At 49.2% G+C, this 69,948-nt stretch overlaps 2 protein-coding genes across 4 annotated transcripts; one reads left to right on the forward strand and one right to left on the reverse strand.

Moving 5' to 3' along the window:
• Positions 1-15,582: 15,582 nt before the first annotated feature.
• On the forward strand, positions 15,583-44,973 carry ABCC10 (ATP binding cassette subfamily C member 10). Of its 2 annotated transcripts, XM_049765477.1 has the most exons (21): positions 15,583-15,834; positions 17,485-18,703; positions 21,072-21,299; positions 22,109-22,265; positions 22,519-22,628; positions 25,114-25,193; positions 26,783-26,954; positions 30,079-30,177; positions 31,667-31,856; positions 32,179-32,256; positions 32,758-32,949; positions 33,339-33,498; positions 33,642-33,834; positions 36,850-37,193; positions 37,969-38,138; positions 39,178-39,338; positions 39,584-39,837; positions 42,728-42,873; positions 42,955-43,052; positions 43,728-43,840; positions 44,303-44,973. In XM_049765477.1, exons 1-21 carry the CDS (start codon positions 15,674-15,676, stop codon positions 44,439-44,441), a joined length of 4,464 nt encoding a protein of 1,487 aa, XP_049621434.1. In that variant the 5' UTR covers positions 15,583-15,673; the 3' UTR covers positions 44,442-44,973. The 2 variants fall into 2 exon arrangements, with proteins under 2 accessions (XP_049621434.1, XP_049621433.1); XM_049765476.1 differs by lacking the exon at positions 15,583-15,834 and having other exon boundaries at positions 17,453-18,703.
• On the reverse strand, positions 44,932-51,429 carry DLK2 (delta like non-canonical Notch ligand 2). Of its 2 annotated transcripts, XM_049765512.1 has the most exons (5): positions 51,233-51,429; positions 50,682-50,745; positions 47,425-47,555; positions 46,674-46,818; positions 44,932-45,831 (listed from the first exon to the last, which is right to left on the reverse strand). In XM_049765512.1, the coding sequence occupies exons 1-5, from the start codon at positions 51,312-51,314 to the stop codon at positions 45,096-45,098; spliced, it is 1,158 nt and encodes a 385-aa protein (XP_049621469.1). In that variant the 5' UTR covers positions 51,315-51,429; the 3' UTR covers positions 44,932-45,095. The 2 variants fall into 2 exon arrangements, with proteins under 2 accessions (XP_049621469.1, XP_049621468.1); XM_049765511.1 differs by lacking the exon at positions 51,233-51,429 and having other exon boundaries at positions 50,682-50,991.
• Positions 51,430-69,948: the final 18,519 nt, after the last annotated feature.

Consider the following 69,948-nt stretch of genomic DNA (forward strand, 5'->3'; position numbering starts at 1 on the left):
GCTTTGTATACAATTTTAGAATGGATTGGCTACACATTACATCATTGCTTAGGGGTAATCTGGTTAATGAAGAAAGGACTCAGGTATGAGCTAGATAGATTTAATAGATTTTGCTGGCTAGATAAACTTAAGGCCCAGATTCTATTTGGGTGCCTGCATGTGACCTGCATTCTATTTGGGTGTCCTCAGGTTCCTGGATATTATTAGTCCCCGGATACAATTAGATTCCTTAGTTTACTGCTGGCTTACTTAAACTATCTGACCATCCTGGTATTTCTTGGAATGCCCCGTTTATGTCCCAATGTCTAAAGCAAAGCAAGGTTTCAGAAGTGAAACAGCAGTTAATTCTAAACATACATTCTATTATTCCCTTCTAATATTGACATGGACCATGTTTTGTGTTGGGGATCAAGGCAAAGTCAGTTATGTGCAAGGCAAATACTCTATATCCATTGTACTACCACTCTGGTTCCATGATCTGTGTAACTTTTTTGGTGGGAGAGCACAATCCCGTGCTGGGGGACCAGACAATGTCAGGGGTGGATTCCCAAGATACCAGCATAAAAAGTGTGTGCTCCAGCTCATAGATTTCCTCTTCTCAGCTGTTCAGTAACTTGGGGTGGGGTGGGGTGGGAGTGGCACATACCTGATTGTGCACAGGGTTTGCTCCTAGCTCTGTGTTCATGATTCACTCCTGGAGGAGAAGATTTGGGGAGGCTCCATGCAAGACAGATGCCCTGCCCACTGCATTATCACTCAGGCCCCTAGTTTGTACTTTTATTTTATTTTATTTTATTATTATTTTTTTTACTTTAATTTTATTTTAACTTAGTTTATTTTTGGCGAATCAAGACAATTCTTACTGACCCTAACTTAGAAAGATGCAAGGACAGAGAAAGATGGGGTTGGAGCAATTGCACAGAGGATCGGGTGTTTGCCTTGCACGAAGCCAACTCAGATTTGAATGCCAGCATCCTGTATGGTCCTCCAAGCCTGCCAGGAATAGTTTCTGAGCACAGAGCTAGGAGTAATCCCTGAGCACCTTACCAGGAGTGACCAAAAACAAAAAAGAAAAAAAGAAAGAAAAAAGAAAGTTGCAAGTAAAGGGAGACTGCAAGGACTATGAGTTCAAGAGAGATCACGCAGGAGTGGGGTGGGTGGGGTAGGGGCAGAGTGATAATACAGCTGCTAGGGTACTTGACTTGGATGCAGCCGACCAGGGTTTCTTCTACATCTCATATGTTCCCCTGAGAACTGCTAGTAGTTTTTCCTGAGTGTAGAGCAAGTAGTAAGTTGCTGGATGTGGTCCAAAAATGAGAGAGAGAGAGAGAGAGAGAGAGAGAGAGAGAGAGAGAGAGAGAGAGAGAGAGAGAGAGAGAGAGAGAGAGAGAGAGCCATCCATCCAGAGCTGGATGTGGTCCAAAAATGAGAGAGAGAGAGAGAGAGAGAGAGAGAGAGAGAGCCAGCCATCCAGAGCTGGATGTGGTCCAAAAATGAGAGAGAAAGAGAGAGAGAGAGAGAGAGAGAGAGAGAGAGAGAGAGAGAGAGAGAGAGAGAGAGAGAGAGAGAGAGAGCCAGCCATCCAGAGCTGGATGTGGTCCAAAAATGAGAGAGAGAGAGAGAGAGAGAGAGAGAGAGAGAGAGAGAGAGAGAGAGAGAGAGAGAGAGAGAGAGAGAGAGAGCCAGCCAGCCAGAGCAGCCAGTCCAGTTGGGCAGAGTGTTTACAGTACAAGTGATCTGGAGATGTCAGCAACCAGTTTCCCAATGACAAATACTGAGTAAGTCCTCAGCCACCAGAGATACCTGATCTTATCTCCCACTCAGACAGTAGCACTGGAAGGACTAGCTATTGACCTGCCCCTTTTTGTTGTTGTTGTTGTTGTTTGTTTTTTGTTTTTTGGGCCACACCCAGCGGTGCTCAGGGGTTACTCCTGGCTATCTGCTCAGAAATAGCCTCTGGGGCCAGGAGAGATAGCACAGCGGTGTTTGCCTTGCAAGCAGCCGATCTAGGACCTAAGGTGGTTGGTTCGAATCCCGGTGTCCCATATGGTCCCCCGTGCCTGCCAGGAGCTATTTCTGAGCAGACAGCCAGGAGTAACCTCTGAGCAACGCCGGGTGTGGCCCAAAAACCAAAAAAAAAAAAAAAAAAAAAAAAAAGAAATAGCTCCTGGCAGGCCTCTGTGCTATCTCTCCGGCCCCAATTTTTTTTTTTTTTTTTTTTTTTGGTTTTTGGGTCACACCCAGCAGCAGTCAGGGGTTACTCCTGGCTTCATGCTCAGAAATCGCTCCTGGCCGGCTCGGGGGACCATATGGGACGCAGGGATTCGAACCGATGACCTTCTGCATGAAAGGCAAATGCCTTACCCTCCATGCTATCTCTCCGGCCCCCAATTTTTTTTTTGTTTTGTTTTGTTTTGTTTTTTGTTTTGTTTTTGAGTCACACCTGGCAGCTCTCAGGAGTTCCTCCTGGCTCTTCACTCAGAAATCGCTCCTAGCATAAGGCCGGAGAGATAGCATGGAGGTAAGGTGTTTGCCTTTCATGCAGAAGGTCATTGGTTTGAATCCTGAAGTCCCATATGGTTTCCCCCCCTCCCAATGTCTGCCAGGGGCTATTTCTGAGCAGGTAGCCAGGAGTAATCAGGCTGGGGGGGGGACCATATGGGATGCCGGGATTCAAACCACTGTCCTTCTGCATGCAAGGCAAATGCCTTATCTCCATGCTATCTCTCCGGCCCCCTATTTTCATTTTTTTTTTTTTTTTTTACCTGCCTCTTTTCAAACTCAGTTTCTAGAATGGTTTATTTGGTATTTCTTTTTCTTTTTTTTCCCCACCCCCCTATTTGGTATTTCTTAAAAAAAAAAAAAAAAGTAAAAACAGGTTTTATTTGGAAATTTTGAGAAAGGAGAGAAAGTCCAAGACAGAGTGGGCTTCTCCAAAGGTGAAGAGTGATAAGGTCGGGAACTCCACACGCACCCCTCTAATGACTCCAAGAGGCAGAGACCACGCAAAAGCAAGGGGTTTTATTATACAAGCATGCAGGGGCTTTCCCAGAGGATGAGAGCTCGGAACCAGATTTAACAAGCCTTGATATAGTTTTTCAGACAGTGGAAAATTACGGTAGGGTGGTCCATTTCAGGTAGGGTGGTCATTTCAGGGAGTACTGACACTTGACATTTGCTCAGTTACATTTTTGCAAGATTTAAATAACCAGAAGTCACAAGGTTTGCAACAGCCAAAATGTCAAGGGCAAGTCCTTGGAATTTAGGAGAGGGTGGGGTCCTCCTGAAGCTCAACAGTTAAAATGTACCTTTTGGTCAAGGGCAAGTCCTCCAGAAGCTGCAGAGAAAAATTATTTCATTTCTTTTACCTTTCAAGAGAATGTCCCACACATCTCATAGTAAAAGTAGAGAACCACATCTCAAAAGAGAAGATGCCAGCAACTTAAGCCTTTGAGCATCATGTGCAGAGGCCCCAGGAGCACATGTGCCTTTTGGTTTCATTTTTTGCTTTTAGACCACACCCAACCTGCTCAGGGCTTACTCATGGCTCTCTGATCAGGGATCACGCCTTGCAGGGGGGATTGGGTTGTGCTCAAGGCAAGTGCCCTATCTACTGTATTATCAGTCCAGTCTAAGGTAGTCCCTGTTTTTTTCTTGATATTTTAGCCAAAATTTGGTCTTTTTAATTCATTTCATTTCCAATAATACTCTTCTAGTTTGTTTGGTTTGGGTGTTGAGGATTGAACCCAGAGTCCATTGAATGTAAAGCCATGGTAACTGCTGAAAATTACCGAATGTGATTAGGATCTGGGTGGCTCCAAATCACCATCTCTTTCCCTGAAACAGCATGAATATTCCATCTCTAATTAACTTCTCTTTTGGGATGTCTGTGTAGCCTAAAGTTGCGTGTGATGCATGGCTGATCACAATGACTACAACGTGCACTCTGATTCTTTAATTTTAATTTTTATTTTTATTTATTTATTTTGGGGGTTTGGGGTGTGCTCATGACTGTGCTCAGGTCTTTCTCCTGGCTCTGTGTTCAGACATCACTCCAGATACTATTTGGGGCCATATTCAATGTCTGGGATCAAACCCAGGTCAGCTATGTGCAAGGCAAGTATCTTACCTGCTTTACTTTCTTGGCAGTCTCAATTTGCATTTAATTTTAAAACACCTTTTTCATTGAGATACTAGGATTTCTAACACATTTTATGCATACATCATTGCAACACCAGACCCATCAGAGTGTCCACTAACCTCCACTAGTGTCCCAAGGACCCCTCCTAACCCCGCTCCCCCTTATAAGCTCAGTTTGATAAACAATCTCATTTCCCATGACTTCGACTATTGGTTGTTCTTTTACTTACTATGTTTCCTTATATCCCACTACAGGACAGATTTCTTTTCTTTTCTTTTCTTTTCTTTTCTTTTTGTTTTTGGTTTTGGTTTTGGTTTTTGGGTCACACCCAGCTGTGCTCAGGGCTTACTCCTGGCTCTACATTCAGAAATCGCTCCTGGCAGGCTTGGGGGACCATATGGGATGCCGGGATTCCAACTGAAAAGGGAAATCAGCCCCCCCCCCCCACCAACCTTGGTGGGTGCCCCGCCCTTTAGGGAAGTTGTCACGGCTTTGGCCCCACCCTTAAGGAAGTCGTCACTGCCTCGGCCCCACCTCTACCCCTACCTCACGAATCATTGGTGTTATTGTAGCGGAAGTCCAGCCCTCAAGGACTCTTCTTCCCCTCCCACTTCCCATCCTATATAAGGGGGTAACGAGGGACCCATGAGGTCTTTGGTTCTGGTGGGAATTCATAGACCCTGACCATTCATAATGGTCAGTATTAAAAGCACTTTTTAAAGCATCTGCTGGAACTCATAAGCCTCTTCATTTCTCTGCGCCGGGTAACTAAATTAGGACTTTCGAACTTTTCATTTTGGCGAGCCAGCCAGGAGTCCTCATTCTGCCCGGCACGGAGTTATGAATAGGTGTCTGGTGAGTTCTGATGTGTATGTGTGTGTGTGAAAGCGCGCGCTTTGCTTCATGTCTGTCTGAGTTTGTGGTGGCTTAAGCTCTTTACTCGATGTGGAAACCGAGTAGAAGCAGATTTTGTTTCATAGGGGGGTTAGAGTCCCCCCGGGTGACTAAGGAATCTTCCACCTGATGCGTTTCCAGGTGTGTGTGGTTCCCCATCTGATGCGTATACCAGGTGGGCAAGAGGTTGACGAACTTTGGCTGCTTAGGTCACGACCCTGGTGGTACCCCAGGGGTTCAGTAAGAGCGGCGGGAAGACGTTCCCGCTGCTGCTAGAGAGGTTGTCTGCTTGTGATTTGTGGAGCTCAAGAACTTGGTCACTGGCATAGTTGTCTGTCTAGGATTTATTGTGGAATGCAGAGATTACTTGAACGCATTTTGCTTGGTTATTTGTGGCGCCACGCTGTCTGTTTGTCTGTCTGTTTCTTGTCTGTGTGTTCTATGTTTTTTTTTTTTGGTCTGACCACGGGACGCAAGCCCGACCCCCCTCTCAAGGGCCGACCCCTGGGGAAAGGGGCCGACCGCTGGTGAGCCCGCGTCTCCCTCGCCCGTCAGTCGTCCCAGCAGCGAAACGCGCAACCCCCGCCGCCCGCGGCGCGGCGAGAGGGCGCCCGAAACCCGCCTAACCCGCTCCCCACCCAACCAGGAAGCTGGCGCGTGCAAGGTCCACGCTAGGGACTTGGCGGGGGGGTGTTGGAAATTGCAAATCCCAGATTTCTCAAATGGCCATCGGGAATAAATTTTCCTGGAGAATTTCTGAACTTTGCAATTCCCCAACTATCCTGCCATGCGTTCAGGCCAAAAAGAGCAACTGGCCGTTTTTTTTCTAGCCGGAAAAAAAAAAAATGCTTTTTAACTCACCACGTGGTGAAGAAATTCACCACGCCCCAGGGCAAACTATTGTCCTCCCAGCTCCACCTGGCTGAGGAATGTAGGTCATTTACATATCAAAGATAAATCTAGCAAATGGTTTGGAAGTCAAAAAAAAATTTTTTTTTAAGCATTTAAATTTCTAACTTAAAGGTTTCTTAAAAAAATTAATAAGAAAATGTTGCAAATTACTGTTGTTATTTTTGTTTGTTTTTCGGTGCACGTGAAAATTTTTAGCAGCAGAACCACTGCAAAAGAATGAGTGGCGAAGCTTAAAAAAAAAAAAAAAAAAAAGGGGAGGAAAAAGAGAAGGAGCCAAATGGTAGGGCGTTTGCCTTGCATGCAAAAAGGAAAGTGGTGTAAAAGAAATTAAAAATGTGTAATAAAAAATGTGTATAATCAATCTAAATAATTATTAATATGTCTCTAGGTTAAAAAAATGTAAATGTTTTTAAGCATGTTCTACCAAAAGTAGTAAGTATTCATTCTTTCTGGTTTTCAACATTAATTTGTGTAACGTAAATTCCTGGTGTTTTCTGTTTAGAAAACTAAGTGAATTTCTATATTTAGAATTAAGCATAATTAAAATATTATTTTGCAATTTTTCATTATATGTTACCAAGAACATTAATATTTGTATCACAGGAGGTTTTATAAAATTGGTCATGGTTTTATTTAAAAATGTATAAAATGTTTCGTTGCAGAAAAAAAAAAATTCTAAAATTATCTAAGTAATTTAAGTAATATTTGCTTTTTCTCTTCTCCCAGAACCTTTTAGTACCATTTATGTCATGGCATCATGTTGCTTTGCACAGAATACAAGCAAATGGCTTTTCTCTCTGCATGGGGAGTAGTCCTCATGCAAACAGAAAATCAAAAAAAAATTAGTAAGGGAACCCCAAAGCCCTCTTTCAGAGGAATAATTGGAGTTGAGGCGGTGTGACAAGCAGGCACCGGCGAGAAACTGAAATAAATGGCCTGAGTAAGGAAATTGAAGATTTTCCTAGAAGATTATCACAGCCTGTGGGCCCTGCTCTCTCCCTCAAGCTCAGAAGAGAATTCGAGGTCAGTCTCTTCCAAACCTGGAGAGGAGTGGAACAGACAAGTCACCTCTAAAAATTCCTGCAGAGGGTGAGATGCCCAGCCAGAAGAACCTCATGCTGAACCGACCAACTCATCAGCCAAACCTGAGTGACTAACATGAAAAACCCTGCTGTGTCTACAACCTATCCTCAGAAAAGCTCTGTAAGTAATGGGGGTGCCCCAGATGGAGATTTCTCCAACAGTGCTGTATATGTGCAAAGAAAAAAAAGCCAAGTTATTCAAATACCGGGTAAGGTACAAGGTAAAGGTGGAGAGAAAAACCATTTTTGGTAGCTAATTAAAATTCTAGTGGGCCTAATTTAAAACCCACTTCTTTGAAGTAACTTATGTAAAAATGCTCTTACTAGTTGTATTAAACCAAATCATAAATTGTAAATGCAAATGTTAGTCTAACTGAAGTAACTCAAAACTGTGTTTATTCATAATGCTATAATGCTTTGTTTTCTGTTAATTAATTTGTGCTATCATTACAGACAATAAGAACAGCTGTGCCATTCAAGTTGTGCTATTTACTGCTCCAAGGCCTGAGTGGGTTAAGTAATATTCCCCTGTATAATTAATCTAATCCTTTTCAGGTGTTAAAACTGCAAAAGTGAACCAGTTAACTGCTCCTTTAGGGAAATATGAGATTTCACCCTATCTAAAGATTGAAACTGCAGTCCCCTGTCAGCCTGAAGTAGCTACAGAAGATTGATCTTCGACCACGTTCCCTCTAATAACTTCTAGGGTAATAAAATCTCTAAAGCAAAATGGTCATCAAAGAAAAAAAAACTATAAGGGGAAAATAAAGGCCGCAGAAATTAATAAGCCAAGTTAACTACTAAGAATAACATTATGCCTATCTATCCCAGAGGTTAAAGCAGGTAGCAAAAATTATGCTTCTCTTGGTAATGTTAAAAAGTAAAACAGTCATTAATAAAAATAAAATTTCTTCATCTCTGTCTAACCCAGTGCAGGAAAGGCAACTGAAGTTTAGGGCTCTCTACCCCAACAGCTGTTTAAGTTGCAGAAATGAAGAAAAGAAAGCAGAAACCTCCTTATTTTCGTTGTGGAATTCACAGCCTATGTGAGAAGAACTGCTGTCAAGGTGAACTGCATGCTTCCTGGGTTCACGCCTTCCATCTAAAACCTGAAAAGTGAAGCACACTGAGAATCCTCTCAAGATACGGGTCCGGCGGGCACACTTCAGCCCTAATGCACTCACTAACTCTGAAAATGCTCTCCCTGGCACTTGCTAAGGAAGGGCTCGAACTGCTTACCTCCGGTCCTCTACTTCCCATGTGTGTGTTTGGGGGAGCCGGAATGGGTGTGTAAAGCAAAACCTCAGCCTTTAACTCCCTCTTGGGGGTGGGGGAAATTGGCCTCTGGCTGTCCCTGTCTCACTAGGTAATCTAACCTTTGCTTCTTCTAGCTGTACTTATGTCAAAAGGTAATCCCGTTTAGCTTTAAATCTTCTGTTTGCTATTCATAACAGCACCAAATCTGTAAACCTGGGTCAGGTAAAAGGTACTCAGTGCTCAAAAGTCCTGCCTAATCCCTCTAGCCCAGGGTATTTACCTCCGAAACGGATATAAATATGTGGTAAAAATTTGGCTTATGCATCCCAGCATTAGTGCTCCCCAACATTAACATCATCCCAGGAACAGAGCCCATCCCTCTGCCTAGCATACATTTCTTAGGCACTCCTAGGTCTGAGCACTCTACTGGTAGGGCTCAAAAGTTGCAGGAAAATTGGTAACTGGAAAAGCAAAACTAGCAGGGCTAAACAGAAATAACAAACTCTCACAAAAGTTAATTTCAAATGTGTGGGACAGAATCAAGCACCATCAAGAGTAGCTGGCCAAGATACAAAGCTATTAAATGGTCCCTTATGGTCTTTATGGAATGGAATTCTCCCCTATCTAATACTCCTACTGGGGCCCCTCCTAAGCCTTTTTACTTCTGGTAGCCATTGGCCCATGCAGGGTTAGCTCATGCAAATAATTATAACCAGTAATATCAAAAAGTAAAGGCCCCAAAATCACATTGGCTTCTAGGATTAGAAGCCTCCAGTACAAGAAGTGGGGATTGAAAAGGGAAATCAGCCCCCCCCCCCACCAACCTTGGTGGGTGCCCCGCCCTTTAGGGAAGTTGTCACGGCTTTGGCCCCACCCTTAAGGAAGTCGTCACTGCCTCGGCCCCACCTCTACCCCTACCTCACGAATCATTGGTGTTATTGTAGCGGAAGTCCAGCCCTCAAGGACTCTTCTTCCCCTCCCACTTCCCATCCTATATAAGGGGGTAACGAGGGACCCATGAGGTCTTTGGTTCTGGTGGGAATTCATAGACCCTGACCATTCATAATGGTCAGTATTAAAAGCACTTTTTAAAGCATCTGCTGGAACTCATAAGCCTCTTCATTTCTCTGCGCCGGGTAACTAAATTAGGACTTTCGAACTTTTCACAACCACTGTCCTTCTGCATCTAAGGCAAACACCTTACCGCTGTGCCATCTCTGTGGCCCCAGGACAGATTTCTTTTTCTTCTTCTTTTTCCTCTTCTTCTCTTCCTCTTTCTCTTCTTTCTGTTAACCAGAGCTGTCTGACCCAAATATCAGTAGGGTCTTTAAGAGAATGTTCTCAGACTAACTTCCTCATAGGGAAACATCAGGGTTTTTTTTTTGTTTGTTTGTTTGCTTGTTTGTTTTTGGTTTTTGCTCATACCCGGCTGCGCTCAGGGGTTACTCCTGACTCTGCACGGCAATGTCACTCCTGGCAGGCTCGAGGACCATTTGGGATACCAGGATTTGAACCAGGGTCTGTCCTGTGTTGGCTGCATGCAAGGCAAATGCCTTACTGCTGTGCTATCACTCTGGCTCAAGGGAAGCATCAGTTAAGACAGATAAGAAGGGAGCCAGCAGTTCAACACTGCCTTAAGGTACTGGTGTAAGCCACATCGTAAAGCATGGAGTAGAAGGGAGCCTAGGATCCGACTTCCCCAAGAACTGCCAAAGATTGTTGCTTGTGCATCATTCAAAGCACTCTGTGGACTCCTTAACAGAAGTGGACCTGCAGAATTTAAGGTTGTACTTAAGGATCTTAAAACAAGGTGGACTATGGGGCTGGAGAGATAGCATGGAGATAAGGCGTTTGCCTTGCATGCAGAAGGACAGTGGTTCGAATCCCGGCATTCTATGTGGTCCCCCAAGCCTGCCAGGAGCGATTTCTGAATGTAAAGCCAAGAGCAATGCCTGAGCATTGCCGGGTGTGACCCAAAACCAGAAAGCAAAACAAAACAAAACAAGGTGGACTGTGTATGTCCCAAAGGGAACAATAGATCAGCGGTCATCTGGGGGATGCTGCAACAGGTGAAGGCCAGTTTGCAGGAATAAAAATATTCCACCTCCCAGTAAGAACAATGTTTCAAACAATCATCCTGGATAACTGCCTTGGCTAGGCTACTATTTATTCTTTTTCTTTTTTTCTTTTTGGACCACACCTGTTGACACTCAGGGGTTACTCCTGGCTACGTGCTCAGAAACCGCTCCTAGCTTGGCGGACCATATGGGACACCAAGGATCGAACCCAGGTCGGTTCCAAGTTAGCTGCATGTAAGGATCTTTTTTTTTTTTTTTTTTTTTTTGGTTTTTGGTCCACACCCGGTAATGCTCAGGGGTTACTCCTGGCTATGTGCTCAGACGTTGCTCCTGGCTTGGGGGACCATATGGGACACCGGGGGATCGAACCGCGGTCCGTCCAAGGCTAGCGCAGGCAAGGCAGGCACCTTACCTTTAGCGCCACCGCCCGGCCCCTGCATGTAAGGATCTTAAAACAAGGTGGACTACTGCTGTGCTATGGCTCTGACCCCATGTTTATTCTTTTTGTGATGCTCTTAATAGGTTCTTGCATAATTAATTTCCTCACCCACTTTATTCAGAAATACATAGGTGAAGTTAAAATGCTTGTGCTAAGGTCCCATATGTACCCATCAACAGGGACAGGAATGAGGACCCTTAAGGAGAGTCAAGGATTTGACTCAGGTCCATAAGAGGAGGGAATGTGGGGTGCTGGGTTCTGAACAAGGAGGGACATCATTTTGTAAGGAAAACATGTTGGGCCCTGCCAGTTGTGCTTGAGCTTACTCCTAGTTCTGTTATCAGGGATCACTCCTGGTAAGATTTAGGAGACTATATGTTATACTGAGAATCAAACAAGAATTGGCCAGGTACAAGGCAAGAATTTATCCAATGCTCATCAAATTAGTTCCTCCTACTTGCTTTGTCTTTCCCTTGGAAGACCCAGTAAAAGCTCTACAGTCTCTGCCAGGTTTTCCCGCCTTTCCTCTGCCTCCTGATAACATGTGTCCACCAACAGTGACTCCTGCCAACTGTGTTCTCTGGCACCATGTCGTAAAGCATGGAGTAGAAGGGAGCCTAGGATCCGACTTCCCCAAGAACTGCCAAAGATTGTTGCTTGTGCATCATTCAAAGCACTCTGTGGACTCCTTAACAGAAGTGGACCTGCAGAATTTAAGGTTGTACTTAAGGATCTTAAAACAAGGTGGACTATGGGGCTGGAGAGATAGCATGGAGGTAAGGCAACGACATGGCATTTTATCAAAACAACTCAATTTAAAAATGGTCAAAAGAGGGGCCAGAGAGATAGCACAGCGGAAGGGCGTTTGCCTGGCATGCAGCAGATCAGAACGGATGGTGGTTCAAATCCCGGCATCCCATATGGTCCCCCATGCCTGCCAGGAGCGATTTCTGAGCACAGAGTCAGGAGTAACCCCTGAGTGCCTGTTGGTGTGATTTGAAAACAAAAACAAACAAACAAAAAAAAAAGGTCAAAAGAGATGGAACTAAGTTATGTACAGTGGGTAGGGCACTTGCCTTTTACATAGCTGACCCAGATTCCCCCAATATGCCATGTATGCCATATGAACTCGTAACACGCCAGGGGTGATTTCTGAAAATAGAGCCAGGAATAAACCCTGAGCACTGCTGCATGTAGTCTCAAAACCAGAAATAAATAAATTAAATGAATAAGAGGGACAGAGCAATAGTACAGTGGTAGGGCAGTTGCCTTGCATGAAGATCAAACCCAGGTTTGATCCCAGGAACCACGTATAGTCCCCTGAACTCTGCTAGGAGTGATTACCGAGTGCAGAGCCAGGAGTAAGAGACACTGATGACTTGTTTGGAGGGGCTCCTGAGGCTTTTTAATTAGTTTTTTGGCCACATCTGTCAATGCTGAGGGCTTACTCTTGGCTCTGACTTGGGAATCACTCCTGGTGGTGCTGGAGGACCATATGGGATTCCCAGGATCCAATCCAGGCTTGCTATGTGCAAGGCAGGTACACTACCTTCTGCTGTATCTTTCTAGTTCCAAGATAACAGGTGGTATTTAGGGTTTACTCTGAAGTGCTTGGGGGCTCATGTGTTGCCATGGATCAAATCGAGCAAGGAAGGCAAATCCCTTAATCTGTACTGTCTCTGCAGATCACATAAATATTTCAAAGAATTATATGGGCTCACAGCCACCAGGTGGCCAAGATATCCCAAAAAGCATCATGTCCTTGAGCCCTTGCAATGAACCAAAAGCTCACTTGGAGGAGAATCACCAATGAGGCCTCTGGACCTCCTTAGCACCTTCTGGGAACTCTCACATCACAGAATTATATGACCATCTCAATAGCAGCGGCTTGGCATGGCATGTAGTTCAGCATTACAGCCTTGTATGTGTAGCCCTGGGTTTAATATGCAGCACTACACAAGAAGAACAAAAAGAACTTTATTTTATTTTATATATATACATATATGTATATATATAAAATAAAATATACATACATATATATGTATATATATATATATATTGTTTTTGTTTTTGGGTCACACCCAGCAGCTCAGGAATTACTCCTAGTTCTACGCTCAGAAATCGCTCCTAGCAGGCTTGGGGGACCATAGGGATGCCGGGATTCAAACCACCATCCTTCTGCACACAAGGCAAATGCCTTACCTCCGTGCTATCTCTCCGGCCCCTATATATATATATATATAATTTATTTGTTTGTTTGTTTGTTTAGCCACACTATGCAATATTCAGGGCTTACTCCTGGCTCTGTGCTCAGGGATCATTCCTGATGGTACTCAGGGGATGGTGCTCAGATTGGTGCCGCAGATTACAATGAGTGGGCTGCATGCAAGACAAATGCCCTCCCCATTCTACTATTGCTACCACCCTAGAAAAAGCATTTTATTAAATCTAGATCTTCAACATGAAAGCATGCATTTCTACCCTTTGAATGATCTCCCTGCCCCCAGGTGGATGTTCTGAGCCATGAAGCAATTCTCTTAGTTTTTTCAAATATTTACTTTTATGTGGTTAGAACAAATAGCAAACAGTTTGTGTGACTTCATGAGAAGTTGGAAAAAGATAATCAAGGTTAATGACATCTTGGGCAGTGAGGTCAAAACAGGCACCAATCCTAACTTATGGTAGTAAAAAACTTCACTGGAGTTTTATGACACCCTGAAAAGTTTCCTCCTCTGTTGTAACCAGAGGGACAAGCAAGGTCAGTCCTAAGTGATCTCTGACCAAACTCTAGCTCATGATACAATCATTATAAAACTTCGACTTATCTGAGGCTGGAGCTGTATTAGAGCTATATTAGAATGGGTAGGGTGCTTGCCTTGTCTGCAGCTTACCTGGGTTCAGTTTCTGGTGCCTTTTATGGTCTCCCAAGCCCCACCAGGAGTGATTCCTGACTGCAGAGCTAGATATGGTCCAAAAACAAAACATAAAAAAAAATTATAACTTATCAAAATTACATTCACTAGTTCTAGGACAGTTTATAGTCACCTTTGGCACCCCATGCAAGTGACCAGATAAGGTCAGGACCTCAGATTCCATATATTCACCACCCACTTGGAAATGTGAGGAGGAAGAAAGGCAAGAAGAAATCGGTAGGACGTTTTCCTTGCATGCGACCGACCTGGGACTGATGGTGGTTCAATTCCCGGTTTTACATATGGTGTGATTTCTGAGCTCAGAGCCAAGAACGCCACTGGGTGTGACCCCCCCCCCGCCCAGAAAAAAGAATTTCTTCTTTCTCTTTTTCATACATAAGTACTTTACTTTATCCCAGAGCAAGACTAGTTTCCTTTATTTACCTCCTCTACCTCTTGACTTATTTTTATTATTGTTCTTATCATTATTATTGTTGTTGTTGTTGTTGTTATTTATTATTATTTTAATTTGGGGGCCCCACGTGCAAGGCAGTCAAGTTGGTGGTCGTGCAGACCTACACAGAGGGTCCCCTCGATTGTGGACCTGGCTCCCCAGGCTCTCACTGGTGGCCTGTTAGGAAGGTGCCATGGGTGGGAAGAATTCCTGGGTGTGGTTGGGGCGGTGCCCAGCTCCAACTCTAGTCTCCCTTGCTCTGCTGTCCTCAAATAAACCACCTTGCAGATAACTGCAGAGCAAAGTGCAGGCATCAAGGAGAAAGGAGGGGGCTTGGGACAGCTGCGTTGGAAAGTCACTTGGCGGAGAGGCTCTGCACCGCGAGGTACCGGGCCTGCCCTCCCTTCCCTGCTCCCAAGCACTCCGCTCAGACTGCCACTCCACCTATATCCTCTCCGGAGAGGCTTGATGACCCCTTGCTCTGCAAACACCACCTTTATTTTGGGGGGTAGAGGACACCCGGCCTAATGCAGGGGTTACTCCTGACTCTGCAGGCTCAGGGACCATATAGGATGTCGGAAATCGAACCCTGGTCCGTCTTGGGTTAGCAGAGTGCAAGGCAAACGCCCTACATCCCAGAGAAGGGAGTATTTTTTTAAAATACTGTTTTGTTTTGGGACCACACCCAGTGACACTCAGAGATTATTCCTGGCTATGCGCTCAGAAATCTCTCCTGGCTTGGGGGACCCTATGGGATGCCATATGGGATTCGAACCATCGTCCTTCTGCATGCAATGCAAACTCCCTACCTCTATGCTATCTCTCCGGCCCCAAATTGAAAATATTTTAAGGTATGCTTGCAAGATGGTTGAACTTGTGTCAATTTAGCTAGCAATTTTTGGTTAAATAATATCACACTAGATGTTGCTGTGAATATATATATATATATATATATATATATATATATATATATATATATATATATATATATATATTGGTTTTGGGGCCACACTCGGCTTTGCTCAGGGGTCCCTCCTGGCTCTACACTCAGAAATAGTTCCTGGCAGGCTCGGGGGAGCCTATGGGATGCCGGGATTCGAACCCCCGTCTTTCTGCACGCAAGACCAACGCCCTGTCTCCCAGCCATCTCTCCGACCCCCAGGAAGGAGCCTTTTAAGGCGCGCTTCCGATCGGGAGAAGCGCACAGCGGTCCTCCGTCCTCTAGGGGCGCCGGAGCAGCAGCCTGCCCAGCACTTCCGCCGCTGCGCGTGCGCGTTTGCGTCCTGGTGCTCTGCACTTCGGCTCCGGCGGGAAACAGCAGTCGCAGGTGAGTAGTTCCGGATCTCGGGCGGGGGGGACAGGGAAACCGGGGAGGCTTCCGGTGAAGGCTGGGCCGGGGAGCCGGCGGCTGGCTCCGGGGAAGTTGACACTTGCTTCGGGGCCTCCGACTCGCGGGGAACCCGTTGCTCTGCTGCGTTCTCTCTCTCCCCTCAGGTGCAGCCCTATGGAGGCCTTCCTGGCCCAGCTGTGCGGCACCAGCCGGTCGCAGCCGCTGCCCGTGTGGGAGGGAGACGCCGCCGGCCGCTGCTTCATCCAGCTGGGGCTCGGCGCCCTGCCCCACGCGCTGCTCGCGGTGCTCAGTGCCTGCCATTGGGGCACGCCCAGGTGGGTAGCGGGGGGCAGGACACACATCTGGCCTGATGTGCCTGCAGGAGGAACTCAAGTCACACATCTGGCCTGGGGTGCCTGCAGGAGCCCCAGTCACACATCTGGCCTGATGTGCCTGCAGGAACCCAAGTCACACCTTCCCTCCAGCCCCTGCACTGTCAGCAGAGTGACAGTTCTCCAACCCAACCTAGAGAGAGAAAAGTCAGGGCAGGAGTAATAGTACAGTCCATTAGGGCTTTATGCCTTATGCGTGGCCCACCCTGGCATCCCATCTGGTACCTAGTACTTAACTGTCAGGAGTAATTCCTGAATGCAGAGCCAGGAGTGAGCCTTGAGCATTGCTGGCTGTTGTCCACCGGCTTCCCCTCTGTCTCCCCCCAAAAAAGGAAGAATGAGGTTTTTGGAGTAGAACCAAAGTAGCATCAATCTGGGCCTGAGCTGCTTTGCAGCAGTGTGAATGTCTTTGGGCAAGTCTTAAGAGTTCTGAGCCTCTGGGCCAGAGAGATAGCATCGAGGTAAGGTGTTTTACCTTGCATGCAGAAGGACGGTGGTTCAAATCTCAGCATCTATAGGTTCCCCCGAGCCTGCCAGGAGCAATTTCTGAGTGCAAAGCTAGGAGTAACCCCTGAGCACTGTCGGGTGTGACCCCCCCCCCTAAAAAAAAAGGAGTTCTGAGCTTCATGGCATTGCTGGGAGATTTAAAGCAGATAGTGTATTTATGTATATAACTGCTCCTGACACATATTTGAAGGCCTAAGGTATGGTACAAATAGTTATATTAATGCATTTTTTTAGATGCCCAAACACAGCAGATGCAAAAATTGAGTGAGCAGTGTTCAAGAATGCTGAACTTGTACTGATGTTGTAAGGCTAGCTGCTTTCTCGACCACTAGCATGAATTCTGTGTTCCTAGATTAAGGGAAGCAGATGGGGACCAGAGAGATGGTACAGGAAATAAAATACTCTATTTGCATGTTGTCAACTTCTGCTTCAAATCTCCTGAGCACAGAGCCATAAAAAACCCAGAACACCCCTGGATGTTACCCCAAAACTAAATAAAATGTAAAGAAAAAAGGTGTTGGTTCTTGGAAACTGGTACACATGCCCTAAGTTGGCCATGACCCATCTTACGACTGGCCACTCTTGCCACTCAGAGTCCCATTTTCCTTATCAATGCTTTGAGCAATCAGTACTCTGAACCTAAACCCCATGAGGTTTTTACTGTTAAGATGTGATCCTCTTGAGCCCACTTCAGGAAGGCCCAAAGATCTAATAAGTGAGACAACCATAAAGACTAAAGAAACACTTTCTTGCCTTCTCATTGACTGGGAGTTCTTGAAAGACTTTTGTTTTGTTTTGTTTTGTTTTACTGTCTTGTTTGGGGTCATGCCCAGAGGTGCTCAAGGACTATTCCTGGCTCTGTACTCGGTAGTGACCCCTTGTGGCGCTTAAAGGATCATATATGGTGCAGAAATTTGGTTAATCAAAACAAAAAAAGTCTTTGGAGAAACCTGAGTTCCAAGGTGAAATGGTCTAAGGCTTAAAGCATTAAGTGCAGGAAAGGAAGTTGATTCCTGCAGGTGAGTGAGGTTTGTGGGGCCCTGAGTCAGCCATGATGTGCCTTTTTTCTTTTCCCCTTGTCCCCAGGAATCCACATTACAACCTGCCCTGCAGTCCTGGCTGGAGGCTCCGTCTCATAACCTCCATCCTGCTCTCCATCTTTCCTCTCTTAGACTTCCTCCCAGCTGCTTTGCCACCAGGGGCTGGCCCGGGGCCCATAGGATTGGAGGTGCTTGCCGGTGGCATGGCAGTGGTGGCCTGGCTCAGCCATAGTGTGACCCTGTGGGTGTTGTCCCACTCCCCGCATGCCTGCTCCCGTGGCCCTTTGGCCTTGGCTCTGACTGCCCTCCTGCCAGCCCCAGCCCTTGTTCTGACCCTGCACTGGCACTGCCAGAGAGGAACACTTCTGCCCCCTCTTCTCCCAGGACCCCTTTCCCGCTTCTGCCTTCTCATTCTGCAGCTCACTGCCCTCCTGGCCTATGGGCTGGGCTGGGCCTTCCCTGGGGGCACACGGGAACCTTGGGTTCAGGAGCTCCTCCTGCCTGAGGAACTGGAACGAGAGATAGCTGAAGACGGGGAGAGTTGGCTGTCTCGCTTCTCCTACACTTGGCTGACCCCCTTGCTGGCCCGTGGAGCCCGAGGAGAGCTCCAGCAGCCCCAGGACACGTGCCGTCTCCCCTCTAGACTGCATCCCACCTACCTCACCCAGTTGTTCCAGGCCCACTGGCAGGAGGGAGCCCAGCTGTGGCGGGCTCTGTATGGGGCCTTTGGGCAGCGCTACTTGGCCCTTGGGGTGCTGAAGCTGGTGGGCACCATGCTGGGATTTTCTGGGCCGCTATTACTGTCCCTCCTGGTGGGCTTCCTGGAGGAAGGACAGGAGCCTCTGAGCAATGGTGTGCTCTATGCCCTGGGGCTCTCTGTTGGAGCTGTGCTGGGGGCAGTGCTGCAGAATCAGTATGGGTTTGAGATCAGGAAGGTGACGCTGCAGGTGCAGGGGGCCGTGATGAGCATCCTGTACCAAAAGGCTCTGCAATTGGGGCCCCAGCGCCCCCCTACGGGGGAAGCCCTTAACCTGCTAGGCACAGACTCAGAGCGCCTACTTAACTTCGCGGGGAGCTTCCATGAGGCCTGGGGCCTGCCCCTGCAGCTGGCCATCACCCTCTACCTGCTCCATCATCAGGTGGGCGTAGCCTTTGTAGGGGGGCTGGTTCTGGCCCTGCTGCTGGCACCTGTCAACAAAGTGATCGCCACCCGCATCATGGCCAGCAACCAGGGGATGCTCCAGCACAAGGATTCTCGGGTGAAGGTGAGGGACAGCCTGGGGCCCCAGCAATCCTGACACCTCATCTCTAGTGCCCCATGTGTCATTTCCCCTTTACTCCCCCACCTCCCATCCCAGTTGCCTCCACACACATAATGCCCTGGAAGATAACAGACTTCAGAGAGGAGCAAGGCAGGGTTGGGAGGCCAGAGCCATAGAATGGTGAGTAGGGTGTTTGCCTTGCACATGATTGAAGTAGATTCAAGCTTCAGCATCTCATATGGTCCCTTAAGTATCCCAAGAATGATCTCTGAGCATAATCAGGTGTGGCTCAAAAACAAAAAAATTGGGGGGGGGGGCCTGGTAGGGTATTTGCCTTGCACACAAGGTTCGATCTTCGACATCCCATATGGTCCCCCAAGCCTGCCAGGAGTGATTTCTGAGCTTAGAGCCAGTAAATCCTGAGCACTGCCAGGTGTGGCCCATAACCTCCCCCCCCAAATGTTGTAAGATCTGATGTAGTATAGCAGGTAGGGTGCTTGCATACAGCTGACCTGGGTGTATCCTTGTATCCACATTACTGAATGTTGAACCAGGAATAAGCCCTGAACACTGCTGGCGTGCCCTCCTCTCCCCAAAAGGATTGGATTCAAAGCCTGATTCTCCAACTTACCACTTTCATTACCTCTGACAAGCCATTTCCTCTGTGGGCCTCCCACTGCTCATCTATGGGATCAGGATGGTTATTATAGTGGTGGCAAGGATCAGATGAGAAAATGCTTGGTTGAGTGCCTGTCACCCAGTGAGATGATACAACTCCTGAGCTCTGAACAGGAAGGAGAGCAAGGTTGTGGCCTGTTCAGGATTGAATCTTGTTAGGTTTTGGTTTGGTTTGGGTTTTGGGCCACGAGCCACACTTGGCAGTGTTCAGGGCTTTTTTCTGTCTCTGAACTCGGCTCATTCCTGCAGACTCAGGAGACTGACCTTATGTGATGCTGGGGAATGAACCCGAGTCAGCTGTACAAAACAAGCTTCTTGCTTGTTGTCCTAGCCTAATTGTTACCCATCCCATCCATCCCCTTAGAGCCAGAGTTCTAATGCTAGACCTCACCCCTGGGAGGCATATACTCTGAATCTCTGGCTCAGATCAATGTGTTTTATTTTTATTTGTTTTTGGTGTTAGAATAGAGCCCAGGGCATCACACATACACACACACCCACACGCACGCACACACGCACGCACGCGCCATGTGCTCCCCTGCTGAGTCATATCCACACACGCATGCATGCGTCATGTGCTCCCCTGCTGAGCCATATCTATCCCAGGACATCACACTCTCACACACACACACACACACGCCATGTGCTTCCCTGCTGAGCCATATCTATCCCTGGCCTTCATGATTTGGGGGGAGGGAGGCCACACCTTGTGTAAGGTTATTCCTGGCTGTATGCACAGGGGTCCCTCCTGTTGGTGCTCAAGACTGAACAAGTGCTGGGAATCAGATCTCAGGCCTCCTCCGTGCAAAGCATGTGCTCAACCCACTGAGCCTCCCTCAAATATCCTGGCCTCCACCTCTGACTCATAGACCCATTATGGCTTGTGGGAAGGTGTTGGGGAACCCCAGCAGAGGCCTCATGGAGCCCAAGCTGCCTCTTAGGAACAGAGTGTCAAGGGTGATGGTGACTGCACTGCCTGTGTTGGGTCGAGCTCTTGAGCACTGCCTGAATTAGCTCTGGGGTCTGTAGACTGTGGGCACCTTTATGGAGGGAAAAGGTCAGCCTGGGGGTCCAAACTGCAAAGCTGTCACCTGCGGGTGCTGGGGGCTGTGTCTGAGTATCCCCGAGAGCTCCTAAGACTTGAGGCCTTTCCAAGTCCCACCCCTTGACCCATGACTGCCACTGAGCACCCTTCTAGAGCCTTCTGGGGAGACCACATTGTCATCCAGGTTCACAGATGGGGTACTGGCATATGTTAGGGACTTAGAGTTTCTTCTGGTTTCTTCCCAGTTCACAGGCCTGGCAAACCCTCGGTTGTAGCATGATCTCAGGCACCAGATGCTGCAGGAATGGTTCCTGCAAGCTGGTACTGTGCGGTCACTGGCCCCTAAAACCTGCATCATTTCCTAGCTCTGGGAAGTAAACCCCTCATTAGAGAGAGGGTCTCCAAAAAAGAAAAAAGAGAGAGGGTCTTTTCACCCCAAAGTGGTAGCCCCTGTGGTCTCCTGGGAAAGTGGAAGATTCCCTCTTCCACCTGCCTTTGCAGCCCCACAGATGGAGAAAAGTCAAAGACCAGGGCTGAGAGGAGTTTGAGGATTCCTGAGAGGACTGTAGCGAGGAAGGACAGCATGGTAGGGAAAGCGGGGAGCTGGATGAAACACTCCCCCAGCCTCATGCTCTGTTCTCTCACCAGCTTATGGCAGAGCTGCTGACTGGCATCCGAGTCATCAAATTCTTTGGCTGGGAGCAGGCACTGGGGGCGCGTGTCGAGGCCTGCCGGGCCCGAGAGCTGGGCAGGCTCCGGGTCATCAAGTACCTGGACGCAGCCTGTGTGTACCTGTGGGCCGCCCTGCCTGTTGTCATCTCCATTGTCATCTTTATCACCTATGTCCTTATGGGCCACCAACTCACGGCTACTAAGGTGAGGGCTAGGAGGGAAGGGAACAACTATTGATGGTTTGGTAGGGGCGTGGGGATGCAGAGATAGGCTGTGCCCTTAGCGCTGCTGGGGAAGGTCCCTGGCACTGGCTGCCTTACTCTTTCTTGAAGGATCTTTTCTGGTTTTAGTGTTTGGATCATACCCAGTGATACTCAGGGGTTACTCCTGGCTCTGTGCTCATAGATCCCTCCTGGTGATCTCAGGGGACCATATGAAATGCTGGGGATCAAACCTGGTGTGCAGGGGCCGGCATTGTCTTGCAGAGGGCTGACCCAGGTTTGATCCTTGGCATCCCATATGGTCCCCCGAGCCTGTCAGGAGTAATTTCTGAGTGCAGAGTCAGGAGTAACCCTGAGTGATACCAGTTATGGCCTCCAAAATGCAAAATAAAACATGAAAACCTGGTTTGCAAGGCATATGTACTACCCAATGTACTATCTCTCCAGCCCTCTCAGGTTGAAATTTTAGGGTCTCAGAATGAGCTACACCTATTGTGTTTGGTCCACGCCTGGCAGTGCTGTTGCTCTGGTCTCTGCAGTTGGGGATGGAGAACCAGGTCTCCCATGTGCAGAGGACATTCCTGCCTCAGGAACAATAGTTTGGGCTCCTTGGCTAGTTACCAAGACTTAGCCTAGAGATGTTTGAAGGCACAGGTGGAGTGTCTAGGGTTTCAGGGAGAGCCGCTACCTCTGCCATCCACCTGGGGTTGGTGCAGTCAGCCCCGAAGTTCTCTCCATAGACACCTGAGAGCAGGCTCTTGGAGGACCTCACCTCCCCGCGCCTCTCCCTAGGTGTTCACGGCCTTGGCTCTGGTGCACATGCTCATTCTTCCCCTCAATAACTTCCCCTGGGTCATCAACGGCCTGCTGGAGGCCAAAGTGTCCTTGGACCGGATTCAGCACTTTCTCGACCTTCCCAACCATAACCCCCAGGCCTACTACAGTCCAGGTAATTGAGGCACTAGAGAGTTTCCACACAGGGCATGGTGGGTTATGGTGCCTTGGGCATAATATATAAAAGCTGCCAAGAGAATCAGAATGGGCAGAACCCTGGGGTCCTGAGGGGAGGTGGGGGATGCTTTCCACTGAGACTTGAGACTGATCAGTGCTGGGCAGATCCATAGAGGACACGTGGGCCGTGGACCACCTTATGCAGGTAGTTGGGGAATGAGCAGCCCAAGCCGAGTAACTTCTCTCTTCAGATCCACCTGCAGAACCTTCTACCGCTGTGGAGCTGCATGACGCGCTGTTCTCCTGGGATCCAGCTGGGACCAGCCAGGAGACCTTCATCAGTCACCTGGATGTGAAAAAGGTTTGTGGGTCACACTACACCCCCAGAAAGTCCCCAGTCAGAATAATAAGGGAAATGTAAATTCGTATCAGGGGGCTGGGGATAGGGCCCAGATGACCCCAAAGCAAAATGCACATCTTAGTGAAGATTGAGGTCACTCAGCTGAGCAGGTGTCTCATTTGTTGGCTCTAATCACCGAGGGAAGGGCTGAGGGATTTGATGAGATTCTACCTCAGCAAGAACTGCCCCCAAAATAGGGATCATGGCTTTCTGAGGTTTTTTGGCTTTTGAGGAGCATGGCTGTATCCAGTGGTCCTCAGGGACTATTCTTCACTCTATAATCAGGTGTCACTAATAGTGGGGGTTGGGGGACCCTATGGTACCAGGAATCTATTTTTGTTTGTTTTGGTTTTGGTTTTTGGGTCACACCTGGTGCTCAGTGGTTACTCTTGGCTATGCGCTCAGAAATCACCTGGCTTGGGGGAACATATGGGACGCTGGGGATCGAAATGTGGTTCTTCCAAGGTTAGCACATGCAAGGCAAACGCCCTGATGACTGCGACACCGCTCTGACCCCTGGTACCAGGAACCTTTTTTTTTTTTTTTTTTTTTGGTTTTTGGGCCACACCCTGTGACGCTCAGGGGTTACTCCTGGCTATGCGCTCAGAAGTTGCTCCTGGCTTCTTGGGGGACCATATGGGATGCCGGGGGATCGAACCGCGGTCGTCCTAGGCTAGCGAAGGCAAGGCAGGCACCTTACCTCCAGCGCCACCACCCGGCCCCTGGTACCAGGAATCTTAACTGAGGTCAGATGCGTTCAAGGCAAGGATATCACCCCTCTACTCACCCTCTCTGCTCTGTAGTCAGCTCATGTCCATCCTGTCCAGGCCAACATATGTGTTTGGGTGTCTGTGAACCCCAGAGGTTCTGCATTTGTGCTAGCAATAGGTCCTGGGAAAAGGCCCCTGAAACCCCTTCTAAGAAGGTTTAATTTAGGGGCTACACCTGGCAATGTTTAGCAGCTTCTCCCATAGAATTCAGGGGACCACATGGTATCGGGGATCGAACCCAGATATGCACACAAAGGATGTGTTTCAGCCTATTGAGCTCTCTCTAGCCCCTTCCAAGATGAGTGTTGTAAGAAGCTGGAGGATTTGTAGTAGCCTGGGGGATAGTGCTTAAAACCATATGGGCACCCCCAGCAGACAGGACCCAAGAACCTGAAATGAAGCATCTCAGCAGCCCACCTCTCCGGGTGGCCTTGCTCCAGGGCCTTCGCTCTCCCTTGACCTCCACCCAACCCTTTGCCCCTCAGCTCAACCCAGCCTTATGGCCTCAGAGCTGCCTCTGCCACATTTGGCTCATGTCCCTGGCTGGTGCTGCAGGCTTTGTTTATTTTTCCCCCTTAGTGCAGACAAGACAAGGCTAGACTTTTTCAGAGGAATTTTGCTAATGTGTCAGCCAGACTTTTTTTTTTTTTTTAATTTAAGTAATAGAAACCCCTAGTCTAGCTTAAACAAACAAGAACTTATATCCAGGCTGTGGCGATGGCTGGCGGGTTCCGCAGGCCTGTGCATAGCCGGCAGCTGCCCAGAGCCAGGCCCTGACGTGCCGCCACCAGGTCACTCCGCCTCCCTTGACTCTGTGTCTTCCTCATGCTCTCTGCCAGCCTGATTCACAGCAGCTCCAGGGAGACTGCCCAACCCTCTCTCTGACAGGCTGTACCGGGAAAAGGAGCATTGTCAGGGAAGGGGTCTCCCGTGGCTCTGGTGCCCACTGGCAGAGGGGCCAGGCCTGGTCGGCAGAGTGGGCATCATAGATACATAGATACATCATAGATACATCATAGATCCTGGGGAGGCAGGGTGGTAAAGCACCCCAACATCCAGAAGCCCCGTTTTAAGATGCTTCTGTGTAGTTCCATAAATACAGGTGTGTGTATGTATGCATGCTTGCATGTGTAGATCTTTTTGGCTCTACACGGCACTACTCAGGGCTCATTCCTGGTAGCGCTCAGGTGTCCATATATGGTGGAAGGGATTCAACCAAGGTGAGCACAAGCAAGGCAAGTTCTAAACCTCAGACCTGACACTTTGGCCCATGTCCTTGGACGCAGGGACAAGAACATAAACTGCAAAGTGCAGAAATGGGCCATCTGGGCCAGACATTGCTCCCTGCCTCAAGGCCTAGGAAGTCAGGCTCCAGGTGGACCCAGCTGGCATCTAGGCCTCAATGCTTGCCATTCTGGGCTATCTGGGGAGCTCTGAGATACTTTTCCTCTTCTGCTGTCCCCACCTGCACCTCTTCTCCAGAAGCCTTTTACTCGGAAAGGCATAGATGACTCCTCTGAAGTGGAGGCTCCCCATCCTTTGCCTCCATGCAGCAACCTCAGACCCTGAGGCACAGCTCAGGTTGTGCAAGGGAGGACAAGTGACAAGTGAACCAGGGCAGCCCCTGGGTCACAGGAGGGAGTCCTGACCCCAGCTCTCACATCGCTTCCTTGCAGGGTATCCTGGTGGGCATTGTGGGGAAGGTGGGCTGCGGGAAGAGCACGTTGTTGGCTGCCATCGCCGGGGAGCTCCACAGGTAAGAGCCTGATCCCCCCACCCTGGGCCTAGCCTTCATCCCAGGGAGTACCTTTGCACAGGTCAGAGAGACCAGAAGGACAAATACGTGGTCCTGCTTCTGGGACTTTCCAGCTAAGTGTGGGGTGGAATCAGCCCATGAGGAGCTGTGAGCACTGTCAGTGAGTGGAGAAGTCCCTGGACAGGGGTTCAGTGGCAGGGCACATGGATGAGGCCCTGGTTCCAGCCCTGGCACCATACACTGAATAAATCCATGACAACATTCATTATCAAGTGCTCTTAGAAAAGAGGCCTTGGGGCCGGAGAGATAGCATGGAGGTAAAGTGTTTGCCTTTCATGCAGGAGGTCATCGGTTCGAATCCCGGCGTCCCATATGGTCCCCTGTGCCTGCCAGGAGCAATTTCTGAGCCTGGAGCCAGAAATAACCCCTGAGCACTGCCTGGTGTGACCCAAAAACCAAAAAAAAAGAAAAGAGGCCTTGGCCAGAGTGGTGGTGCAAGCAGTAGGGAATTTGCCTTGCATGCAGCTGATCTAGGATGGACCGCAGTTCCATTCCCCCCCCCCCCCCGCATCCATATGGTTCCCCAGGAGCGATTTCTGAGCGCATAGCCAGGAGTAGCCCCTGAGTATCACTGGGTGTGGGTCAAAAACCAAAAAAAAGAAAAAAAAAAGGTCTTGTAGAAGAGTCTGGAGAAAAGCAGAGATGTGAAGGGGCCTTATTACTTGACATCTTTAATTTCGGGGCCACCCCCCAGCGATGTTTAGAGACAACCCCCTGTCCCAAGCATGAGAATCATATCCAGCAGCATCAGGGAACTCTGATATCATGCGGGGAATCAAACCCAGGCCTCCTGCAAGCCAAGTATTTGCTCAGTCTTTGAAGCTCAGGGAAAACTCCTCTGTACTCAGGTTTTACTCTTGGCAGTGCTCAGAGGACCATATTGGCTGATGGGGAAAAAACATGCTCCATCACTGGCAAGACAAGGGCCCTACCCACTGAATTACCACTCCAGCCCCATCACTCAGCCCTTTGACCACGTCCCTGGGCTTCCTTATCTCCAGGCAAACCTGGGTTCTATGTGGTACTCCTTCATCCTGCCCCCAGGGTTCTAGCACATGTAGATGTGACCCTTTTGGGCACATCCAGACCCCTTCCCTTCTTTGTGCCCTGTACCTCTCTCCATCTTTATTTTATTTTATTTTATTTTTTGGTTTTTGGGCCACACCCGGCGGTGCTCAGGGGTTACTCCTGGCTGTCTGCTCAGAAATAGCTCCTGGCAGGCATGGGGGACCATATGGGACACCGGGATTCGAACCAACCACCTTTGGTCCTGGATCGGCTGCTTGCAAGGCAAACGCCACTGTGCTATCTCTCCGGGCCCCTCTCCAACTTTATAACTTTTCAGCCTCAGTGGCTGCCAGTTCAGAGCACCATGGCTCAACATGTATGTGTGTGTGTGTGTGTGTGTGTGTGTGTGTGTGTGTGTGTGTGTGTGTGCAGGAATCCTAGGTATGGGAGGTAGAAATTGGGTATGGTGAGATCCAGTTGGGAGCTAGACCCCCCCATGTTGCTGTCCTGGCTCTCTGCAGGCTGCGTGGTCGGGTGGCAGTGTCTGGACTGTCCAAGGGCTTCGGCCTGGCCACCCAGGAACCCTGGATCCAGTTTGCCACCATTCGTGACAACATTCTGTTTGGAAAGACATTTGATGCCCAGCTCTACAAAGAAGTGCTGAAGGCCTGTGCGCTCAATGAAGACCTCAGCGTGAGTGCCTGTCCCACATACCCTCCCACCGCCGCTCATGGCTCCCTAACCCTGTCATCAAGGATTCACTTTCTGGACAGGTTTACTCTCTCAAGACTTCAGTCTTCCCAGAAGGCTCAACTTCCAGGTTCTTGCCCTTCTCTGTATGCCATAGAGGGGTGGCTGGGGAACCCTGAGGTCTCTGGGCTGGGGAGGTACTTTAGAAGGCTTAGCCTTCGGAATGTTGGGTTCTTCTTTGATCTGGGTTTTTGTTTAAGTGTATTTTTTGGTTTGTTTTGGTTTTTGGGCCACACCCGGAGATGCTCAGGAGTTATTCCTTGTCTGCACTCAGGAATCATTCCTGGAAAGAGGTGGGGGACCATATGGGTTGCCTGGGTTGGCTATTTGTAAGGCAAACTCCCTATCCACAGTGCTATCACTCTGACCCTTGTTTTTTTGTTTTTGTTTTTGTTTTTGGGCCACAACCGGCGGCGCTCAGGAGTTACTCCTGGCTATCTGCTCAGAAATAACTCCTGGCAGGTACGGGGGACCATATGGGACGCCGGGATTCGAACCAACCACCTTAGGTCCTGGGTCGGCTGCTTGTAAGGCAAATGCTGCTGTGCTATCTCTCTGGCTCCATTTTTTTATTTTTCTACTTTTTGGGCCACACCTGGTGATGCACAGGGATTACTCCTGGCTATACACTCAGACATTGCTCTTGGCTTCTGGGACCATATGGGATGCTGGGGGATCGAACCGAAGACCGTCCTAGGTTAGCTCATGCAAGGCAAATGCCCTACTGCTTGCACTACTACTCTGGCCCCTCCTGACCTTTGTTTTAATTTTTTTTTTTTTTTTGGATTTTGGGCCACACCCGGCGGTGCTCAGGGGTTACTCCTGGCTGTCTGCTCAGAAATTGCTCCTGGCAGGCACGGGGGACCATATGGGACACCGGGATTCGAACCAACCACCTTTGGTCCTGGATCGGCTGCTTGCGAGGCAAACGCCGCTGTGCTATCTCTCCGGGCCCCCCTTGTTTTAATTTTAAATTTTGAGTCACACCTGGCTATGCTCAAAACTTGCTCCTGCCTCTGAACTCAAGGATCACTCCTTTTTTTTTTTTTTTTTTTTTTTGGTTTTTGGGTCACACCCGGTAACGCTCAGGGGTTACTCCTGGCTATGTGCTCAGAAGTTGCTCCTGGCTTGGGGGACCATATGGGACACCGGGGGATCGAACCACGGTCCGTCCAAGGCTAGCGCAGGCAAGGCAGGCACCTTACCTTTAGCGCCACCGCCCGGCCCAAGGATCACTCCTAATGGGGCTCAGAGAACACTCAATAATGCAAGGGATCAAACCCAGCATGCAAGGCAAATGTCATATCCACAGTACTATTGCTCTAGAGTCTGCCTCAGAGTTTTGAGTCAGTAAGTCCTCCACTGTCCCAGCCCCTTGCTCCAGATGGAAAGAATCAAGTTACCTCCATGGAAGCCTACCACACCCATTCAGTCCCCCCATCTAGAAGACCCAGTCAATTTGGGCGTTCCTAGATTTCTCCCTTGGCTTCCTTACCTACCTCCCAAGGTCACTATAGGCCTGTCTTTCTTCACTGTCCTGTCCAGGCTACTGTGGAATCTGTGGAAAAGCACCTTTGGTTTGGCTGATGCAGTTTGAGTTTCTGCTGCAGATTTTTCCCCCAAGTCTTCTGGGGTTCTAGTCCCTATGAAGAGATGAATAAGCTTTCCCTGAGAAGATGCACAGAGGATGAACCTCTGTGGTAGGCTCTGGAGATCACTCTAGAAGTCACATGGAAGATCAAGCCCTATGAGATCTTTACCCATTATCATCTTTGTTAAAAAGGAACATCGAGGGGCCGGAGAGATAGCATGGAGGTAAGGCATTTGCCTTTCATGCAGGAGGTCATCGGTTCGAATCCCGGCGCCCCATATGGTCCCCTGTGCCTGCCAGGAGCAATTTCTGAGCCTGGAGCCAGGAATAACCCCTGAGCACTGCCAGGTGTGACCCAAAAACCAAAAAAAAAAAAAAGGAACATCGATTTTCAAAAAAAAAAAAAAAAAAAAAGGAAAAGGAGTGCTACTACAGTGGAGAAAGCACATGCCTTGTATGTAGCCAACCCAGACTTGAGCCTTTGCATGTCTTTTTTTTTTTTTTTTTTGGTTTTTGGGTCACACCTGGCGGCGCTCAGCTCAGGGGTTACTCCTGGCTCTATGCTCAGAAATCGCTCCTGGCAGGCTTGGGGGACCATATGGGATGCCAGAATTCGAACTACCATCCTTCTGCATGCAAGGCAAATGCCCTTACCTCCATTCTATCTCTCCAGTCCCTAGCCCTTGCATGTCTTATGATCACCTGAGCCTGCCAGGAGTGATCCCTGAGCCCAGAACCAGGAGTAAGTCCTGAACACTACTAAAATTAGTAGTAGGGTGTGACCCAAAAACAAAAAAGAAAGAAAAAGGCACCAAGGTAGGATCAGAGAGATTATATAGTAAATAGAGTGTTTTCCATACATGCAACCAATCTGTTTGAAATCTGGCATCATATATGATCCCTGAGCTCCATGAGGAGTGACCCCTGAGCACCACTGGATATAATGACCCCCCCAAAAATAAGTGACCCCTTGTGCCAGGAGTGAGACCTATAACTAAAGGAATATGACCCCAGTTAGCGTCTAGTCAAATGTGCAACCAACATCACTAAAACGTACACTATCTGTGCCAAAGTGAATGTGTAGCCCTTGACTCTGTCATTAGAGATACAAAAGCAACGTAAGGGGATGCATCATGTTCCTGTCCCATTTCTGCCCTTTGATCACCATGACATCATGGGTAGGGGGCTAAACTGAGCTTTGGTCTCCTCTGTGAAAAGGAAATATGATTCTCTCTCTCTCTCTCTCTCTCTCTCTCTCTCTCAATCACAGTGAGATAGAGTTAAAGAGTTGTTAATGGTTGAGTTTCAGCCCTACAGTGAAACTTTCATCATTGCACATTTCCTGCCACCAATAGCCCCAGATTTCCTTGAGTCCCTAGCTCTGTTGTTCTCCATCTCTTCTCTCCACGGGGAGAATTAGTAGGAACACAGGAATGGACAGGCTCACTGCCTAACTCTGCAGAACTGTCCTTTCAGATCCTGCCTGCTGGGGACCAGACAGAGGTGGGGGAGAAGGGTGTGACTCTCAGCGGGGGACAGCGGGCCCGGGTTGCTCTTGCTCGAGCCGTCTACCAGGTGAGTCAGAGGTAAAGATTCTGGAGTGTCTGGAGCTCAGTTGAGAGAGGGTTGTGGGGATTTTGTTTTCCATCATTGATTTTAGGGAATTGGGGATAGGCTATACCTGATGGTGCTTAGAGGCTCTCCTGGCTGTACCCAGGACATATCATCTGCAGTGCTGGCATCAAACCTGAGTACAGTTCTGCAAGGCAAACACCTTAACCCCTAAAGTATCTCTGGTTCATCTGGATCTATTGTTTGGGCCACATTTGGTATTACTCTGGAGGATGGGGATTTTTTTTTTTTTTATCAACCTTAGCTTTTGCCTCCTCCAATCTTCCCTTGCATTGGACCTACAGGTGGAGGTCACTCCATCTCCCTTCTTCAGATTCAAGACAGAGCTTTAATGGTTTGGAGAGATAGAACAGGGCTAAGACACTTGCCTTAAATGTAGCAAATGTAGGTCCAGTTCCCAACATTATATAGTTCCCTGAGCTTCACCAGGAGTAATTCCTGAGCACAAAGCTAAGGTAGTTTTAAGCACTGTCGGGTTTGTCTCCCTGTCAAAAAACAAAACAAAACAAAACAAACACATAATACCCAAAAACAATAAGGGAGGGGCTGGAGAGACAGCACAGCGATAGGGCATTTGCCTTTCATACAGCTGATCCAGGACTGACAGTGGTTGGATTCCCGGCATCCCATATGGTTCCTAGAGCCTGCAAGGAGCAATTTCTGAGCACAGAACTAAGAGTAACACCTGAGCGCCACTGGGTGTGACCTAAAAAACAAACAGAAAAAGAGGCACAGAGGTGGGGCATTTGCCTTGCACATGGCTGATCCAGGATGGACCTCAATTCAATCCCCAATGTCCCATATGGTCCCCTGAACTAGGAGTGATTTCTGAGCACTTAGCAGGAATAATCCCTGAGCGTCACTGGGTATGGCCCCCCAAAAAACAAAAACAAAAAACATGGGAAGGGTACAGGTTGGAGCTCAACAGTAGAGCACTCACACCTTATGTGTTTGAGGCCTAGACTCAGTCCTTTCAGGGGCTCAAGAGATAGGACAGTGGGTAGAGCTCTTGCCTTGCTTGTGGCCACGCTGGCCAATTCCAAAACCATAAATGGTCTTCCAAGCACAGCCAGAAATAATCCCTAAGAGCTACCAGGTCTGGCCCCCAAACTAAACAATGACCACAAAATAGCAATAATAATAAAAAAAAGAACACCCACCAAATCTAATTGTTCTCTAAAAAGTATTATGTGAGCTGGAGAGATGGCACAGAGGGAAGGTTGCTTACAGTGCATGCCAACCTGGGAATGAAACCCCAGCATCCCATATGATCTCCTGAGCCTCTAGGAGTGGTCCCTGAGTGCAGGAGTAAGACCTGAGCACAGATGGGTGTGGTGTGCCCGAACCAGCCATGCCCAGGACAGCTGAGCACGGTCTTCCTGGAAGGACTCTCAGCCTCAGCCTTGATGCCCAGGGTGCCCCCTCCCCCTAGGAGAAGGAGCTCTACCTGCTTGATGACCCTTTGGCTGCGGTGGACGCCGACGTGGCCAACCACTTGATGCATCACTGCATCCTCGGCCTGCTGAGCCACACCACACGGCTGCTCTGCACCCACCGCACCGAGTACCTGGAGAAGGCCGATGTGGTGCTGCTCCTGGAGGCTGGTCGCCTCGTCCGGGCAGGTAATGCTGCCATTGGGATCTCAGCGAGGGAGGCAACTGGAAGTTCTGCCATCTGCCCTCTGTATGGCTGGCCCTGGCCCCTCTCTGTCTCCTGGGAAATGCCTCTCGCCTTCACAGAAGCAGCAGGCTGTGAAATGGATAGTGGGCAGGATGGGAGCGCTCTGGTGCTCTCAGGCCTGGGAGCTCTGAGAAAAATCGGATGTTCTGAGGAGAAAGAGAGTAGTCGGGAGTGTTTGCACAAGGGCAGAGAGACTAGGTTGGGGCCATCTGTGCAGGAGAGCGCATTGTATGTCCAGAACAATCCACTCCTCTCTGCTTCCAGGGCCTCCTGCTGAGATCCTGCCCTTGGTGCAAGCTGTGCCTCCAGTCTGGGCTGAGGATGGACAGAATTCAGACTCCGGTATGGCCTGTGATGAGACGGTATGGGCTCCTGGCTCTGTGCTCAGAATTGAAGTGGGGTTAGTGTGTGCAAGGCAAGCAATTAACGCCTGTACTCTCTCTCTGACCCTAAGATTAAGTATTTTTGGCGGGAAAGGGAGTGTGTTTGGGCCACACCTGATACCTTTCAAGACAAATTCCTGGCTCTCAGGGATTATCCCAGGGGACCCTTTGTAGTTTCGGCCCCACGTAAGACAAGTGCTTTAACCTCTGTTCAAGCTCTCAACCCTAAAATGAATGACTTGGGTGTGGGCATGTGGTAGTTAGGGCCACACTTGGTGGTACTCAGGCTAGGCCTGGCTCTGTTGTTCCCAGTAGTTCTTGGGGAAACCGCATGGTTCTGGGGCTCCTGTGCCAAACATGCACTCTGGCCCTCCTGAGCCATCCTTTAGGCCCACCACACCAAGCTTCTGAACTGTCATTCTGCTGGCTCCTGTGCTCCTGACCTCCCTAACTCTCCCAGGTTTGGATCCACCGGTGCGGAAGCCAGAGAAAACGGAGGGGCTGCAACTAGAGGAGAGCACGTCAGGGGGCCTTCTGCAGAAAGAAAGCAAGAAGGAGGGTGCCGTGGCCTTCCATGTGTACCGCGCTTACTGGAGGGCCGTGGGCTCGGCCTTGGCCCTGGCCATCCTCTTCTCCCTACTCCTCATGCAAGGTCAGAGGCCTGGAGCCCCTGTCCTTGTCACATCCATCACCTGGTTCTAGTTAGGGCAAAGCCTACACAGTCCCCAGGCATGGGCAGCAATTGGGTCAAGGGGCCTGTGTGTCTACCCCACCACCCTTTCTGAGGGAGTCCCAGGGCTGAGTGGGTACGTTCTGTGTCTGCGTTGCAATCCTGCCACCCCAACTCCCACAAGGCTAACTTCCACTCTGCTCAGCCCAGAACCAGGGAATGGCAGCTAGAGACAGAGGAGCATCACTGAGAGTGCCCTGGGGAGCTGGGGGCATGTAGAAGGGCTCTTAGAACCTGGATCAATGGTGGAGGAAGCAGGTGCTGGAGAGAAGGAAGGAGGGTAAAAACGGCTGTCTCTTGCCTCCCTGCAGCCACACGCAATGGAGCAGACTGGTGGCTCTCCTACTGGATCTCGCAGCTGAAGGCCGATGGGAATCACTCCCTGGAGTCCTCAGCCCCCAGCAGCCCCCAGGTTGCTGCCCCCCAACTCCTCTCTGCTCGCCTCCTCCTCTTCTCCCCAGGCAACCTCTAGTGAGTGACGGGAGCAGGTCCCAGGCTCAAGGCGGGGGGCTGGGGTTTGAGGCCTATTCTCGGAGGGGTGGCATGAGGGGAGAGGAAGGGGCCCCTGAGTGGGCCTGTTTTCGGTTACCCAGAGCCCCCTCCTCACTACCCAGCACCTCCGTGTTCCCACTGCCCAGAGCTGCCCCCAACGACTCCTCCCCAGACGTCCGCTTCTACCTCACTGTCTACGCCAGCATCGCGGGCATCAACTCACTGTGTACGCTGCTGCGGGCGGTGTTGTTCGCAGCCGGCACGCTCCGGGCCACGGGCATGCTCCACCGCCGCCTGCTGCAACGCGTCCTCCAGGTGAGGAGTCAGGGTGGCCCCCGGGAGCACAGCCCAGTCTCAAGCTTTCATGGAGTGGGGGGCTTTCTGGTCCCCAGGTGGTCCTAAATAGCGCAGAACACAGGGCTTGGAGAGGAGGAGTGGCGCAGGGCCTGCGTCCCAGGGTCAGCCTGCAGTGCTGGTGAGAGCCTGGCTCTCAAACCCTGCATGGCACAGTGGGGTCTGCCTATGGCGAATACAAGCTCCCTTTCTGTCTGTAATTTCGGCCATCTCTGCGACACTTGAGGGTAACTCCCATTTGATGTTCAGAGGTCACTCTTGGTGGTGTATGGGGGACTATGCTGCTAAGGTTCAAACCCAGGCCTCCTGCATGTAAAGCATGTTTCCCTCCTTGATTGTCTTATTTACTCCTTTGTTCATCCATCCCTTATTGATCCCTTAGTGTAGATACTCTATTTCCTTTCCCCTTCCTGAAAACCCACCATTCTTTCTTTTTCTTTTTCTTTATTTTATTTTTCTTTCTTTATTTTTTTTTTTTTTTGGATTTTGGGCCACACCGAGCAGCACTCAGGCTCTGTGCTCAGAAATTGCTCCTGGCAGGCTCGGGGGACCCTATGGGATGCTGGGAATTGAAGCCGGATCAGTCTTGGGTCAGCCGAGTGCAAGGCAAACAAACGCCCTACCGCTGTGCTATCCTTCAGGCCCTTCCGATAACCCACCTTTCTAAGTGTCTACTTTATATCTTTTATCTGTGTTTTTTTTGCATAATACTTATGTTTTATGCACTTTACACACACATATTACACATATCCAGTGGTTACTCTCAGTAACCAGGGGTACCATGCAGGAATCGAAACCGGGCTCCCACATGCAAAGTCTGTTCTCTAGACTTGTTCTCTAGACCTCTGAGCTGTTCCCCAGCCCCCCTGTGAAGCTGTTTTTAGTATTTTAGGCTCTTTTTGTTTTGTTTTGTTTTTTATTCTTGGCCACACCTGGTGGCACTCAGGAGTTACTTCTGGCTCTATGCTCAGAAATGGCTCCTGGCAGGCATGGGGGACCATAAGGGTTGCTGGGAATCGAACCCAGGTCTGTCCTGGGTTGGCCGAGTGCAAGGCAAACGTCCTACAGCTGTGCTATCTCTCCGGCCCTGTATTTTAGGTTCTTTGATTTGGTTTGATTTTGATTTTCCCAGCTAGTGTTCAGGAGTTATTCCTGGCTCTGCAATCAGGGATCACTTCTGGTGAGGCAGACTATGTGGAGTTCTGGGACTCAAACCTGGGTTGGCCACATGCAAGGGAAGTGCTGTACCTGCTGTGCTATTTTTTTTTTTTTTTGGTTTTTGGGTCACACCCGGCAGTGCTTAGGGGTTACTCCTGGCTGTCTGCTCAGAAATAGCTCCTGGCAGGCACGGGGGACCATATGGGACACCGGGATTCAAACCAACAACCTTTGGTCCTAGATTGGCTGCTTGCAAGGCAAACACCTCTGTGCTATCGCTCCGGGCCCCCTGCTGTGCTATTGTTCTGGACCATTCAGGCTCTTTCTAAGATCCTTCCCTGTTGTTGTGTGTATATCGAACCTATTGGTTTACCCCCATTGACTTGTGAGGATTAAGTTTAGTACAAGAAAATGCTTAGGACATTTATACTTACAATAATTATCCATCATAAATGTTATTCTTATCGCCAAGTTTTTTCTTCTCTATTATTTGGGTCTCACAGTAATCAGCAAGGTGGGTAATTTTCTCCCCATTTTACAAACGAGGAAACTGGGGTTCTGAGAGCAAAGCTACCTGGCCAATCAGAGGTATTCTCAGCCCAATAGGTAATGACTCACTCCCTGCCTGTCTGGACAATGGCCTCGCTGGGAGCCCAGCTCTGTCTTTAACAGCCAAGCAGGGGCCATGTTTAGGCTGTGAAATCAGTGTCTCACGAGCTATAAGCAGCAGGTGCTTATGATTACAGACCTACTACCCTGCCTTAAAATGGGGCTGTTTGGGCTTGAGAGCAGGTTTTGGGCTGAGCCCATGCTTTGCATGTGGGAACCCAGGTTTGGTTCCAGCACCACGTGGCCCCCTCAGCACTTCCTGGTATGGTACCAAAAAATAAAGGGTAGGGGCAGAGCCATAGTATAGCAGGGTGCTCGCCTTGCATGCTGCCTACCCAGGTTGAATACCTGGCACCCTCAATGGTCTCCCGAGCACCACCAGGAGTGGTTCCTGAGTGCAGAGCCAGAAGTAATCCCTGAGCACTGCTGCGTGTGGTCCAAAAGAGCAAAAGCAAAACCCCAAAAAGGGAATGGCAAGAAAGTACAGTGGCCACTTGCCTTGCATCCTGGCTTACCCAGATTTGATCTCCAGTACTTCATATCCCTCAAGCCCACCAAGAATGATCCCTGAAGGGCTGGAGAGAGAGCACTGAAGTAGAGTGTTTGCCTTGCATGTGGCCAACCCAGAACTGACTGGTGGTTCAATTCCTGGCATCCTATATAGTCCCCCGAGCCGGCCAGAGATGATTTCTGAGTGCAGAGCCAGGAGTAACCCCTGAGCGCAGCCGCCGCCAGGTGTGACCCAAAAACCACACAAAAAGAATGGTCTCCTGAGCACCACCAGGAGTGATTCCTGAGTGCAGAGCCAGGAGTAAGCCTGAGCACTGGCAGGTTAAAAACTGGCAAAGCTAAAAACAGAGCAAACCAAAAAACTCCTGAATGAACTGTTTGCAGAGTAGAAAGTCTGGACACTGTCCAGCCATCCCTTGAGTGCGTGGCCATGGGATTGGATTGACTTCGGCTGCTGCCAACAACCTGTGGCTGGCCCTGGGCATTTAGGATGTGCCTTGTGACCTCCTCTTGAATCTCACCAGCCCATGTCCTAGTAGTCGGGAGAGTGGCAGTCTGTCCTACACAATCTGGAATATTCTCTCTACAAGCCCCTCTGTCCTTCCTTCCACTTACTCTGGAGACTCGTGCCTTTCTTCCTATTGTCTACCATGGACCTTCCTCCTTACCCACCCAGCCCAACTACACCCCCTCTCCTAGGCACCCGTGACTTTCTTTGAAGCCACACCCACAGGCCGTGTCCTTAACCGCTTCTCCTCCGACGTGGCCTGCACCGATGACAGCCTGCCCTTCATGCTCAACATCCTCCTGGCCAACGGCGCCGGCCTGCTGGGCCTCCTGGCCGTGCTGGGCTCCGGCCTGCCCTGGCTGCTGCTCCTGCTGCCGCCACTGGGCTTCCTCTATTACCACATTCAGCGCCACTACCGGGAGTCCTCCCGGGAGCTGCGGCGCCTCTGCAGTCTCACCCTGTCGCCCCTCTACACCCACCTGGCCGACACTTTGGCTGGCCTCCCCGTGCTCCGGGCCACAGGGGCCAGTGACAGGTGTGTGTGGTCGGCCTGCCTCAGCTAGAGACAGTGGGATGAGAAGGCTGGGACATGGGACCTTTGGGGTGAGGGAGCCTCGGGTCTCTTGAGAAGGAAAGAATGGGAAAAGAAAAAGGGGACCTGCGATCAAGGATATAGTACAGCAGCCATTTATGGTCCCCTGAGCTCCTCCAAGAGTACAGAGCTAAAAGCAAGCCCTGAGCACAACCGGTTGTAGCCCAAAATTTAAAAAAAGAAAGAAAGGAATAAAAAAGATCCATGGGCATCAGACAGCAGGTTGGGCACTTGCCATGCACATAGCCGACCTGGGTTCAATCCCCAGCACCATGTGTGGCCCTCCGTACATTTTGTGGCCCTGTCCTAGAGGAATATTTTTTTTGTTTTGTTTTGTTTTAGTTGTTTGGGTCACACCCCCCAATGTTCAAGGCTTACTACTGACTTTGCACTCAAGGATCACCCCGACTTTGCCTCCTGCGGCCCGCAGGTAAATTGAGTTTGAGACCCCTGACGTAGGGTCTCCTGAGCCCTGCCAGGAGTGATTCCTGAGCATGAGCCTGGAGTAAGCCCTGAGTATTATGATATATGAACTCCTTAGGGAAAAAAAGAAAGAGAAAGGGCATCTTGTAGCAGCAGAACTGGCCCCATACCAGCACACTAGCCCCTCCATTGCCCCTCAGAGAGGCCTGGCCAAAAGGAGGAAGTGGAAAGCCAGGGAGGTGTTCAGACACAGGTTAGTGCAATTCATCTTCCCTCCATCCCTCTGGTTCCCCAGGTTTGAGGACGAAAACCAGAGACTCCTGGAGCTGAACCAGAGGTGCCAGTTTGCCTCCAGTGCTGCCCAGCAGTGGCTGGACATCCGGCTGCAGTTGATTGGGGCTGCAGTTGTCACCGCCATCGCCACGATCGCCCTGGTACAGCACCAGCAGGGCCTTGCCGACCCAGGTGCCCCACACTGACCCCTTGCCCTTAATTGTGGGTGTTTGGGAGGCCACTCTGGGGAGTAGTTGGTCTAGCAGTTGTAGCCCTAACAGCTCTACGTTTAGGCCTGGTGGTGCTGGGGACCACATGGTGTTTGGGTCCAGTCCTAGGCCTCACGCCTGCAGTGACTGCATTTACGCCAACTCCTCTGCCTACATCCTCATTCTCTTTTATCGTTTGTTTGGGGACCATACCCAGTAGTGCTCTGGGCCTACTTCCATTTGTGATGATGGGGAGGTATCACTCCTGGCCTGATGGAGTTGGGGACCCCACAGTGCAGGGACCTAATCTGGTCCTCCTGCAAGCAAAGCATGCATGAAGTCCTCTGAACTTTCTCCAGCCTCACCCAAAATACCCTCAGAATACCCTTATGTTTTCCCACCATGCCCCTGCATTGTTGGCCCCTTCAGCATCAACCCCAATGCCCTAGAGTCCCTGTGAGGAGAGGTTCAAATTACCATTGCCCCTGCATTTCATTTTATTTAATTTTTTTTGGTTTTGAGGCCATACCCAGCATTGCTCAGGACTTATTCCTGGCTCTGCACTCGGAATCACTCCTGGCAGGCTAGGTGATCACCTCCATTCTATATTGGGGGGAGGGGGGTGGAGTTGGGGACACACCGGAAGCGCTCAGGGGTTACTTCTGGCTCTGCACTCTCTTGGAAATCTCTCTTGGCAGGCTTGGGGTACCATATGGGATGCCAGGGATAAGATCCAGGCCCAACTTGGGTCAGTGGTGTGCAAGGCAAATGCCTACCGATATGCTATTGCTCTGGCCCCACCTCTGTTCTAGAGTTAGCATAACCTAAGTCTCCTGGAGGGACTTGCCCAGGGACTAGAATGAAGCTTGTTTTTGCCCCCCACCCCCGCCCCAGGCCTGTTCCATGCCTAGCACCAGCCCCTGTGACCCAGCTCCCATCATCATTCTGGCTTCTGTTCCTTTAGCCCAGCCTGGGATTGTTTCCTCCTCCCCCGTGTCTAACCTAGCTTCACCTCCTCTCAGGACTGGTTGGCCTGTCGCTATCTTATGCCCTGTCGTTGACTGGGCTGCTCTCAGGTCTGGTGAGCAGCTTCACCAGGACGGAGGCAATGCTGGTGAGTGTGGAGCGGCTGGAGGAGTACTCCTGCGACCTGCCCCAGGAGCCCCACGGACATCTGCTGCAGGTAAGCCTGTACCCCCACCAGGCCCTAAAAGTCCTTGATTTGGGCCCCCTTGTCTCCATCGCTCCTTTCTCTCCTCAGCTCCTTAGATGCCCACCTTGATGGGGACCCTTCCTCGTGCCCCTCATCTCCTCATCCTCTCAGGCCATCCTGTCCATTCCTCCTCACTCCGGGTGCCTTCCTCTCCCTTCCCCTCTGCTTCATCTGGTCTTTCCCTCTCATCACCTCTCTCTCCTCCTCCTCTGCAGCTGGGCCTCGACTGGCTGACCCAGGGCAGCGTGGAGTTTCAGGATGTGGTGCTAGTGTACCGGCCAGGACTGCCCAATGCCCTGGATGGGGTGACCTTCTGCGTACAGCCCGGAGAGAAGTTGGGTATCGTGGGTCGCACAGGCTCCGGCAAGTCTTCCCTGTTCTTGGTGCTCTTCCGGCTGCTGGAGCCCAGCTCTGGCCGAGTGCTGCTGGACGGCGTGGACACTGGGAAGCTGGAGCTGGCTGAGCTCAGGTCTGGGGAGGCATGAAGGGAACCAGCCCTGACCCACAGATAAACGCCCCACTTAGATTGGAGGGTGGGGCCAACTTGGTGCTCAGGTCAGGGTTGAGATCTGTGACTTTGACCTCTTTCCTGCTTTATCTTTCAGGTACATCTCAGCACACACCTTTCACTACTAACTAGTGGTTTCTAATCTTTTTTCTTTGCTTGTTGGGTTTTGGGGGCTCCCAGCAGTGCTCAGGGAATATCAAGAGTAGTATCAAGAGATCATATGGGATTCTGGGGATCAAACCTTGGTTGGCCATATAAAAGGCAAGCACCTTATCTACTGAACTATATATATATATATATATATATATATATATATATATATATATATATATATATATATATATATATTTTTCAACCTTTTCACATTTATAGTCTGCCACCAATCCATGGCCCATCACTTGAAATCTACTCTAGGGCTAAAGAGATTGCTTGCTTAATGGACTGAAGAACACAGTTTGCTCGAGGTTCTTAGAGTGCCCCAGGTTCAATCCCCAGGCATCACATGGGTCGCCAGATACTGTGCTGGGAGTGACCACCAAGTCCACGCTGCCTCCCCTTACACCCAAGAGCTGACAATATAGCCCTAAAAACAAACACTGAAATGACAGTAGACATGGGGCTGTGGATTGACTCAGTGGTAAAGCACTTGGTTTGCGGGTGTGAGTCCATGAGTTTTATCCCCACCACTGGCAAAATCAAACAACGGGGGCCGGAACAATAGCACAGCAGGTAGGGCATTTGCCCTGCATGCAGTAGACCTGGGTTCAATCCCTGGCATCCAATATGGTCTCCCAAGCACAGCCAGAAACAAACCTGAAGCACCACCAGATATGGTTTAAAAAAACACACACACACAAAGAGGTCCAAAGAGATAGCACAGCAGTAGGCATTTGCCTTACATGTAGCCGATTCAGGATGGATGGTGGTTCTAATCCCCACATTCCATATAGTCCCCCAAGCCTGCCAGGAGCGATTTCTGAGTGCAGAGCCAGGATTAATCCCTGAGCACTGCCAGCTATGGACCACCCCCTCCAAAAAAAAAAAAAAAAAAACAGCAACTGGAAAAACAAAAGAGTTAGATGTATTGTGGCTAGGTCACACAGCATCTCATGATGAGGCACCTCCTACCACAGCCACAGAATAACCTGATGTCCTTGTAGCTGGAAAAATGTAGGCAAGTGCCATTCTGCAGTGCCTGCAGCCCACTGGTCGCAGTCTCATCTCAGCTGTAGATGCCCCTTCATCTACATCTGGACGGTCGGGGCCTTGTAGTCCAAACAGCTCTTCTGCACCTGGTGCCAGCCTGCACCTGACCTCTGTGTGTTCCCTGCTGTTCCTTAACAACTACTTCTGCTGTCTCCATGACTGCCAGAGTTGATGCCACATGGAACAGCCACATCTTGTGCCCTGTTTGTTTTTTCGTTTGGTTCACATCCGGTGGTGCTCAAGACTTACTCCTGCCTCTTTGCTCAGAGATCATTCCTAGGAGGCACTGGACGCCATGTGTGGTGCTAGGGATCAAACCTGAGACTGCCTCATGCAAATCCTTACCCACTGTTCTTTTGCTCCAGTCTTGTGCTGTTTTTATTGTTTATTTGCTTGTTTGTTTATTTGATTTTTGGGCCACATCTGGTGACGCTTGGGTTATTCCTGGCTATGTGCTCAGAAATCGCTCCTGGCTTGGGGACCATATGGGACGCTGGGGGATCGAACCACAGTCCGTCCTTTTGCTGTTTTCTTGAAACTCCTGCAGGACAGAACCTAGGCCAGAGGTTCTCATATTTATTTGACCTAACACCCCCTTTTATTTATTGATTGATTGATTTGGGTTTTTGGGTCACACCAGCACCGCTCAGGGTTTACTCCTGGCTCCAAGCTCAGAAATCGCTCCTGGCAGGCTCGGGGGACCATATGGGATGCTGGGATTCCAACCAATGACCTTCTGCATGAAAGGCAAACGCCTTACCTCCATGCTATCTCTCCGGCCCCCACCCTCTTTTATTTATTTATTTATTTTATTGGGCCATACCTGGCAATGCTCAGTGGCTCTGCACTCAGGAATTCTTTTAGTGCTCAAGGGACTATATGGGATGCTAGGGATTGAATCCTGGTTGGCCATATACAAGGCAAATGCCCTACGTGCTATACTATCTCTCCAGCCCCAAATGCCCCCTTTCTAGAAAAAAAAAATATAATCCCTCAGTGACCTATAAATCTGCCTTTTTTTTTTTTTTGGTTTTGGGCCACACCAGCTGTGTGCAGGGCTTACTCCTGGCTCTGTGCTCAGGGATTACTTGTGACAGGGCTCAGGGCTTGGATCAAACGTCGGTCAGTTGTGTACAACAAATGTGCACATACACATCAGGCATGGGCATGCGCGCGCGCACACACACACACACACACCTGTCCATAAGCACGCTTGCTCTCTCTCTCCCACTCCTCTCTCTCTCTCTCTCTCTCTCTCTCTCTCTCTCTCTCTCTCCCCCCCCCTCTCCTCTCTCTCCCTCTCCTCTCTCTCTCTCTCTCTCTCTCTCTCTCTCTCTCTGTCTCTCTCCATGCACACACATATGCCACAAGTACACACCCACCCCACCTCACTGGAGGCTGCTGTCCTAGGTGGCACCAGCAACCCCAGAGGGTGGCATCTCCATCGGAAATTCTGGGTGAGGCCGTGGGTTCCTCATCTCTCCCTCAGGCATGTTACTGGCACAGCTCAAGGTACATGACTGACCCGAGGACCAGAGGAGTACTTTGAGGCAGTATTCTCCTGAGGGCTTAGCAGCAAAACCTGCCTGGAGCATGACAGGCCCCTCCATCCTCCTGCCATATCCTGTCCCACCCTGTTCCCCAGATCCCAGCTGGCGATCATCCCCCAGGATCCCTTCTTGTTCAGCGGGACTGTTCGGGAGAACCTGGACCCACGGGGGCTGCAGGAGGACGGGGCACTGTGGCAGGCCCTGGAGCAGTGTCACCTGAGTGAAGTGATCACAGCCGCAGGTAAGTGTGGTTCCCTCCTGTGGTGTGGCCAGGAGTGGGTGTGGGGGTCTGGGGGTAAAGAAGCTATGCTGTGCCTGGCAGGTGGTCTGGATGGTGAGCTGGGCGAGGGGGGCCGGAGCCTGTCCCTGGGGCAGAGACAGCTGCTGTGTCTGGCCAGGGCTCTTCTCACAGATGCCAAGGTAAGGAGAAAGGAAACAGCCTTAGGGCAGGGGGACAAAGTGAGCTGGGGGCTGTAGGGGGGAAGATGGTGCTATGGGCTGCTGAGCACCTACTCCGGGTGCAGAAGCCCCAAGCTTAATCCCCCAAATTCCCAGCATGGGGCCAGAGAGATAGCATGGAGGTAGGGCATTTGGTTTGAGTCCCGGCATCCCATATGGTTTCCTGAGCCGGGGGGCGATTTATGAGCGTAGAGCCAGGAGTAACCCCTCAGCGCTGCCGGGTGTGACCCAGAAAAAAATATCTAAAATTCCCAGCATGGGGATTAATGGCCACCCTCAGCAATGAACTAGAAGTAGCCTCCAGCTATGGTACAAAAGTGACCCAAAAACAAACTCCTGGGGCCTGGAGTGATAGCACAGCTGTAAGGTGGTTGCCTTGCATGCTGCCAACCTGGGGTGGACCCAGGTTTGATCCCCGGCATCCCAAGTGGTTCCCTAAGCCTGCCAGGAGCGACTTCTGAATGCAGAACCCTGAGTGCCACCAAATGTGGCCCAAGAACAAAAAAAAGAAGGGGTCCAAGTTAGTTTTATTCCTAGAGTGAGAATAGGAAGCTGTAGGTTGGGTCAGGAGGTAGGGGCATGAGTTTGAGAGGGGCCCAAGGCTTACCGCCTTCTCTGCATCTACCCACATTCCAGATCCTGTGCATTGACGAGGCCACAGCGAGCGTGGACCAGAAGACAGACCAGCTGCTGCAGGAGACCATCTGCAGGCGCTTTGCCAACAAGACGGTGCTCACCATTGCTCACAGGTATGCACATTTCTTCCTCCCTGGAGCCCTGGGACTCCCAGTTCCTCATCCTCCTGAGGCACAGACCCAGACCCAAACACTAGCAAAGAGCCAGGGCTAACGCCTAGGACCCTGCAGGGGCAAAGAGGGAACCTGGGGGAGAGAAGGAGGAGAATACAGGGGCAGGGAGGGAATGCACCCTTCTTGCTTGGTTTTTGTTTCGAAATTCACACTCTGGTTAGTGCTTAGTGGTTATTCCTGGCTCTATATTCACACTCTGGTTAGTGCTTAGTGGTTATTCCTGGCTCTATACTCAGGAATTACTCCTGGCAGGATCAGGGAACTATAAGGGATTCTGGGGATTGAATCCAGGTCAGCTACATGCAAGGACAATGCTATATCCTCTATACTGTTTCTCCAGCCCCTGCAGCCCTCTTCTCTAGGGCACCGTCCCCACTACCCATGCGCCCTTCTCTCACACAGGCTCAACACAATTCTGAACTCAGACCGGGTGCTGGTGCTCCATGGCGGGAGAGTGGCTGAGCTGGACTCCCCGGCGGCCCTCCGCAGCCGGCCCCACTCCCTGTTCCAGCAGCTGCTGCAGGGCAGCAGCTCTCACTGAGCCCTGCACCACTCCTGTCGCTCCTGCTGAGCTTCTGCCCCTCACTCGGGAGCCAGCATGCTGGTTCACTCATCGTTCTCCTTGAGGGGAGATTGTTGCTCTAGGGTTGGAGGTCATGTGTGATGTGCACAGGTCCTGGGCTTGAACCTCGTTTCACACTCCATGATTTTTCGAGCACTACCAGGTGCTGCCCCACATCCCAGTACTTCCAGGGAGTTCCCCCAAGACATTCTCCTCCTGGATTCTACCTCTCTCTCACTTCCCCCAAGGGGAGAAGGGACCCTGGATTCCTCTCCAAACGTTTTTAGCGCGGGAGATGGGCAGGCCATGTGCTCTCTAACCAAGATGTTCCCAGCCTCCCAAGTTCCTCTCTGGGAATTTGCCTACTAGAGGGGGTGGGTGCTCTGAGGCTCCCCAATTCCCCCACACCCCTCGGCTCAGCCTCTCATGCATCCCCCTCCTGTGCGGGCTTCTAGCACAGGAACTCCCCTGGGTTTTTCTGAGTTTTATTTGATAAAATTCCCGTTGTACATTCTGTGTGTAAAAAAAATAATCTCTCTGGTGCCTGGTTGCGCCCTTCCATGTGTGTGCTCCCCTCCGGGGGAGGTGAGGATGGATGGTGCAGTCTGAGGTGGAGGAGGGTCCCCGTCCCCGTCACAGTGCCGTGCTCTTACCAGGCTCAGGGGGCAGGTCAGGGGGCAGGGACAGTCCCCCTGGCAGCATGCTCACCTGGCATTCCTGGTCTTGGCGTGCTGGGGCATAGTGCGGGGCGGGGGAGCAGCAGGGCCCAGGGGGACAGGCACCCTTGCGCCAGGCTCTCAAGGTCAGTAGTATGGTGGAAAGGACCAGGGCAGCTGTGAGGACCCCGAATACCACCACAGCCACCAGGCTGGACTCCCCCAGCCCCGCCTCTTGTCTCCGCACCACCTCCTTCACCGAGATGCGCAGAAGGCCGGCGCCTGCGCTGTGGGGGACAGGCCCCGTGGCTGGTGGTAAGGCGGCCGCCGTGGGCTCCCAGGGCAGACCCGCCACGGTGGTGGGCTCTGGGGCTGGCAGCACCAGCTCACAAGTCTTGCCTCCATAGCCACTGGGGCAGAGACAGTGGAAGTCATGCACTCGGTCCCAGCAGCGGGCGCCTCGCTGGCACGGGCGGCTGGCACAATCATCCAGGTTGGTGGTGCAGAAGCGGCCGGCAAAGCCCAAGGGGCAGAGGCAGGAGAAGCGGTTAACACCGTCCACGCAGGTGGCGCCGTTGGCACAAGGCCGCATCAGACAGTCATCCACGTTCACCTCACAGCGGGGACCCACAAAGCCAGCCAAGCAGCGGCAGGTGAAGTTGAGGGCAAAGCCCTGGTCGTCCTGGCACTGCCCACCATTCTGGCATGGGGCACTGGGAAGGGACGGGAGGAGAAGGCGTTAACACCAACTCACACCTGCAGGGTGGCTCAGACCAGCATTCTGACCACAGCCACCATCAAGACCTGCCCCATGTAAATCATCTGAGCATCAAGCCTGTAGATGGCACAGCACCAGGGTTTGAACTCAGCCTTGTGCTCTCCAGACCGCACTTTCAGCCACTAAGTCTTTTGCAGGCCCTTTCTTGGCGGGAGTCACAAGCCTCATGCCGCAACATCAGGATGAATCATGTTTGCCATATGAGAGCACCTTCCTGGGTACCCAGTACATGTTTTCTTTTTTAATTTTGGGAGGTGATTGAGGACTACCCCAGCCTAGTGCTTAGGGGCCAGTCGGCTGAACCCCAGGCTCCCACATGCAGAGCCGAACTCAAAGCCATCTTCCTGCCTGCCCTCTCCCACACTGTTCTCACTGTTGCAGAAATGGTTCAGCTAGTACCAAGGAAGTTGAGCAATTCTGAGCCGGTGCCAGGATTTTTGGCGGGCTGGGATTGTTATCCTCTAGGACTTCTTTTTTTCTTTTCCTTTTTGCTTTTTGGGCCACACCTAGTGGTGCTCAAGGGTTACTCTTGGCTCTGTGCTCAGGAATTACTCTTGGTAGTGCTCAGGGGACTATATGAGAAGCCAGAGACCAAACCTGGGTCAGCTGCATGCAAGGCAAACACCCTACCCACTTGTGCTATCACCCCGGCCCCCTCCGTGGGACTCCTGGCCCTCCACTTAATCTTCACTCCCCCCCTCAGGGATGGATCATACCCCTTCTGCTATCATCAGCATGTCAACCGAACCTCCCCTACCAGGTGTGGCCCCCACTCACCCTGCCTGCTCACAGGGCCCGGCCTTGTGCTCGCAGTCATGGCCGTGGAAGCCGGCGGGGCAGACACAGTGGTATTCGCCGCCCCCATCATACACACACTGGCCTCCATTCCGGCAGGGGTTCTGGGTGGTACAGACGTGCTCATCTGCAGAGGAGACCAGGAAAGTTCAGTGATAGCCCCTATATTCGGGACCCCTCCTCTACCTGCCCACCCAGAGCCCACCAAGGCTCTGTGGGTCTCTTGCTACAGACCCACCCCAGATTGGTTTAGTGTCTCAGGGCAAAACCATGATGTGTTAGTGTGAGACAGCTTCTGCCTGGCCCAGTGAGGCTCACCCAGTGGCTTTGGGCCTATGATGCCTCTTCTGTAGGCCTCTTTCATTTGGGGTGGGGGGGAATGAAGTGGGATGGGGGTTTGGGGCACAGCCAGCAGTGCTCAGGGCTTATTTACTCTTGGCTCTACACTCAGGAATTACTCCTGGTAACCATATGGATGCCATGGATTGAACCTGGGTAAACCAGGTGCAACCCACTGTATATTACTCCAGCCCCAACTGCAGGCCTCTTTTTTCTGTATCATTGCTAAAGATGTACCATTTCTGGCAGCCACTTTGCCTACCTCCTGGGGTAATGCTGAGGACCTATTCAAACCACCCTTGGGAATGTGATCTCAAAAGAGCAAGATGACACAGGTGCCCCACAGTAATACAAACAGTCTCCCTCCCAACAGCCACCCTCTCTTCACCCCTACCTTTGTCACAGAACTTGCCCGCCCAGCCGTTGTGACAGATGCACTGCCAGGGCTGGTGGCAGGTGCCGTGCCGGCAGCCGGGCATCCTCACACAGCGCTCACAGTGTGGTCCCTCCCAGCCTGGGTCGCACCTGATGGGGAGGAGCCCAGGGTTAAGGCTGTGGGGAGCCCGAGGGAGGCAAGGAGGAAGTGGAATCAGGACTTTGAGGAACGGAGAGGTGGAGCAGGTGACTGTGGAAGCAAAAGCAGCCTGTGGAATCACATTAGTACCAAACACTAGATTTAGATCCCTGCATTTTGTCACGTGGGTTTTTTTGTTTGTTTTGTTTTTGGTCACATCTGGTGGTGCTCAGGGTTACTCCTGGCTCTGTGCTCAGAAATCACTCCTGGAAGGCTCTGGGGACCATATGGGATGCCAGGATTCGAACCACTGTTAGTCCTGAATCGGCTGTATGCAAGGCAAACACACTACTGCTGTGCTATCTCTCCAGCCCTTGTCAGTCTCTTTTTGTTGTTTATTTTTTGAGAGGTGTGGTGGGGTGGGCCACACTCAGCGGTACTCAGGGCTTACTCCTGCTTTGTGCTTAGAAGCCACTTCTGGTAGTGCTAGGAAACCATATGTGATGCCACGAACCATTATAACAGTCACAACCACTACCTAAACAACTGCATGCAAGGCAATAGCTTTAATTTTGGGGGCCACACATGGTGGCTCTCAGGACTTACTCCTGGCTCTGCATTGAGAAATTACTTCTAGCAGGCTTGGGGGATGATGTGGATGCTGAGGATTGAACCCAGATCAGTCACATACAAGGCAACTACCCTACCTGCTGTGCTATCATTCTGGCCTTGTGGGGGAGGAGGATTTTTAAATGTGCTTATAAATAACCCCAGTCAAACTCAGATTTACTGAGATTCTTTTTGTTTGTTTGTTTTTGTTTTTTAGGCCACACCTGGTGGTGCCCAGGGTCTACTTAGGGCTTTCAGGGTCCAAAGATGGAATCCAGGACACCTGCGTACAAGGCATGTGCTCTAGCCTCATTGAACCAGTTCAATGACCATGCCCAGTGGTGCTCAGGGTTTACCTGAGCTCAGGGATCACTCCTGGAGAGACTTGGGATGTCAAGGGTTGATCCTGTGTTGACTGCATGCAAGTGCCTGTTATAGGGCACCAGAGTGATAGTCCAGCAGGTCGGTCACGTGCTTTCATATGTGTTCAAACCCAGGTTCAGTCCCCAGCATCCCCTAAATGCTCTCGAGCAATGCCAGGTGTAATTCCTGAGTGTAGAGCCGGGAGTAACCCCTGAATATTGCTGGGCATGGCCCCAAAACAAAACAACAGAAAAAGTGCCTGTTACAGAGATAGACTGTAACAGGTTGCAAGAGAAAAAGACATTGGTGGACAGAAGTGAAAGGCGAAGGGGTTGGTGTTGGAACGTGTATACCTGAAACCCAATTGTGAAAAATTCTGTAATTCACAATATCTAAATAAAAATAAGGTTTTTCAAATTAAATAAAAGAGGGGCAGGAGCAAAAAAAAAAAAAAAAAAAAAAAAAAAAAAGCACAGCAGGCATGATATTTGTTCAATCCTCCCCATTCTATACAGACCCCCAGGTCTGCCAAGAGTCATTTCTGAATGCAGAGCCTGAAGTAACACCTGAGCACCACCAAGTGTGACCCCAAAACAAAAACAAAACAAAAAAATTAAATAAGAGAAACCAGAGAGATAATACAGTGGGTAAGGAGCTTGCTTTGCACATGCTGACCAATGTTTAATCCCCAGTACCCATATGTTCCCCTGAGCGTGCCAGGAATGAGCCCTGAACACAACAGATGTGACCCAAAAAGCCAAATCAGTGCAGGCAAAAAACAAAACAAAAAATAGTGGCCTTGAGAGATGAAGGTGACCAAGACTGTCTTCCTCCCCAGATTCCAGGACAAATGACCGAATTTGTTTAAAAAAGAAAGAAAGAAAGAAGAAAGGGAGGGAGGAAGAGAGGGAGGGAGGGAGGGAAGGAAGGAAGGAGGAAGGAAGGAAGGAAGGAAGGAAGGAAGGAAGGAAGGAAGGAAGGAAGGAAGGAAGGAAGGAAGGAAGGAAGGAAGGAAGGAAGGAAGGAACAAATGGGCCTGACTGATAGCACAGCAGTAGGGCGTTTGCCTTGCACACTGCCAACCAGGGACAGACTCGGGGTTTGATCCCTGGCATCTATATGCTCCCCCAGCCTGCCAGGAGCAATTTCTGAGTACAGAGCCAGGAGTAGCCCCTGAGAGCCACTGGGTATGACCCAAAACAAAAACAAACAACAACAACAAAACCAAGGATTAGAGATATTTTCAGAGGGTAGGACATTTGCTTTGTCCATGGTCTACCCAAGTTCCATCTCCAGCATATATGGTACCCCTGGGCACCGCAGGGGCCGGCGAGGTGGCGCTAGAGGTAAGGTGTCTGCCTTGCAAGCGCTAGCCAAGAAAGAACCGCGGTTCGATCCCCTGGCGTCCCATATGGTCCCCCCAAGCCAGGGGCAATTCCTGAGCGCTTAGCCAGGAGTAACCCTTGAGCATCAAACGGGTGTGGCCTGAAAAACTAAAACACAAAACAAAAATAAAAACCCCTGGGCACCGCCAGGATGATTCCTAAGTGCAGAGCCGGGTATGGCCCAAAACCCCCAAAAAAAATTCAAAGTAAAAAAATGTTTTTAATCCAAAACAAACCAACAAAACTCTGCCTGTCCCTCCCAGGTCCTCTTCCAGTGTGTTCATTCCCTATGTCCAGACACACAATCTCCCTGCTACAGGATCTGCCCAGCCCCCACTGCCTGAGTCGATTACTCAAATGCATCCAGAAAGATCTTCTTTCATAAATGCTTCTCCCAGCACCCCTCGCTGCATCTCTTCCCTTGCAAACTAAACCCATCCTCTTCTTTATCGCCTTCTTTTCTCTCCCCCATTCCCTTCTGGCTCCCCATCTCTGAACTCTCTCAAGCTGAAGCTCTTTCTCTTAGTATCTTGAGGAAGAAAGGATCCGAAGCCTTTGCAAGAGTTAAGAAGTGGGGTGCGAACAGCAAGAAGCAGAGGCAAGGAAGGAAGGCCAGGCAAAGGGGAGGGAGCGGGAGGGTAGGGCTGTGTGCCCAAAGGGAATACAGATGGAACCTTCGGGTCTGGACCCTGTGTAACACTCAGCCCCTGGGGCCTGCCCTAGCTGTGGGTGTGGTAGAGCTGGGAAATGGGGAGCAGCTGGTGGGGGAGAGGTACCTACCTGCAGGAACCGTCAGGTGCGCAGCAACCGTGGGCCAGGTTACAGTGGGAACTGCATTCATCCGCTGCAAGAGATTGATGGAGGTTAGGAGTGATGTTCTGGGATGCAAGGAACTCCAGAGAGGCTAAGGGAAGGATGCATGGGAAGGGTGCAAAGTCCCATCTTTGGGACTCGGCGACCCTTGCAAAGAAAGGGCAGACCCACGAGGCTGGAGAGATGGCATGGAAGTAGGGCATTTGCCTTGCAAGCCGAAGGACGGTGGTTTGAATCCCATATGGCATCCCAGAGGGTCCTCCCTTTGAGCCTAACTGCCAGGAGCGATTTCTGAGCGTCGAGTGGGGAGGAACCCCTGAGCGAGCGCTGCCGGTGGGACCCAAAATCTAAAAACCCCAAAACCAACCAGGGAAGACCCACGCAAGACCGACTCCACGCGTGGGTAGGGCGGCTGCAGGACCGCCTCGGACCGCCAGAGGTCAGCGTGCCAGCGTGGGTCGGAGCCCGGTCCTTGCGCCCTAGGGGCTGGGGGAATTCGGGGGGCACCTCCCACTCACCTCCAGCCGGCCGGACGGGGGTCCCCAAGATGCACAGCAGGCCCACGAGGTGGAGACAGAGGCAGCGGCAGCCTCTGGGCATGGTCAGCGCCCGCCCCGGGAGGGACGGACAGACGGGCGTGCAGACAGACAGACAGACACCTGTGGTGGGGAGGCCAAGCCTGGAGAGGGGGCGCGGATCGGGGGACCCCGAGTGGGGGGGCGGGTTTGGGGGTCGCGGGAGGGCGAGAGGAAGGCCCGGGCGGGCTCGGGCTCGGGCGGGGGCGGTGCTGGCAGCTGCGGATCGAAATGGGGCGCGCGCGCCGTGCGCAACAGACAGAGGATGGATCGGGGAGCGCGGGGCGCGGCTGGCTTGGCCCTGGAGGGAATCTGCGGGGATGGTGGACCCAGGGGGCGCGAGGGCTGGTCCTGCACTGGATCCTCCCTGCCCACCCGGGTCTCGATCTTTCGATCTTTCGTCCTTTTCCTCTTCGCCCCAAAACAGGCCTGCAACCTCCCCGCGCGCCCTGGCCCCGCGCGCTCCGGCCCACTCGGTCCTCACCTCGGGTTGCAACCCGGGGCGCAGAGGGAGGCCGGGTCCGACGGGCTCGGGGGTGCGGCCACCCCGTGGGCGATCGCTCCCTGAGCCCCAAGCTGCGAGAGTGGGGATCCAGGACACCCCAAGTGTCAGCTTCTCCGGCTCCCCGCGCGCTCTCAGGCCTCCTGCCAGCCAGCCCAGTCCGCCTCCCCGGTGGCTTGCTGCCAGCCTGGGGCACCCCCTGCCCGCGTCCCGCACCCACTCGCGCTCCCCACAGCCCTGGCCCACGGCCCCCGCGCCCCTCGAGCCTCCCGGGCCCCCCGAACCAACCTCTCCGAGCCTTCTGGCTGGGCCGTCTTGTCTTGTCTTCAACGCCCCAAGTCGATCATGGCAGCAGCAGGTTTAGGAGATTCAGCTCCTCCGTGATGTCCCCCATCTCATCTCATCTCACCTCGTGATGCTTTCCCTCCCACCCAGCACCCCAGACTACTCCTCCTCCTGGGCGCACAGCGGCCCGCTTCCCATCACGCGTCTCCTTTATAGCCCCCCGGGCACTGGCACGCTCTGGACACGCTCACGGCTCCCCGCCCTCTCCTGTCACCAGCCCAGCCTCCCCTCCTGCGAGGGTAAATCCCACATCAGCCCGCCTCCCTCGGCTCTTTTCTCCTCCTTGTCATCCCCAGCCTGTCAGCCCAGCCCGCCCTGCCCTCGTCCCAGTCGTGCCCACCCGTGGTATGTTCTCTTTGCCACCCAAAACTGGCAATCCAAACACTGGCAATCCCTATCCATCTTCCTAGCACTGCACGCTGGAAAGGTGTCTCTCCACCTTCCCAGTGCTGTAGCGTTCATCTCATCTCTTCTCCACCGCCAGCTAATTCATCCAACAGTCCAAACTAAGAGTTCCTAATTAGAGAAAGTTATGGGGGTGGTGGTGGTAATGTAAGATGATGATCCCCCCTCCAGGATAAAAGGCTCAGAGACCCCCAAGTGCAGGCCAGGTCTGCTAGCCCGTTTCTAGGTCCTACAAAGGAAGCCAGATCAAGAAATCACTCTTGGCCTTGGAGCCAGAGCCCTAGGACAGTGGGTTGGGCACTTGCCTTGCAAACCATCCATGTGGGTTCAGTCTCCCACATCTCATAAGGTCTCCCCAGCACAGCCAGGAGTGATTACTGAGCCCAGGAATAAACTCTTGAGTATCTCCCCGAGAGTGGCCCCCAAACAAAACAACAACAAAAAGAGTTCACAGTCTTTTAGAGAGAGGAGCACTGAGTCTGGAGTAAGCCTTGAGCACCACCGAGTCGGGGCGGGGGGGGGGGCTCTCAAAAAAAATAGGTGTTTGGGGCCGGGCGGTGGCGCTGGAGGTAAGGTGCCTGCCTTGCCTGCCTGCGCTAGCCTAGGACAGACCGCGGTTCGATCCCCCGGCGTCCCATATGGTCCCCCAAGAAGCCAGGAGCAACTTCTGAGCGCATAGCCAGGAGTAACCCCTGAGCGTTACTGGGTGTGGCCCAAAAACCAAAAAAAAAAAAAAAAAATAGGTGTTCACTGACTTGAGGGTCCAAGCAAGGCAGGTTAAGAGCCCTTTACATTGTGTGGTCTCCAGGAATTAGTATCCAGCTAGGAGTGGTCAGCTGGGAATTGCTGGGCGTGCCACGCCATGAATAATCATGTTTTCCATTTGTTTTGTTGGGGATCTGCTCTGTGATGAGGGGGGACTACTGGAAACTCAGTGCTGGAGGAGGAGGATGGGGTTGGGTACCCAGTACGCAAACACCTGGGGCAGGAAAGATGGCATGGAGGCAGGGTGTTTGCCTTGTATGCAGAAGGACTGTGGTTCGAATCCCAGCATCCCATACAGTCCCCTAAGCCTGCCAGGAGCGACTTCTGAGCATAGTACCAGCAGTAACCTCTGAGCGATGCCAGGTGTGACCCCCCCCAAAGCAAAACAACAACAACAACAACAAAAACAGTATACAAACACCTAAAGCACCTTTTTTGGCTTTTTGTTGTTGTAGTTTTCTGGGTCACACCCAGTGGTGCTCAGGGGTTACTCCTGGCTCTGTGGCTCGGGGGACCATATGGGATGTCGGGATTCAAATCACTGTCCATCCTGGCTCAGCTGCATACAAGGCAAATGCCCTACCACTGTGCTAGCTCTTCAGCCCTTTATTGGCATTTAAAACAAACAAAAGAATTTATTTTTTTTATGGGTTTTGGGTCACACCCGGCAGTGCTCAGGGGTTACTCCTGGCTCCATGCTCAGAAATTGCTCCTGGCAGGCACGGGGATGGGGGGGGGGGGCGGACGACCATATGGGATGCCGGGATTTGAACCGATGACCTTCTGCATGAAAGGCAAACACCTTACCTCCATGCTATCTCTCTGGCCCCACAAAAAAAATTTTTAAAGGAGAAGCCTTGGGCCAGAGAGATAGAACAAGGGTTAAAGGCTCAGCCTTGCATGCTGCTGACCCTGGTTCAATCCCAGATGCCCTATATAGTTCCTGAGCTGCTCCAAGAATGAGCAACTGAGCAACTGCTAAGCAAGTGAACAGCTCCTAGGCGTGACCCCACCAAAATAAAATAGAATATCAAGAGGCTAGAGATTGTGCAAAAAAGAGCTTGCAGTACATGCAGAAACCCAAGGTTCAGTCCCGTAATCCATCCAACCAGAGTGTGCAATCCTCTCCCTGCCCTGCAATAAAATCTCTCATGAAACTACTTGCTTGGCAAGACTACTGCTGCTGTTTTGACTTTTTCTTTCTTATTTTGAATTTTGGGGTCATACCCAGTAGTACTCAGGAACCCTGGCTCCACACTTAGGAAATGCTCCTCGCAGGGCTTTGGGGACCATATGTGGTGCTGGGATTGAACCTAGCTCCAACACATGCCAGGCAAACAACCTGTACTATTGCTCAAACCCTGGTTGATCTGTTTTCTTTCAAGAGGTTTTGGATGTTTTGGGGCCGGAGGCATGGCGTTTACCTTACATGCAGAAGGATGGTGGTTCAAATCCCGGCACACATGTGGTCCCCTGAGCCTGCCAGGAGCAATTTCTGAGCATAGAGCCAGGAGGAACCCCTGAGCTTTGTTGGGTGTGACCACCCCAAAAAAAGATGCTTTGGATTTTTTGCCTTTTCCCCCCCGTCAACATATATTGTTAGTTCTCCAAAGAGTAACTTTTATGGTTATAGATATTCTATTAAATAGCTATGTCATAGTTTATTTATTTATTTAGTTCTTACTACTGGGTACTCTAATTGCATTAGCTTTATTTTGAAAGAGCTACACTCATCGATACTCAGGGGTTACTCCTGGCTCTGAACTCAGGAATCACCCCTGGTTGTGCTTGGGGAAACATATGGGATGCCCAGATTGGCTGCATGCAAGGCAAGTACCCTTCTTGCCCACTGAACTATGTCTTTAGCTTTTTTTTTTTTTTTTTTTTTTTTTTGGTTTTTGGGCCACACCCGGTAACGCTCAGGGGTTACTCCTGGCTATGTGCTTAGAAGTTGCTCCTGGCTTGGGGGACCATATGGGACACCGGGGGATCGAACCTCGGTCCGTCCAAGGCTAGCGCAGGCAAGGCAGGCACCTTACCTTTAGCCCGGCCCCAGCTTTTTTTTTTTTTTGACACTAAGATTTATTTGACAAATATTTGTGAGCATTTTCTTTTTCTTGTTATTCTTGGTTTGTGGCCAGTCTTGGTCACCCACACGGGTTACTCGTGGTTCTGCGTTCAGGAATCACTCCTGATGATGCTCAGAGAACCATCTGGAATTTCAGGGATTAAACTCAAGCCAGCCTTGTGCAAGATAAGTACATCTACCCACTGAACTATTGCTCCCAAGTTAACACTTTTTTATTCCTGGATTTTCACTCAGGGATCACTCTTAACAGTGCTTGGGTGTCCATACATGATGCCAGGGATCATATATGGTGCATATGTGCAAGGCAAGTGCCCTTACTGTTATGCAATATCTCTGGCCTGTACAGAGCACTTTTTGTTCTACTGTTATGTGCTACAGTTCTCAGGAATGCAGCTCCTGCCATAAATTTTTGGGGGGTTTGTTTTGGGACCATATTGGCAGTACTCTGGCTCTGCATTCAGAAATTACCCTGGCAAGCATGGGTATATGGGACTATATGGGATGCCAGGGGTCAAACCCGGTTCAGCTGCATGCAATGCAAACACCCCACCCAGTGTGCTATCACTCTGGCCCCTGCCACATATGTTCGTTCAGACAGTTTCAATTTTCACTGTTCTTCAATTATAAGATCATCTGAAGGGCTGGAGAGATAGTATAGTATTTTGTGAGTTCTCAATGACTGAGCTGCTCAAAAGACCTTGGTCCTTTCCTCTCAGCATACTTCTAACATCAATAATAAGTCCAGGGACAGGAGAGATAGTCCAGTAATAGGCACACAGCTGATCTAGGTTTGGTTCCTGGCATCTCACAGAGGATCCCCTGAGCTTACCAGGAGTGATCCGTGAGCACAGAACCAGGAGTAAGCACTGGGCACAGTTTGGTTGGCTCCAAAACCAATCAAACAAAAAAAAAATCAATATTAACCCCTGAGTGCTGCTGGGTATGACCTCCCAAAAAATCAATATTAACTTTAGTGTAGCCTATTGGAAGAATAACAATCAAGTCCTATGAGGTGCCATTGTTCTGCCCTCGTGAAGCTTACAGAGATGCAGTCACAGAAGTGAATTCAGCAATACCCACAGAACTGGATTGCAAAGATAGTAGAGTAGTTAGGGCACTTGTCTTCCATGTGGCATCCCAGGTTCAAGCACAGGCATTCCATATAGTCCCCTACCAAAAGTGATTCCTGAATGCTGAGCCAGCATTAAGCCCTTTCTATCACTGGATGTCCCAAAAACAGAACAAGTGGGAAAAAAAGGGCATTAGCCTTGCACACAGCTAACCCAGATTCTATTCCTGCATCCCATATGGTCCCCTGAGTCTGCCAGGAGTAATTTCTGAGTGCAGAGCGAGGAGTAATCCTGAGACTACTGGTTGTGGCCCAACAACAAATACACAAACAAAAAACTCTTGACATTTTATTTATGTATTCATTTATTTCTGCAGTGCTGAGGATCAAAGCCAGTGTCTTGCATATACTAGACATGTTCTCTACCACTGAGCCACATCCCCGATTCTCTACTGTGATTTTTGTAGTCTAGAAGCACTTCACCTTCATAAGAATATCTACAAGAGGATGTTAAATTGCAAAAAAAAAAAAAAAAAAAAAAAAAAAGGAAAGATAGCACAGTGGTAGGGCATTTGCCTTGCAAGCAGATGGATGGTGGTTTGAATTCCGGCATCCCATATGGTCCCCGGAGCCTGCCAGGAGCAATTTCTGAGTATGGAGTCAGGAGTAACCCCTGAGCACTGCCGGGTGTGATCCAAAAACAAAGCAAAACAAAATGAAAAAAAGAGGATGTTAAATTGGAGACAGCATTAGGAGTACAGTGGTTATGGCACTTGCCTTGCATTCAGGCAAGATTTGATCCCTAGCACCTCATCTGGTCTCCCTAGCACTGCTAGGAGTGATTTCTGAGTGCAGAGCTAGGAGTAACTCTTGAACATTGCTGGGTGTGAAAGCAAGCGAGACCTCACTTCCAACTTCATGAGCAAATAGAAGTCTTGAGAAGCGACTCTCCACCTGCTTCCACCCCTACCTGTTTCTCCCTCCTTAGATCCAGCTCCCCCATTTCCTTGACCACACTGCCTACATTTGTCTCATCCCTGGGTCCCAGTTATGATTCTTCTTACTTATGGAATCTTCCAGCCTCCACAATTTTCCCATAGCACTATTGTGTCAGCTACTGGTCCTAGATGGAGTGATTTTTTTTTTTTTTTTTTTTTTTTTTGGTCACAACCGGCAGCGCTTAGGGGTTACTCCTGGCTCTATGCTCATAAATCGCCCCTGGCAGGCACAGGGGACCATATGGGATGCTGGGATTTGAACCATGGTCCTTCTGCATGAAAGGCAAATGCCTTACCTCCATGCTATCTCTAGATGGAGTGATTTTTCTCATCCTTTTCTCATCCTACAATAAATAATGTTGGGTCAGAGAGATAATAAATACAGTGGGTGGGGCCAGAGCAATAGCACAGTGATGGGGCATTTGCCTTACACACGGCTGACCCAGGACAGATCTAGGTTCGATCCCCAGATTCCCATAGGGTCCCCAAGCCAGGAGCAAGGCAAACACCGCTGTGCTATCTCTCTGGGCCCGTAAGGTGCTTACTTTTATGTGGCTTAATTTCTGGCATCCCTTATGGTCCCCCATATCACAAGGACTGATCCCTGAGTGCAGAGCTTTAGGGCCCGGAGAGATAGCACAGCGGCGTTTGCCTTGCAAGCAGCCGATCCAGGACCAAAGGTGGTTGGTTCAAATCCCGGTGTCCCATATGGTCCCCCCCCCCCCCCCCCGTGCCTGCCAGGAGCTATTTCTGAGCAGACAGCCAGGAGTAACCCCTGAGCAATGCCGGGTGTGGCCCAAAAAAAAAGAAAAAAATTTATGAGCTTTAACTGTAATGGCAAAAAAAATTAATAATAACCTTCATCACTATGATAGTCTATTTGAGGGGTAATCCTAAGACCCACTTTCCCTGATTCTTGGCTAACTGAGCTGGTAGTCGAATGTGAAAGCCCAAGGATGTGGTACCAGGGATATTCAGGCCACCCTGTTAATTCTCAGGACTTTCAGAATCACACCAGCTATGCTTGGGGACCATGTACCATGTGGTCATACTAGATATTGAACCAGAACCTGCTGAAGATAAAGCAAGCCTTCTTAACCCGTACTGTCACTCTGGCCCTTATACTCTCTTCCACATGCAATATTTTTGCTCGCCTTTATAAATATTATTTTGTTTGTTTGTTTTGGAGCTATACCTGGTGGCACTCAGGGGTTACTCCTGGCTTTGTGCTCAGAAATCGCTCCTGGGGCTGAAGCGATAGCACAGCGGTAAGGCATTTGCCTTGCACATGGCCAACACAGGATAGACCCCAGTTCGATTCCTGGCATCCCACATGGTCCCCTGAGCCTGCCAGGAGCAACTTCTGAGCACAGAGTCAGGAGTAACCTTTGAGCACCACCAGGTATGACCCAAAATCCAAAAAAAAAAAAAAAAATCACTCCTGGAAGGCTCAGGGACTATATGGGATGCTGGGAATCGAACTCGGGTCTGTCCTGTGTCAGCAGTGTGCAAGGCAAACACCTTCCCCACTCTGCTATTACTCCGCCCCTAAAAATATTATTTAAAAGCTGTTTGTCTATATTTCCTCTTTTCACCTCTTCATTTTCTTCCTTTCTTTTTTGGGGGTGGGGTTGGGCAATGAAGGGGGTTGGGCCATACCTGGCTGTGCCCAAGACTTAACTCCCAACTTTGTGCTCAGGGATCTCTCCTGGCAGAGTTCAGGAAACCGTTTGTGGTAGTGGGGATCGACCCTGGGTAGGTTATATGCAACGCAAATACCTTACCCACTGTGCTATCTTTTCTAGCCCTTGTTTGTTTGTTTGTTTTTCCTATTCTTTTTATTTTTAGACCACAGTTCTGTACTTAAGGAATTATTTCTGAAGAGCTTAGGGGACCATGCAGTTCTGGGGACCAAACTTATATCTCCCACATATAACACATCACATCCAGCCCATCAGTATCACCTCCTTCTCCCCCCTTGAATTCACTCTTGCCACACAACAGTCCACCAAAGTGACTTTTGTCAAGGTCACCACGACTCTCCTCATCACAAAGTTCACCGATTCCTTCTCAGTCCTTAGTCCTGCTTTTGACATGGTGGTTCACTGGAAGTCAGGGGCGACTCTCACTAGCATTTACTGCAGAGCCAATGCCTCCTCTGCCTTCCTCCCTTTCCCAACCTCTTCTATAGCCCCAGGGCTCACTCCTCAACCCTCTTTGCTTTTCTACCTTCACTTCATGATCTCATCTAGTCTAATGACTTTAAATGCTACCTATAAGCTAATGACTCCCAAGTTTATATCTCCAAGTTTATACTTCCAAAGAGATATCACCTGAGTAAAGGGATCATCTTACAAGCAGCCAACTCTGATTTGATTCCTGGTGCTGCATATACTCAACACTTCTCAGACAGGAGTGGCTTAAGCACAGAGCCAGGAGTAGCCCCTAGGCATGGCTGGCCTCTCTTCCCTGACCCTTCCCCTGCTCCATGCTTTACACATACAAAAAAAATTTCACACTCATGTATCCTGTAGCCTACTTGACATCTCCACTTGGATTGTTTTTCTTTTATGGGGAATTTGTTTGTTTTTTGATTTGAGGCCACACCCAGAAGTGCTTAGAAGTTATGCTGGCTCTTGGGGCTGAGAAATAGTACAGAGGTAGTGCCTTTGCCTTGCAAGCAGCTGATCCAGGACAGACAGTGGTTTGAATCCCCGCATCCTATATGGTCCCCTGAGCCTGCCAGGGGTGATTTCTTTCTTTTTCTTTTTTTGTTTTTGTTTTTGGTTTTGGGGCCACACCCAGTGACGCTCAGGGGTTGCTCCTGGCTCTGAGCTCAGAAGTTGCTCCTGGCAGGCACGGGGGACCATACGGGATGCCGGGATTTGAACCACCATCCTTCTGCACGCAAGGCAAATGCTCTACCTCCATTCCATCTCTCCGACCCCTTAGTGTTTTATTTTTAATTTTATTTTACTTTTCGGGGATTGGGGACTCAGTGTTCAAGAGCTAGTTCTGATTTTGTGCTGAGGGGTGAGACCTAAGGATGCTCAGGTGACTGACCATAGATGGTGACAGGGATCAAACCAAAATCAGTGGGAAGTAAGACAAGCACTTAATCCCTATACTATCTCTTCAGTGTTTTTTTCTAGTTATTTACTTATTATTATCATTATTTAGGATACACGCTGTGGTACTAAGGGCTTATTTCTGGCTCTGCACTCAAGGATCGTTCCTGGTGAATTTTGGGAGACCATATGGGGTTCCGAGGATGAAAACCAAGTTAACCATGTTGGTTTTGCAAGTGTGCTACCTGTTGTGTCAGTGCGTCAGCCCTTCAGCCCACTATTTAATGTTTTAGACCAAAATTATTGACATTATATTTAATTTTCTTCTTTATCTATCTCATGTCATGGAAAACATGTCTAAGTTTATCTGAAAATTGGGGGGCCACTACTCATAAGGTGGTGACATGGGGGGCTATAATGGCATGAGATGTTGAACAAAGGGCTTCATGCAAATGTTAACTCCACCCTTTATTTTTTTATTTTTTTTGTTTTTTGGGTCATACCCGGCAGCGCTCAGGGGTCACTTCTGGCTCTACACTCAGAAATTGCTCCTGGCAGTCTCGGGGGACCATATGGAATGCCAGGATTTGAACCACTGTCCTTGTGCATGCAAGGCAAATGCCTTACCTCCACGTTAACTCTCCGGTCCGAACTCCACCATTTCATGTCATTTCCTAGACCACTTTCCACAATTTTATAAATTTTCTGTGTTTCATGTCCTTACATTTACCTTTACCTCAACCTTATAAGACAGCATTGTGTTATTCTGGTTTCCTGGATGAGCAGACAAAGATTTAGGAAAATTTGGGGCTGGAGAGATAGCATGGAGGTAAGGTGTTTGCCTTGCATGCAGAAAGTCAGTGGTTTGAATTCGGCATCCTATATAGTCCCCCGAGCCTGCCAGGAGCAATTTCTGAGCATAGAGCCAGGAGTAACACCTGAACGCTGCTGAGTGTGACCCAACCCCTCCCCCCAATATATATATTTAGAAAAATTTTCCAGGTCATAGCACTAGTGAGTATGAAGTTAGAGTTTAGGAGATCATGTGGTGCTGGGAATTGAATCTGGGCCTCCAGCATGCAAATTGTGAGCTCTTGGGGCTGGAGCAATAGTACAATTGGTAGGGTGCTTACCTTACATACAACCACCTAGGGTTCAATCTTTCCCATTCCATACAGTCCCCTGAGCTACCCCAGAAGTGATACATGAGTGCAGAGTCAGGAATAAGTTCTGAATAAGTTCTGGTTTCAACAGAAAATAAAACAAAACCAAAAAGCAAAGTGAGAGCTCAATCTATTGAACTCTCTGGCCCAAAACATACTGTATTTTTCATATATGTCTGCCACAAGATCTCCCATCCCACATACGTTTTTGTTTGTTTGTATGTTTGTTTTGGGACCATACTGCTGGAGCTCAGGGGTTATTCTGGGCTTTGTTCTCAGAGATCACTCCTGGCAGGTTCAGGAGACCATATGGGATACTGGGGATTGAACCTGGGTAGGTAGGCCATGTGCTGTTGCTCCAGCCTTACATACTCTTATTTTTGTGTTTGTTTTGGAGCCAGATTCAGTTGGTGCTCAAGGGCTACTCCTGGCATAGTACTCTCACAAAAGTATTTAAGGAAATATGTACTGTTGGGAATCAAACCTGGTCTTCCAGCATATAAAATCTGTGCTCCAGCCCTATGAGTCATCACATTAGCCCCAAATACTCCTGTTATAATGTGATTTAGCACTCTTTCTATGAGAGATACATCTCTGTTCCCTGCTCCTGAATTTAGGTAGGTTTTGAGTATGTTAGACACAATACTCCGTGTCTTTAGAGTTTAGATCACAAAAGATAATGTAGATTTTATCTGATTCTCTTGAGACACTTGATCTCTGGAATTGGTCCCCTAAGACCCTCTAGAAGCAACTGCTGGGTGTGACTCAGAGTCAATATTTAACTCAAGAGTTAGATATCTGAATTGCCAGGCCTGATTGTCCTGAGGCCATTGTGCTATGACAAGCCCAAGATAGCCCCAGGATGGAGACCATAAGGAGAGCACCTGAGTCTATATAGAAAGAGAGGATCAGGGCCCGGAGAGATAGCACAGCGGCATTTGCCTTGCAAGCAGCCGATCCAGGACCAAAGGTGGTTGGTTCGAATCCCGGTGTCCCATATGGTCCCCCGTGCCTGCCAGGAGCTATTTCTGAGCAGACAGCCAGGAGTAACCCCTGAGCACTGCCGGGTGTGGCCCAAAAACCAAAAAAAAAAAAAAAGAAAGAGAGGATCAGGAAGACAGATCTGGCTGCTCCAGTTGTTTAAGTTCCAGGCAATGACTATCTGCAGTTATCTAACTTCTGCAGAGAAAAACTTAACCACCCAGCTGAGCCCTTTCTAATTCCTGACCCATAGAAATCTAATAGATAATAGAATGTTATCTTAAATCACTATGTTTTGAGGAGTGATAGAGATAGACACTGTAACAAAGTGAGTGACAAGATGTCAAAGGTATTCAGTGAGGAAAGCCCTGTTTTCTGTTATTTTTGTTTGTTTGGGGGCCACATCTGGTGGCACTCAAAGGTTACCCTGGCTCTGCACTCAGAAATTGCTCCTTGAGGGCCCAGAGAGATAGCACAGCGGCGTTTGCCTTGCAAGCAGCTGATCCAGGACCAAAGGTGGTTGGTTCGAATCCCAGTGTCCCATATGGTCCCCCGTGCCTGCCAGGAGCTATTTCTGAGCAGACAGCCAGGAGTGACCCCTGAGCACTGCTGGGTGTGGCCCAAAAACCAAAAAAAAAAAAAAAAAAAAAGTGATTTCTGAGATTATAACCAGGAATAACCCTAAAAACTGTCAGGTGTAGCCCCAAACCAAAACCAAGCCAAACCACCACCATCACCAAAAACCCAAACAGATTAAAACTGAAAACAGGAATTAGTATAGCAGGCTCTTAATGATGTTCTTTTGAAAGCAGTTGCTTTTTGATGTGTGTGTGTGTGTGTGTGTGTGTGTGTGTGTGTGTGTGTGTGTGTGTGTGTGTGTGTGAATGCATGCTCATGGTGGCTGAGATTGAATCTAGGTTAGGCACTGAGTCATATTCCAAGCCCTTCTTGGTTTTTCTGGTTTGTTTTTTTTTGCAATTTTTTTATTTAAACATCTTTATTACATACATGATTGTGTTTGGGTTTCAGTCATGTAAAGAACACCACCTATCACCAGTGCAGCATTCCCATCATCAATGTCCCAAGTCTCCCTCCTCCCCACCCAACCCCCACCTGTACTCTAGACAGGCTTTCTATTTCCCTTGTACATTCTCTTTACTAGGATAGTTCAAAACGTAGTTATTTCTCTAACTAAACTCATCCCTGTTTGTGGTGAGCTTCATGAGGTGAGCTGTAACTTCCAGCTCTTTTCTCTTTTGTGTCTGAAAGTTATTATTGCAAGAATGTCTTTCATTTTTCTTAAAACCCATAGGTGAGTGAGACCATTCTGTGTCTTTCTCTCTCTCTCTCTGACTTATTTCACTCAGCATAATAATTCCATGTACATCCATGTATAGGAAAATTTCATGACTTCATCTCTCCTGACGGCTGCATAATATTCCATTGTGTATATGTACCACAGTTTCTTTAGCCATTCATCTGTTGAAGGGCATCTTGGTTGTTTCCAGAGTCTTGCTATGGTAAATAGTGCTGCAATGAATATAGGTGTTAAGGAAGGGATTTTCGTATTGTATTTTTGTGTTCCTAGGGTATATTCCTATGAGTGGTATAGCTGGATCATATGGGAGTTCAGTTTCCAGTTTTTGGAGGAATCTCCATATTGCTTTCCATAAAGGTTGAACTAGACGGCATTCCCACCAGCAGTGGATAAGAGTTCCTTTCTCTCCACATCCCCGCCAACACTGCTTGTTCTCATTCTTTGTGATGTGTGCCAATCTCTGGGGTGTGAGGTGGTACCTCATAGTTGTTTTGATTTGCATCTCCCTGATGATTAGTGATGTGGAGCATTTTTTCATGTGTTTTTTGGCTATTTGTATTTCTTCTTTGTCAAAGTGTCTGTTCATTTTTTCTTCCCATTTTTTGATGGGATTAGATGTTTTTTCTTGTAAAGTTCTGTCAGTGCCTTGTATATTTTTGAGATTAGCCCCTTGTCTGATGGTTATTGGGTGAATAGTTTCTCCCACTCAGTGGGGGGCTTTTGTATCCTGGGCGCTATTTCTTTTGAGGTGCAGAAGCTTCTCACTTTAATATATTCCCCATCTGTTAATCTCTGCTTTCACTTGCTTGGAGAGTGCAGTTTTCTCTTTGAAGATGCCTATAGTCTCAGTGTCCTGGAGTGTTTTACCTACCTGTTGTTCTATATATCTTTTGTTTTTGTTTTTGTTTTTGTTTTGTTTGTTTTTCAGGCCACACCCATTTGAAGCTCAGGGGTTAGTTCTGGCTAAGCGCTCAGAAATTGCCCCTGGCTTGGGGGAACCATATGGGACGCCGGGGGATCGAACCTCGGTCCTGATCCTTGGCTAGCGCTTGCAAGGCAGACACCTTACCTCTAGCGCCACCTCGCTGGCCCCTGTTCTATATATCTTATGGTTTCAGGTCTGATATCAAGGTCTTTCATCCATTTGGATTTAACCTTCATACATGATGTTAGCTGGGGGTCTAAGTTCAATTTTTTGCAAGTGGCTAGCCAGTTGTGCCAACACCACTTGTTGAAGAGGCTTTCTTTGCTCCATTTAGGATTTCTTGCTCCTTTATCAAAAATTAGGTGATTGTATGTCTAGGGAACATTCTCTGAGTATTCAAGCCTATTCCACTGATCTGAGGGCCTGTCTTTATTCCAATACCATGCTGTTTTGATAACTATTGCTTTGTAGTACAGTTTAAAGTTGGGGAAAGTAATTCCTCCCATATTTTTTCCCCAATGATTGCTTTAGCTATTCTAGGGTATTTATTGTTCCAAATGAATTTCAAAAGTGCCTGATCCACTTCTTTGAAGAATGTCATGGGTATCTTTAGAGGGATCGTATTAAATCTGTACAATGCTTTGGGGAGTATTGCCATTTTGATGATGCTAATCCTGCCAATCCATGAGCAGGGTATTTGCTTCCATTTCTGCGTGTCCTCTCTTATTTCTTGGAGCAGAGTTTTATAGTTTTCTTTGTATAGGTCCTTCACATTTTTAGTCAAGTTGATTCCAAGATATTTGAGTTTGTGTGGCACTATTGTGAATGGGGTTGTTTTCTTAATGTCCATTTCTTCCTTATTACTATTGGTGTATAGAAAGGCCATTAATTTTTGTGTGTTAATTTTGTAGCCTGCCACCCTGCTATATGAGTCTATTGTTTCTAAAAGCTTTTTCGTAGAGACTTTAGGGTTTTCTTTTTTTGTTTGTTTGTTTTGGCCACACCCGTTTGACACTCAGGGGTTACTCCTGGCTATGCACTCAGAAATCGCCCCTGGCTTGGGGGGACCATATGGGACACCGGGGGATCGAACCACGGTCCTTCCTACGCTAGCGCTTGCAAGGCAGACACCTTACCTCTAGCGCCACCTTCCCGGCCCATACTTTAGGGTTTTCTAGGTAGAGTATCATGTCATCTGCAAACAGCGAGAGCTTGACTTCTTCCTTTCCTATCTGGATTCCCTTGATATCTTTTTCTTGCCTAATCGCTATAGCAAGTACTTCCAGTGCTATATTGAATAGGAGTGGTGAAAGAGGACAGCCTTGTCTTGTGCCAGAATTTAGAGGAAAGGCTTTCAGCTCCATTGAGGATAATATTTGCCTCTGGCTTGTGGTAGATGGCCTTAACTATATTGAGAAAGGTTCCTTCCATTCCTATCTTGCTGAGAGTTTTGATCAAGAATGGGTGTTGGACCTTATCAAATGCTTTATCCGCGTCTATTGATATGATCATGTGATTTTTATTTTTCTTGTTGTTGATGTTGTGTATTATGTTGATAGATTTACGAATGTTAAACCATCCTTGCATTCCTGGGATGAAACCTACTTGATTGTAGTGGATAATCTTCTTAATGAGGCATTGAATCCTATTTGCCAGGATTTTGTTGAGGATCTTTGCATCTGCATTCATCAGTGATATTGGTCTGTAATTTTCTTTTTTTCATAGCATCTCTGTCTGGTTTAGGTATCACGGTGATGTTGGCTTCATAAAAGCTATTTGGAAGTGTTTCCCTTTTTCAATTCATGAAAGAGTCTTGCCAAGATTGGTAGTAGTTCCTCTTGGAAAGTTTAAAAGAATTCATTAGTGAATCCATCTGGGCCTGGGCTTTTGTTTTTGGGCAGACATTTGATTACTGTATTAATTTCATCAATAGTGATGGGGGTGTTTAGATATGCTACATCCTCTTCCTTCAACCGTGGAAGATTATAAGAGTCCAAGAATTTATCCATTTCTTCCAGGTTCTCATTTTTAGTGTTGTAGAGTTTCTCAAAGTAGTTTCTGATTACCCTTTGAATCTCTGCCATATCAGTAGTGATCTATCCTTTTCCATTCCTAATATGAGTTATCAAGTTTCTCTCTCTCTCTTTCTTTGTTAGTTTTGCCAATGGTCTATCAATCTTGTTTATTTTTCAAAGAACCAACTTCTGCTTTCGTTGATCTTTCGGATTGTTTTTTGGGTTTCCACTTCATTGATTTCTGCTCTCAGTTTTGTTATTTCCTTCTGTCTCCCTATTTTTGGGTTCTTTTGTTGAGCACTTTCTAGTTCTATGAGCTATGTCATTAAGCTACTCAGGTAAGCCCCTTCTTCCTTCCTGATGTGTGCTTGCAAAGCTATAAATTTTCCTCTCAGTACTGCTTTTGCTGTGTCCCATAAGTTCTGATAGTTTGTGTCTTTATTATCATTTGTTTCCAGGAACCTTTTGATTTCCTCCTTGATTTCATCTCAGACCCACTGGTTATTCAGTATGAGGCTGTTTAACTTCCAGGTGTTAAAGTTTTTCTTCTGTGTCCCTTTGGAATTCACAAATAATTTCAGAGCCTTGTGGTCAGCGAAGGTAGACTGCAAGATTTCTATCCTCTTGATGTTATGGAGGTATGTTTTATGTGCCAGCATGTAGTCTATCCTGGAAAATGTCCCATGTACATTGGAGAAGAATGTGTATCCAGGTTTCTGGGGATGGAGTGTCCTATATATATCCACTAGGCCTCTTTCTTCCATTACTCTTTTTAGGGCTAGTATATTCTTGTTGGGTTTCAGTATGGTTGACCTATCCAGTGTTGTGTTGACAAAGCTGTGTTGAGGTCCCACAATTATTGTGTTGTTATTAATATTATTTTTCAGATTTGTCAACAACTGTATTAAATATTTTGCTGGACCCTCATTCGGTGCATATATGTTTAGGAGAGTTATTTCTTCCTGCTCTACATACCCCTTGATTAATACAAAATGTCCATCTTTGTCCCTTACAACCTTCCTGAGTATAAAATTTGCATTATCTGATATTAGTATGGCCACTCCAGCTTTTTTATGGGTGTTGTTTGCTTGGATAATTTTTCTCCAGCCTTTTATTTTGAGTCTATGTTCTGACTATTCAGGTGCGTTTCTTGTAGGCAGCAGAAGGTTGGGTTGAGTTTTTTGATCCAGTTAGCCACTCTGTGTCTTTTAACTGGTGCATTTAGTCCATTGACATTGAGAGAAAGAATTGTCCTGGGATTTAATGTCATCTTTTTTTTTTTTTTTTTTTTGGTTTTTGGGCCACACCCGTTTGATGCTCAGGGGTTACTCCTGGCTATGTGCTCAGAAATCGCCCCTGGCTTGGGGGGACCATATGGGACGCCGGGGGATCGAACCGTGGTCCTTCCTTGGCTAGCGCTTGCAAGGCAGACACCTTACCTCCAGCGCCACCTACCCGGCCCCAAATAACAACCACTTTTTTTTTTTTTTTTTTTTTTTTTTGGTTTTTGGGCCACACCCATTTGACGCTCAGGGGTTACTCCTGGCTATGTGCTCAGAAATCGCCCCTGGCCTGGGGGGACCATATGGGACTCCGGGGGATCGAACCGCGGTCCGTTCCTTGGTAGCGCTTACAAGGCAGACACCCTATCTCTAGCGCCACCTTCCCGGCCCTAATGTCATCTTTATATCGAAATTTTATGTGTCTTTTGGTTAGTCTTGTCTTAAATTAGGTCTTTCAGTTTTTCTCTTAAGACTGGTTTTGAGTCTGTAAAGTTTCTGAGCTGTTTTTTGTCTGTGAAACCATGTATTCTTCTGTCAAACCAGAAAGTAAGTTTTGCTGGGTACAGTATTCTAGGTGAAGCATTCATTTCATTCAGTCTTGTCACAATATCCCACCACTGCTTTCTGGCCTTGAGTGTTTCTAGTCACAGCTCTGCTGTAAATCTCAAGAATGCTCCCTTGAATGTAATTTCCCTTTTTGATCTTGCTGTTTTCAGTATTCTGTCTCTATCTGTGGGATTCGTCATTGTGACTAGGATGTGTCTTGGGGTATTTTTTCTGGGGTCTCTTTTGGTTGGTACTCTTCGAGCATGCAGGATTTGATCACATATATTCTTTAGCTCTGGAAGTTTCTCTTTAATGATGTTCTTGACCGTTGATTCTTCCTAGAAATTTTCTTCCTGGGTCTCTGGGACTCCAATGATTCTTGAGTTGTTTCTGTTGAGCTTATCATAGACTTTTATTTTCATCTGTTCCCATTCTTTGACTAATTTTTCCATTGTCTGTTTATTTGCTTTAAGTTTTTTTTTCCAATCTCTCCCGCTGTGTGGAATTGTTATTTATCTCATCTTCCACAGCACCAATTCTATTCTCAGCTTCTGTTACCCTGTCCCAGAGCTTATCCATTTTGTCATTCACTTTGTTTACTGAGTTTTTCAGGCCTGTTAGTTGATATGTTATTTCAGTTTGGAGTTTTGTGATTTCTGTCTTCATATTTTCTTGGTTCTTGTTAGTGTTCTGTTCAACTCGATCCATGATTTCTTTGAGTTCTTTGAGCATTTTCCATAATGCTAGTCTAAAGTCCTTATCTGAGAGGTTGATTAGTTGGTTGGTCATTATCTGGTCATCAGAATTGTCATCTTCATTCTCTATGTCTGATGCTGGCCTGTGTTGTTTCCCCATTGTCACACTTGTATTGTGGGTTTTTCTACGTATTGTTATGGTATTCATTGGCTAAATGATGTAGGCAGCCACACTCCTCTGGCTCCACCCTTTCTGGATGGGTTGACTTGCCTCCAAGGGTGGGGAGTCCTCAGTGGATGAAGCCTCACACAGGATCAAATCTTAGGCCCGAGCACCCAGCAGAGAAGGCAGTCCGGAGAGAAATGCTGGGCTTCAGTGATCCAGCACAGTTTTTTTTTTTTTTTTTTTTTTTTTTTTTTGGTTTTTGGGCCACACCCGGCAGTGCTCAGGGGTTACTCCTGGCTGTCTGCTCAGAAATAGCTCCTGGCAGG

The sequence above is a fragment of the Suncus etruscus genome, chromosome 18 (assembly GCF_024139225.1).
Source record: "Suncus etruscus isolate mSunEtr1 chromosome 18, mSunEtr1.pri.cur, whole genome shotgun sequence".
In the NCBI taxonomy this organism is placed as follows: Eukaryota; Metazoa; Chordata; class Mammalia; order Eulipotyphla; family Soricidae; genus Suncus; species Suncus etruscus.

What these genes read in the sequence shown, in the direction of transcription:
- ABCC10 (XM_049765477.1), top strand. Translation starts at nt 15,674, where the DNA reads ATGGAGGCCTTCCTGGCCCAGCTGTGCGGCACCAGCCGGTCGCAGCCG. An exon ending in CCAGGCCTACTACAGTCCAG is followed by an intron (nt 22,266 to 22,518) that starts GTAATTGAGGCA and finishes TTCTCTCTTCAG; the next exon opens with ATCCACCTGCAGAACCTTCT. An exon ending in TGAAGTGATCACAGCCGCAG is followed by an intron (nt 42,874 to 42,954) that starts GTAAGTGTGGTT and finishes TGTGCCTGGCAG; the next exon opens with GTGGTCTGGATGGTGAGCTG.
- DLK2 (XM_049765511.1), bottom strand. Translation starts at nt 50,962, where the DNA reads ATGCCATATGGGATTCAAACCACCGTCCTTCGGCTTGCAAGGCAAATG. An exon ending in GCACCTGACGGTTCCTGCAG is followed by an intron (nt 47,556 to 50,681) that starts GTAGGTACCTCT and finishes CCTCCCCATCAG; the next exon opens with GTGCGACCCAGGCTGGGAGG. An exon ending in GGGCCCTGTGAGCAGGCAGG is followed by an intron (nt 45,832 to 46,673) that starts GTGAGTGGGGGC and finishes GTCCCTTCCCAG; the next exon opens with TGCCCCATGCCAGAATGGTG.